At 25.4% G+C, this 72,089-nt stretch overlaps 4 protein-coding genes across 4 annotated transcripts; 2 read left to right on the top strand and 2 right to left on the bottom strand.

The window, feature by feature from the left end:
* Positions 1-12,438: 12,438 nt before the first annotated feature.
* On the bottom strand, positions 12,439-14,776 carry LOC145840916 (uncharacterized). The gene is made up of 3 exons (XM_082948274.1): positions 14,602-14,776; positions 13,486-13,648; positions 12,439-13,158 (listed from the first exon to the last, which is right to left on the bottom strand). Exons 1-3 carry the CDS (start codon positions 14,754-14,756, stop codon positions 12,814-12,816), a joined length of 663 nt encoding a protein of 220 aa, XP_082804400.1. The 5' UTR covers positions 14,757-14,776; the 3' UTR covers positions 12,439-12,813.
* Positions 14,777-16,542: 1,766 nt separating this feature from the next.
* LOC145840730 (uncharacterized) lies at positions 16,543-44,805 on the bottom strand. Its single transcript, XM_082948057.1, has 12 exons — positions 44,659-44,805; positions 44,369-44,465; positions 43,935-43,994; positions 43,490-43,648; positions 35,515-35,645; positions 35,226-35,322; positions 35,053-35,149; positions 34,790-34,863; positions 34,374-34,502; positions 19,133-19,527; positions 17,031-17,141; positions 16,543-16,602 (listed from the first exon to the last, which is right to left on the bottom strand). The coding sequence occupies exons 1-12, from the start codon at positions 44,803-44,805 to the stop codon at positions 16,543-16,545; spliced, it is 1,557 nt and encodes a 518-aa protein (XP_082804183.1).
* Positions 44,806-54,693: 9,888 nt separating this feature from the next.
* LOC145840644 (prefoldin subunit 6-like) lies at positions 54,694-56,459 on the top strand. The gene is made up of 2 exons (XM_082947963.1): positions 54,694-54,870; positions 55,779-56,459. The coding sequence occupies exons 1-2, from the start codon at positions 54,709-54,711 to the stop codon at positions 55,983-55,985; spliced, it is 369 nt and encodes a 122-aa protein (XP_082804089.1). The 5' UTR covers positions 54,694-54,708; the 3' UTR covers positions 55,986-56,459.
* Positions 56,460-56,607: 148 nt separating this feature from the next.
* LOC145840465 (mitochondrial uncoupling protein 4-like) lies at positions 56,608-70,251 on the top strand. The gene is made up of 8 exons (XM_082947734.1): positions 56,608-56,706; positions 57,192-57,343; positions 58,425-58,507; positions 62,239-62,324; positions 65,228-65,380; positions 67,586-67,736; positions 68,680-68,768; positions 69,016-70,251. Exons 1-8 carry the CDS (start codon positions 56,613-56,615, stop codon positions 69,192-69,194), a joined length of 987 nt encoding a protein of 328 aa, XP_082803860.1. The 5' UTR covers positions 56,608-56,612; the 3' UTR covers positions 69,195-70,251.
* Positions 70,252-72,089: the final 1,838 nt, after the last annotated feature.

The raw sequence follows: 72,089 nt of genomic DNA, 5'->3' as shown, positions 1-72,089 counted from the left end.
TCTAGTTTTAATAAAATACAGAAGTATTTTGTAGTATTAAAACAGAAAAGTATTATACTTTTCAAAATAACCTAATACAAACATTAAAAAATAAATATAATAAATATAATTTAAAATATATACTACTTAACCTAGAAAAATTGTTACAAAATATACATTATTTTAATATATTAAATTGTTTTTGCACAGTTAAGTTACTATGTATATATAATCTAATTTTTAGAATTAACTATAACATTTACTATGTTTTTGATACATCAGAAATAAAAGTGGTGGTTTTGGTGAACAACAAAAATAATAAGACAACAGCATAATAAAATTGTATTATAACTAATATACATAAGAAAAACAAGCAAGATATATGATTAAGTTGATCAAGGTACAAACTGAAAAACATAAATATGTAACAAGCAAAACGTTTTGTCGTTTAAAACAATTAAAAGTTATTTTTATAACATTTATTTAAAATATGCGTACTTATTTAGTTACAAAATCAAAAATATTATTAAGCGAATTTTTTGCAGCAAAAAGTGTGAAGTTTATTATAAAATTTAAAACATATAAAATAAAAATGTTTAAAAACATAAAGCTTGACAATAAAAGCAAACAATTACAACATAAAAAGGTAATTTAGTTTATTGTAAGCATTTAAAGTGACGTAAATAAATCTGAGTTTAATATGAAACTATTATTATAACAGTTTGATGCTTCTTGGACTTATCTGTTTAAGATCAGAAAAAATTTAATATAAAAAGTACGTGTTAGATAAATTAAATGTAAAAAAATAAATCAGTTGATTGATCAATATTTCTATAGTCTTTCAAAGAACATTAAAACTAGTTTTTTTGATAACCTTGAGACAAATTGTTTAGTTTTTAAATTAAACTATGGCTGATTTTTTGTTTGGCCTGTCATGTAGATAAGGTATTTTGAAGATCAAAAAACTGCAGAAATTTTAAGTTTAACAACAATTGTTTATCGCAAACTTTAAATGTTGTCTAGTAATGTAAACTATTACAAAAGCATCAGATTAATAACATTAAAAAAAATTACATAAAAACAAAAACTTAATTAAAAACATTTGGTATTAGCATAAAGAATTGTAAAAATGTTTTACAACTATAGATGCATATTGAAACAATAAAATATCTGGTTGTAGAGAACATTTACTTAATAAGTTTATAAACTCCACAATATGCTTTTAAACGTTTATTAAGTATTTAATGAGCAATCTAAATTTAAAATATGTTACAAGTTTTAGAAACTGGTTGAAGTAGCTTTCTAAACTAAACAAAAGTAAACGGAAGTTTTTACTACAAACTACTAAACAAAGGCTCATTTATTTTTAAGCTTTTAAACATGAACAGAGATATTTTTACCTACGAAAATGACTCATTACCTCCGTAATATGCATCTATGACGTAGTGAAGGTTATTTGTAAGATTTGTGACAAGGTGTAAAAAGAGATGTGTATTCATATGATGCTGATTTATCGCGTATTTGTTAAATATAAGTTTTTTTTTCTATTTGTAGCCTACTTCTGGTTGATTTATTAAATGTTTGTAAATAATCTTATCATGTTAAAATACGTAAAAAATAAGTTTATTCAATAGATCATTAAAATAAGCTTCCAAACATTAAAATGAAATCGTTTAAATTTTTCGCACAGTATAACTATTTATGTAAACGTATCTTGATCGAACATTGTATAACATTTATCGTGTTTGTCTATACTGAAACTGAGAGTTTTAGTTTTAATAAATAAAAGCAAAAAATAAAACAGTTGCAAAATCAAGTTGTATTTATATGAAAAAATAGTTTACACTCAAGCAAAAATATCTGGCGTGCTACTAAGTATGACAAAGCGGGACACTAAATACTTCTATTGAAAAACCTTGATGACGCCTAAAATGGTGATTCGCGTTTGCAATTAGGCAGTGGTTATAATAAAAAACTCTTATCGGTTTGGCACAAACTAGACTGATAATTTAGGAGAAATGAAAGTTGGCGTTTATGATTTATTTTGTTTTCGCAAAATAGACGGCTCAATGATTTGAAAACTGTAAAACTCTGTGGAGTTAATAGTGTATAAGTATAAAGTGTTTAGCATAAAAAAAACATACAACTTTTTTACATCAAGTTTAAACTAGCATAAACTTATAAAACAAAACTATTATTAACACTGGTCTTATTTAAAAAAATGACTATGATAATTTAAGCATTTAAATATTAACAACAACATCTTACTAATAATAACAATACGACTTAGCTAAAAGTAAAAAAAACAAAACTATTTTAAGTTTAAATCTAAAACAAGTAAGAAAACAATATCATCATTTAGTTCTTTTTGAATCAAGAAAAATATTTTATTTTAATAACTGTAACCAGTCTAGTTTTTAATTAATACATTTATTTGTTTTGACATATCTAGATAACAACTAACGTTACTTCTTAGAAAGTTATATATATTTTGCAAACTAAGGAGTATATTTGAGTTGAGGTGTAATACTATTTGTTCGCAGTTATTTACAATAATTGCCGTAGACATAAAAAATACTTTAACTTAAAAATTGAAATAAGTGATAATCAAGCACTAAAACAAACAACATTACGACTCAAGTAAAAGCATACTGTATAAGTTATATTTTTGTTGGTTAAATACTGAACAATCAAGTTTGAAAGCTGATTGCATCACAAGTGGCTTTTTATAATAGTGACTAAGATTTTTTTTTACAACTGAACAGCTTACAGTTTAACAATTTAAAGTTTGTAAAATCATATTTTATCATCAGTGTTTAAGTATGAGATTGACCGTAATTTTAATTTTACACAAAAAATAAAATAACTCTCTTACCAGTATTTAAATTATTGTAAACTATCATTAAAATACCAAAAATACATATGCTCCTATTGAGTTAAAAAAAACTTGTCAACTTCTGCATCTGTTTTTTTTTCTAACACACTATCTACACACTTCACTGTGGTAGATGTGCAAAAACACCACGAGTATCAATAACACATTTTTCAAAATCGATACTAAAAATGAAGTTTGTAAAGCGTGTGTAATCAAAGAAATTCTCCAAGAATTTAACATTTTAAATTAGTTTTATTTTTCGTAAATTTACTACCACAGCCACTTTGTAGTGGTTTAACAATTGAGTTAACTAAACCATACACATCAGCCAATTGGTTATCTCGACTATTTATATAGATAAAATGTAGCTCCGCGTTTGTGATTTTTAATGTTCGCAAACTAAAAAGCTTAAAATTTAAAAATATTTTCATCTATCTTAAATGCATATTGGAAGAATCAATTATACTTTACTTTGAAAAAACACTTATTGCATCAATATGTAAACTTCACAAACTTACATTAATTACTTTTTTACGCAAATATCTAAAAACTGCTAATTTAAAACTTTTTTTTTGAAACTACACTACTAAACAATTAATTTTTCAAGTCAAAAAATTGAAAAAAAAAAGTAAAAGGCTAAACTGAACACATTTACTGATAACAAAGCTTGAATCATTAATAATCACAGTATTAAGAACGAACTCAATATATACATATATATATAACTAATTAATTAAAAATATAAAGAAAATTTTAGAGTTTAATAACATTCCTGAGTCTTAAGAAAAATCAAAACCAGTCTGAAAACTTCAAATAACTTAAAAACACTTTAAAATAGCCTTTTTTTAAATCATACTAGCCAGAGTGAGTAGTAACCCTAATGTTTGTTTTAAACCATGTTATGTTTGCAAAATGCACTGTTTAATGTGTTCAAACTTTCAAAGAATAAAGTAAATGCCACTTTCTAGTGGTTTAAATATTAGATTTACCGAACGTTGAAGGTTGAATTAAAACTTAAGTAAATATATATGTGTAATGTAACTTGGTGTTTGTGATTTTTTGTTTTTGGCAAGCTAAACTGCTCATAGTGCAAAGCTTTAAAATTTAAAACATACAGTTAAATTTGACGTAAAACTAAGGATATATGTGCAATTTTTTATTTAGATAGTTAAATTCTACAAAAAATACTTAACGTCTTTACTTGTAGTTTAAATCAAAATAAAACTGTTTTATTTAACATACTACAAAAAAACATCATGTTGTTGAGCTATATATTACCATAACTAATCATTTGGAGTTGATAGAAATGTGCACCGAAGAATATTATCTTTGTGTAGACATAACCAACCGTTTTAAAACTAATTTATAAATATACTTACTTGAAAACTCCTCACTTTCTAAGATATACAAAAGTAAACATAGTCGCCATTTTGACCACAACTTAAATCAAATAAAACTTGTTTTTTAAAATGAAGTTTCCATAAATCTAACGCTACTAAAAATATAATATTTTGCTAACAATCTATCAGTACTAAAGCTTAACAAATTAGTTTTGAGAGACAATAAAATTTGAGTTTTCAGAATAAAAAAAAATATAAAATTATGGCAAATTTTCTATCAAACAACAAAAAACATTAAGGTATACATACTAACACAAACAAATCAACATTTATACTTTTTTTAGAACGCAACTCATTTTTGAAAAACAGTCTAGCGTTTTTACTACAATGAAACAGCCCTACATACATAAATGCAAGGATCCAATAATAAATATTCACCTTAAATTTTTTCAAACAACAAGTTATAACACATTAACAATTGAATTGACGCCGATTGACTTGTATCAATAGAATAAACCATTAGACCAAATGATATAAATACTAACATACTTGTACAAAAATATTAACATAAAAATTAACTTGTTCAAGTTTTCCCGACCACTGCTATCTTATTTGTTGGGTTCGGACGACAGCGAAGTGTTGCACCACCAAGTGTTCGGACTAACAAATACCTCCAACTCACCGAAGTTATCTAGTGTTTTTGGGATCCTGCGTTTTAAGCAGTTTTTTATTACTTTTCAACTAGCTTTAAATTAAATTTCTTGATGGTGAATGGAAATAGAATCTTCAGGCCTTTTGCCAATAAACACACTTGTTTTCCGTATTTGAAAAAATTAAAAATTTTGCATAGGGTTTTGTTTTTAATTTATATACTTGTTTTAATACTTAGAATATTAATTTAAACATTCTTCAAAAACTCTGTTGAATTTACAGCGTGCACAATGCAAATATACTGCTAAGTCTATGAAGTCTTGTTATTTGACAACAGTTGTTCTTAAACCATTTAAAATACTTTGCACATATAATGTTTATGTGTTTGAAACTTTATAAATTTACAAAATTATAGTGTATATCTATATCGAAATTATGATTAATGGTTTTGAACTTACAAAAAATTAAATAGATGCTTAGTGAAGTTGTATTATTATGTATAATAATTTACAAGCGAGCATTTACGAATAAGGTAAGCAGCGTACAATCTGAAAAGCAAAAATATCTGGCGAGCGTGCTACGATCAAGCGGGACACTAAATACTTCCACCACGGTTGCATAAGGTTTTTTGTATATTTCTTTCATGTTTTGTAAAAATAAGTTTTTTGGTCCATTTTAGTATAGAACTAAACTAATGTTAAAAAATACTTTCTTAGATAGACAATAGCATGGTAAAGATACTTTAAATTTACTTTGAATGTATTATACAAAATTTTAAACATTTCTAGTATTTAATCAAAATGATAGATTTCTAGTATTTAATCGAAATTGCGTTATATTACATGTAAAAAACGTTTAAAGTTCCAGGAATTTTCGTGATTTTGTTCAAAACCCGAGTGATTTTTTAGTGTTTCTCAAATTCGAGGTTTTTTGGCAACAGTTTAACTGAAAAACCTTGTTAACGACTGAACTTGTTCTGAATTGTTCTACTCAAATCTTTTAAGATCTGCGTTGGTCCCAATGCAAATGCAAAATTATTATTTTTATTTAAATTTATTTAAATCAAAGCTAATAAATTTTTAAATAAAGGCTACAGTTTGCACAAATAACAACCAAAACAATAAAGGTTAAACAATCGAAACAGGAACTTTCTACTTAAGTTCGAATTTTATAGCCGAAAACTTTCATTTTAATATGGAACTATTCTTTCATCTTACACCCAGCACTCTACTGAATAAACACTTTACTCGTTAAAGTTCGCGTTCACAAGCGAGGTACAGGGTTGCCACTCACTTTTTTTTTCCAGGTTTTCCAAACTTCTTCCAGGTTTTTAAAATACACATTTTTAGGTCTATTTTTAATTTAAATTTAAGTTTAAGGTAAGAAATTGAGTTAAGTAGTATAAAAACAATGAAAAGATACTCTAAAGCTATTTTGAATATGTTTTTAATAAAAAAGGGTTTGTTGATGACAAAAAAATTTTGTTAATAGGATAGATTACTAAAGTCAAATCGAAATTTTACAACTTAAGATATTAAAATTGTTTAAAATTCCAGGTTTTTTTTTTTTTTGCTAAAATTGTCAAATTCCAGGTTTTTAAAACCAGGTAAAATGGCAACCCTAGAGGTAATTGTGTATTAGCCACTTTTTAGTGGTACAAATATGAACTAGAGAAAACCATGCAGCTAGTGTAATTGGCCATTAATATATATATGTGAAATGTAAGTTAGCATTTGTGATTTTTTTCGCAAATTAAATAGGTTAGAGCGTATTATTTCGGAGGTTAAAATACTATATGTTTAACTAACAATATTTATAAAGAAAATCTAGCGTTAAATCCATTTTACGTAGAACAATAAGTTAACATTTTTTCTAAATCAAGTTATCTCAAAATACTACTGATAAGAAAGTGAAAGTTGCCAATTTATAAAATAAAATCTTATTTTTCAAACTTAAAAATTATATGTACTAAAACACTTATTGGTTAAGATGCAACATTTTTGCTATAGACTATCTGAGAAGGCGCTTATTACAGGGTTGCTAAAGGTTTTTAGAAAATTTCTTCCGGGTTTTGAAACATTCAAGTATTTGTATCTTTTTAAGTTTAGAATTATGTTCAAGTTACTAAAAGTTTCAAACAGTATAACAAATTTAAAAAATACTTTTAAAATACTAAATAAGTGTTGAAAAAGAAAATAATGATAACAAATTATATTTATCTATATAACACATATTCAGTCAAATTAAAATCTCATTACTTTACATGTAAAATTGTTCTTGACATGTATTGTTAAATTTTGTTCAAAATTTCAGGTTTTTACAAATTTTCAAAAATTCCACGTTTTTTAGCCTAAATTGTCAATTTACAGGTTTTTTGGCAACCCTGATAAACAAATATATATTGAAACTAAGTATTCAAGATTTTGTACAATTGCCACTATAAAGCGGTTTAAAATTTACATCCGGAAATGATTAACGTTTGATCAATCTAACTGGCTAAAAATACATATGTAAATGTAACTCAGCATTTGCGGTTTTTTCGTTGTTCGCAAATTATACAAAGCCTAAAATGCAATGTTAAAAGTTTTAAAAACAATTTTTAATCAATAATGTCTAAATATTTAATTTAGTATAAATTTAATTAAAAAATCAATTAATTTCCTTACCATTAGTTTAAATGAATATCAACTCATCACTTGAAATCTTACTAATAAGTATGGTGTTGTTGAGTAAATAGTTATGATATTTTTTTCAAATGTGATTACAGTTTCTAATACTATCTTAGTTTCAACAAAACAATTTCAGCCTGCCCACTTATTTATATAATATACTTATTTTTCTAACACACCTCACTACTTGTGATGTATCTAATGTATCACAAAAATATACACATACACAAACAACAGTGCATTCATACAGAACAAATTTATGAAATAAATAAAAAGACAAACCTCTTCATGCATTCATTGTAAAATCTTCCCATTGTGCTTGTACGGAAGACAGCGGTGATTTGTCGTGTGTAGCGCCATCAAGTGAAACGAACTTGCTTTACCGTCCGTCAATCAGTGACGTCATTAAGTCCGGTATGACGTCATCAATAGTTAACAACTTGGGTAATCCCCCAGCTTGAAGTTGATCCGAAAAAGAGTCTTGCTGTTGCGATGCGGCGCCTATTGGATGTTTTTTTTACACTTATTAAATTATTTGTTGTTGAAAATTGGTTTAAGTTGATAACAAATCAACTATCTTTTTTTTCAAATTTAACTACAACTTTTTATTACTTAAATAATTAATTGTAGTATACTACCTAATTATTAAAGTAACTTTTTTCTACAACAATGATTATCAAATCTTTGAAGATAATAATATCTTAAATATGCATATATTTGTTGAAAAACCACAACCATATTTGATGTAGTTATTTAGAACAAAACTATTAGTGGATTTTTTAACTATCAGGAAAAAAAAGTTTACATAAGTATGTTGTATTATTTATTTTTTTAATATAAAAACTAAAAACACACTAGAGAACAAATAAAAAATATTTGACCTTTTTAGTTTAAAAACATCTTTTAATGATAAAATAAAATTGAGCTTCTCAAATATAAACATTTTTAAATGTGCTCTTTAATTTTAGTACACAGCAGGCACGTAGCTTGGTACATTTCTGCAATTATGCTAAAACGTATACTTTTATGCAAAAAAAAATACTTTTTTTCAAGTATTCAGCATACAAAAGCCCTGCTTTCTTAGCTTTTAGTATTCATTTATACTTAGTTTAGCACTCCTTAGAGATAATTTTGACATGTATTTACTATTCAGCTCTTTGAGTTTCGTAAAAACTGAACGAATTAAATACATCTAAGTTGTATACATTTAGCCCATTTAGATTTCATTTGTCATAAAGCTGCGTTGCAAAATTGATTTTAATAAAAAAATAATAAAGTCATACAATTTTATATAACTAAAATTTGCATGATTAAATGCTTTTTCTATTGACTACGTTAAATGTTAAATTTTCGAAAAACCCTACAAAAACTACGAAAGTTGTACAGTTACTGTTTTTGAGTAATATTTAATTTTCTTTTACATTTCTTATACTTATTTTCAATGAAAGTTTTACGGGTTTACACAAGTGGCATAACATAGAGAATCATAGGGGATGTGGAGAAACATAAATTGCCTTGTATACAGTTATCACTCTTACTTCAACATTCTATTCATTTTTGAAGTATTAACACAACTGCTATTTTATTTTAAATTCAATAAGATTAGAGGTAGTTAAAATTCCTCTGTTCCCGCTAGAACATTATCACACGTCATTTCAGATGTATTATTTTTTGCAGATTCGTAAACTTTTTAAGCTAGCTACGTCCATGGTACACAGTAGTGGTTATCAAAATATTATTTTTCTAAAAATGTTTTTAAATTAAGCTGCTCACAAAAGACTTTACCTAACAAATTTGGTACAACGGATATAAAGGTTACCGAGTTTTTTGACAAGACATAGTTGCAAAAAAATTAACATATTGTTATAATAAACTACATTTATGCACAATTTCCATACATTAAGCTCTCTGTACATGCCACTTTTTCGTGGGTTTAAATTTAGAGGTAAACAACAAGGATGTAATTTTTCAATTGGGCATTTATATATATGTGAAATGTAACTTAGCGTTTGTGGTTTTTATTTATCGCGAACTGAACCGCTACCAGCGTTATATTTTGAAAATTAACTTTACCAAATTAATATAAAATAAATTATAAGAATTTAGTTTAATTAAACTTTACAAAAAAAACTAACAATCAACTTTTTTGTTATATATTTAATTAATATACTAAACAATATTAGATAACATCAGCTTATCTTGAAAAAATTTAACTAATATATAATATCTTATTTAAAAAACTTTGATTATGAATGTTTTTCAAAGATGATTACAATATATAATGTTATTTAGTAACAACACTACAACTGACTTAGATGTAAAAAACATATTTTTATGAATATTTTTAATGACAATTAAATAGCATTGTTATCGAAATAAGAATACTACGATTTACTTGCTGTAAGCAAAATATAATTATTATGATGGGTGTAACAAGCTTAATAACATATCAACATTTTTTTTTTACCTTAATACAAAAAAACGACTTAACTTCAAGTAAACTTAATAACTTTTAAAAGGTTAATTTAAAAATTTTTCAGCGTTCTTTAATTACAAAACTTTTTTTGGTAGTTTCATTTTAAAATATAAATAAAACACAAAAAAAAATAAAAATATTTGTTATACAGAAAATCAAATGAATATTAATGTTAATTTTGAAATGTTACTTCAATTAAAATTTACTTTGTACCAGAACTGGTTACATGACAATTCAAAATCGGACAACTCAAATTATTAAAAAAATTTCAGAAAGACTATATCTCAAAAATAAATATAAATTTGATAGAAATAAAAACTACATATGTAGATATTATCACTATCTACAAGCAACTTTTTCTTTTTGCAAAATATTAAATATTTTTTAAGATATTTTAAACATATTAAAAATATCTTTGGTTTTTTTTATTTAACTTAGCCATGTCTCAAAAAACGAAAAAATAACTTGTAGATATTAATATGACCTAAATATGTATTTTTATATTTGACAAATATACATTACTTTTTTAGTTGTGGCCCTTTCAATCTTTTTTTTTAAGAATTTTAATTGTCGGAATTTGAACCGTCGTGCACCCACCAAAACTGTATTATAAACTTAAACTTTTAGAAATTTTATACTATACTATATAGTTTAATTTTTTCAAAACCTATAGAAAAAAACACACCGGTTATTCTAAAATTTCAGTACTAGAAACTAATAAACTTACATAATTTACATTATACTTTACATTTAACTAAATGCGAACTAATAAGCAAACATATATGAATTTTTATTGAAAATGTACGAACTTAATTAGCAGAAGTATCTGTTTTGCTACATTTTAACGGTTTAAAATTTTACAAAAAAAGTAGAGTTTATAATAACAAATGTTTTAAAACATGCTTTTCTAAGTAATTCGACACCACCAGATCTGTGAGTTTTTGTACCGACAAAAATGACTCTCTTACTACAATAATTGACCATCCCTTAAAAATGACCGAATTGTAGAATATAAAAGATAGTTTGTTTTATTGAAACTATTTGGATAAAAATGTTTTTTTTTCTTTTATACAATTTAATTGAAGACTATCTAGGAAAGTACTTATTTAATGTGCTCATTTTACGTACTCGAACTAAAGACTTGTTTATATGCCACTAAGTAGCGGTTTAAATATTGACACCTCGGTACAATTAAACAACCAATAACTATATATGTTTTTAAACATTTATTTACATGTAAAATGTAACTAAGTGTTTGTGATTTTCTTATTGTTTGCAAGCTAATCGGCTCAGCGATATTTTAGAAATTTAAATACTATTTTAAAATTTTAGTACTTAAATGTAAAAATTAAACTGTACGAAAACTAAGTTTTACAAATAAAATCAACTATTTTCTTTAGTAGTTTAAATTAATACCAGACTATACTAGGAAAAAATATTACTAATAGGAACGGCTTGTTGAAGAAATACTGATTATGATAACAACTTTTCATGATGAAGTATCATAACGATTTTAACAATGACATACAAACAACAGAACGAGCTTTATTTTTATTTAATTTAAAGCATTACTCACAACACATCAAATCAACTATTTACATAAATATATAAAAATTTCAAACCTAATGAAATAGATTCACTTGAAAATTTCTTTAAGTAACATTTAACAAACCTTAACAATAAAAATCATGGTTTGATGAGTTTTAGTTGTAAGAGAAACAAAGCAAATTTTATTAATACCAATATCAACAACAAGACAAACTTTTTAATTTTTCGACTAGCAGAGTTATGAATATCTAGTAACCACTGTAACTAGATTCTAACAAAAATCAATACTTTTTATACAATAGTATCCTCAAGAATCACATAAGATAACAAAAAAGAGCTTTACTCAAGTAGTAATAGAAATACATATTAACAACAGAACTAACTTTTGTAACACCAAAAAAAAGTTGTCAAGCGATCTTGTAGAATTATTTAAAACTAACAGGTCATACAACAAAACCAACCTTCTCATGTTTTTCACCATTTTCACTACATTCTGTCATATTTGTATTGTGTAGCACCACCAAGTGATCACATTTGTAGAGTTCAGACGACAGCAAGGTGACCCTGTCCAAACAAGTGTACCTTAGAACAATAATTAGTGTACCAATTTTTATTAGAATAAAAGTTTAGAAGAATTCAAGTATACCCGGCTATGATAATAAGTATAAGTAATACAGTTATTACTATAATAATAGTACTCTGCTATTAAGTATATTATTTAAAAGATTTCAAACCTTGTTATCCTACTTGAACGCCTGTTGTCCAACTAAATATGTGATACATTGCATTTCACCATAATCGTTGCATTGCATATACACCTGCTTGATACTTCTAAACCGTTAACTAGTAAGGCGTCCAAATCATCCATTTGTTTGTTTATTTAATTTTAACTGGAAAAAATCAAAAGCATAATAATTTGCATCACTGATAGCTTGCTTAATAATTTTAAATTTACTAAAAAGTATTAGAATACTGGTAATTTAATTTAGTACCTATTTTTGTTCTATATCAATGCAAGTTGTTGAATTAGATCCTTTAAATTTACTAGTTCGCAAATGTTATAAAAATAAAACAAAATATGTGTACAATTACTATTCAACCTTATCATAAAAGGGAGTTAAGCAATTATCAAAGTCGTTTTTACAATTAAAAAAAACTGTTTTAAGTTAAAATATACAGTCATAAAAGTCAACAAAAAAAAAATAATAGCCTAAAACACATTTCATAAAAAAAGTCCTCAAATAAAGTAGCCCCTCAAAAGTCCTCAATAGCCCCTCAAATCTGCACTGTCTTGGTCTTCATCTTCTCCGGCACGTGCTTCATCACGTTGTTCCCGTACTTGTTCTCATTGACGTCATAGTCGAAATCGCTCTTGTGTGACGTCATAAAAGCCTCGGTGCCTATGACGTAGGTCCTGGGCGGGTCGCTCCTCAGCTCCTTTCTCCTCCTCTTCTCCTCGTCCTTCACCCGCCACCTGATCATTTTCTGCTCCGTGCGGCGCTTCGCCTTGACCTTGGACTCCTCCATCTTGGCGGCGAAGAAGCCCTTCTTTTCTCCTGTTTGCTGGGCGGTTGAGGTTTCTGCTTGGTCGGCTAAAATTTGCGCGGGCGGGATTCTTTTCTGTTGTGAAAAGGTTTAACGTTTTTTATTATTTTTGTAATATGCTATAAATACAGATATATTTAAGGTTTTTAAGAACTGATCATTGTGGCTTTCAGATAACTAAATTATTTGGAAAAAAATTAGAGGCTACAAATTAATGACTTAAGAATGTACATAAGAGAACTGAATGGGTATAAATTTCAACGTTAGATAAAAAAATATAAATATAATATAAAATTAAGTCTAAGTTTAGAGTCTAACATTTAAATTTTTAAACAAAAAGTATATAAACTAATAGATTTTCACAAGTTCTCACAAATGCTTAAAATAAAATACTCAACTAACGGGCATGTTTAACACTTCTTGCACTTTCGGGTTGAGCATTAGCACGCACAACCCGGATGTTATCGAGCTGTTGACTATCATGTATATTTGCACCGCTCCGCTCACGCTACCCATCACCAGCGGGAAGAACACCATCGGCGCGAGGGGCACGTATTTCGCCAGACTGTGTGATAAATAAAGTTGTTTAAACTTTTAAGAAAACTAAAATTCGCCAGGCTGTCAAGTTGATATTATGTGGTTCGTCGCTGAAATAGTAAAATAACTTGTCTTGAATCAACTAAACCATACTGGATATGTAACAAGCAGGTTGATTCAACACCTTGTTGGTTATTTGTTAATAAGTTATTTAAAAACAATACGAAATAATGCGAATATAGTTAGCGACTTATCACAAAAATTGCTGTTAACTTCAATTAATTAAAAAGTTTTTTTTTTGATTAGTTATATAACTAAAGGTTATTTAAAATCAGAATTTTTATTAGTTAAATCAATTGTGAAATTTACAAAATAGTTAAATAACAAACTATTATTTTAACTTCTATAAAGCATTTTAAAGTTAACTTTTTGTTGGCATATATATTAATATTACTTACTATTCAGAGCGGCCAGGGCAATCTATATTTCAACAAAAACTCAGCCTGATAAAAATCTAACCTAGAGTACCCAAACTAATTTCAACAATTTCCACCTTTCAGAAGTTTAAAAAACAATGACCCCTTTACTGGTAATATACCCATTTTAATTTTCGTCCCCTTACTAGTTATTCTCCCCAAGGATGCTATATCTAGCCTGAGTTGAAGAGAATAATAATAAAATACAATTAGGAGGCTGAATATAAACAATTTATAAGATCTTGAATGCTTAAAAACAATCAGATTAACTACAAAAAGACTTATTATGTATTGCACATGAAAATACATAACTTTCAAGAAAAAAAAAATTAAATGCAATTAAAACTAGTCTGAGTTTTAAGAAAAACCTAATATTTTTAAAAATTTCAAAATAGTCTGATTTAAATTTTATGAAGTTTTATTATTGTGGTGAAGTAACAGGAACTATTATAATAAGCTAGAATCTATATAAAAAATATAAACTAATATACAATTAACAACTAACTTGGCGTATTGCGGTGGTATAGCACTACCAAACTTCATTCCCATGTATACACCCAACCCCACAACGCCCCCAGTCGTCAATGGCAACACCCGGTAGGGGTCGCACGCGCACAAGGAATCCAACCATAAGAAAGCCGAGTGCTCCAAAGTGGGCATCTCAACGCGAAGAAGCACGAGGTGAAAGTTCCCGCCATCACCACCATCGGGTACACTGGAAGGTAAATAATTAATAAACTGGCAAAAAACAACTAAATTATTGAAATCTAATTTAGAAATTATACAAAATTTACTTAAGATAGAATAGCCGACGGATAAAACTATTTTATTAGATTTCAAAATCTGGAAATATAATTGCTCCGATTGGTAGAAGGCTCAAGTCTTATTTGGTGGTTAAGTTAATATATGAGTGATCATGATTCGACTCAAGCTACAAAAAGACTGATAACTACATATAAAATCTAAATAAGTTGTGTAAAAACCGTGCTAATGTCAATAATATTCTTTAAAAACTAAAATTAGATATAAACTAAAAATATTGATTAGTTAGAAATAAGTAAATAAACTAAATCTACACACTATTTAAATAAAGATAGCATGGCCGATTGGTGCAGTCACAAAATAAAGTCGTTACTATCATAGGGCTGTGGATTGTTATAATAATAAATGGTAGAAAATTACTAAATAATTGACTATCTACATTGAAAATAATAAATAAGTTAAATAAAGATAGTGTTATCAATTAATGCCATCACTACTTATAGCTACACTGGTGGATTAGTAAAAAAAATTGTGTTAATAAAAAAACTAAAACTAAATTAAAAACTAAACAAAAAATAGATAAAGATAGCATGGCCAGCTGATGCAATTATCTTTTAATAATTTCAACAACTGTAAAAATAATTCTTTCGATTAGCAGAAGTTTTTGTTTGTCTTATTCGGTAAAAGAATATTTATATGAGTTATCATGATTCGAACCAAACCACAGGAAGGTTGATGATTACATTTAAAAACTATATAAATTTCTTGAAAGGCAAACAAAAAATAAATAAATAGTACAAAAAAAGTACTTATCAGTTTTTTAGTATTTAAAAACTAATGTTGGCTGCACAGGTGTGAAGTATTATATAAATGTTTACAAATAACTAACTAAAATAGTTTAAATAATTATAATTATGCAGAATTTATTATAAACAATTAAATTTATACAAGTAGTTGTAAGCTTATTTAGACAAAGCTTACTTGATGTGGATAAAAGTGTAAAGAAAAGCAGTGTTTTAAAATGAATTAAAAACTTCTAAAATTTTTTATCATCTCAACTAAAAAAAATTAGAGATAATAACACATAACCTAATTCTAATGATCGAATATATTGCGTTTATTAGGTTATTACAAAACTAAGTCATTAGCATACAATAATTGTCCAATATTTTATTTTCAAACTTCGAGCTACATACCCTTATTTTTTATACACTTGTTTTATTAAAAATTTGCTAAAAAACTAGTAGCCATGATATCTAGCAGAATAACTTGTCATTTATAGTTTGAGTAATTCTTAATTTTATCATAGTTTTAAAAATACCAATCTGTCATAGTCATTTATCTTTTTGATTTATTTATTGCAGATGTGGCTAAAACAAAACATACTGTCCGGTAAAAATGACAGAGTCAAATTTTAAACTATCTTTTTAAATTTATAGATACCAGTATGATGTGTATTAATGCATGATTTTTAAAAGTTTAAAACAAAATTATTAAGAACTTTCTGTAAACTGCAGGGTTTACCATTTTGAAGCAAAAGCCAGCTTGAGTGAAAAAACTAGCTTAAAGTAATTAGAAATTTGATCAAGTTATAATAAAAGCTATACACCAAAAAAAAATTCTGTTAATCAAGATTAAACACTAAAGTTACCGAACTAATAACATAAGAACTTTGAAAAACTTTTTAGAGAAAAAAATAGGTCAACACAATTATCGAAGGTTTAGGACAAGCATCCAAGCCAGCCTGAATAAAATAAATAAGTCGAACAAGTTTGAGTAACCCTGAAACATTCAAAAATTTCAAACTAGCTTGAGTAGCCTTGTAGTGTGGCAACCCATAGAACTTTTTTAGAGTTAAGTTCATTGGTTAGAATTTAAACTAATAAATTTGTTTAATCAAAGTGTTTAAGTAAAACTTTGTTTTTTCATCTAAAAATTTATTACAAACAAAAGTATAACTTAAAATTACCTTTTTTAAATCCTATATATTTGATAAGGCTTTTACTGTTAGTATACTCTTTTGGTCTTTTATTTCACATAGGAACTTAATAATTTACAATATGTACACATTGTCTTAAGTTTTCAGCCAGAGAGTTTTTTAAATTTCACTTAAAGCTTTCATACAAAATTTGATGTTACAGGTGTTTTATTAAAGCAATAATTCCAACTAACTGTGCCAGGGTGCAGTTTTAGTTTCTTTGATGTGGTTGAAGTACACTCTTGCAGTGTGAGCTTTCTCAGCGAAGTTGACATGTTCGCCTCTGACATCGCTTGCTGTAACTCCTGTTGTGTGATAATAATATAATTAATGTATTTAACATTAAGTACATACACACACACATAAACATTTTAAATGTGGCTTGTTTGGTGACTACTTGTTAAGCTAAAATAGTATTAAAACAGTGTATAATTCCTGAACTGTGAATAAATTGTAAACTTAAATACATTATTATTAAAATATTTAGTTTGTATTTACCTTTTATGTTAAAATCTACAACTAAATTAATAGTTATGTCTGATTTTGATTAAAAAGTCACTAGTGTTAATAATACTACTGAAATACCATTAGATTTTAAATTTGCAGACTAGAAAAAGTTTTGAGCTTAAAACTAAAACTTAAATAAGATATATACTTTAAAAATTTACTCATTCTTAAAGTATATCCTAGGTGTAATTTTTTTTTTCTTATTATTACATCACAAAATTATATTTTTATTTTACTTCTTAAAATAACTGTTTAAGTATAATAAGCGATTCAAACTTTTATTCCCCATGCTGTGAATTGAAAAAAAAACAACAGATTTTTTTTTAACATGTGATAACTTTTAAACATGGTTTATTTATAAAATACAGACAAGTTGCGCTTATGCATTATAATGTTAAAAAAAAAAATTTTATACCACAATTAAAACTCACTTTAAAAGCAAAAATAATAAAATTAATAATTAGTTGTAGTACTTTATTTAAAAAATATATATAAATATAAACCAGAATTAAACAATCCAACTTCAAAAAACTTCAAATTAAAAAATCCAACTTTTTCAATTTACGGTTATCAGCCCTAAGTAGGGCTGAAAATATTTTATTATCATTTGAAAAGTTGATTATTTTTATCATCGTGTGCTAACTAACACAGTAAACTGTTTTGGTTAAAATTATTATTTAAACAAAAGATTGCCGAGAAATACAACTTATATAACTATCAAATATAAGTTAGTCTACATTATTTATTCACAGTTGCCAGAGGATTTTTTTTTAATTTTCCAGGTTTTCTGAATTTCTTCCAGGAATTTTAAGAAAAAGTCTTTATGTTTGTTTTTATCAATAAATTAAATTTAAGGTAAAATACTAATTTAAATAGTATAACAACAGTGAAAAGATACTGTAGAACTATTTTAAAAGTGATTTTTTGTTAAAATAATTTAAAAAAAAACATATCTATATGATAGATTTCTGTATATAATTCAGATATCATTACTTTATATGTACAGGTAGTTTAAAATTCAAGTCTTTTCCAGATTTTTGTTGTAAATTCCAGGTTTTTTCAGGTCTTTTCAAAATTTCTCAAATTACAGGCTTTTTTTGCCTAAATTGTAAAATTCCAGGTTTTTTTTTAAGATTTTTCGCTACCCTATTTATCAGAAAAAACATACTAACAAACAACAATTGTTTTACTCAAAAATAATATGCAAAAATTAAAAAAAAAAAAACTGGAAACAAAGTTAATCATAAGTAACAATTGATAACATCATACATAGGCACAAGTATGTTTGTATTCATAACTTAAGTATTGAAAGATGCATATTCAAGACGATTTAAAAAAATAATTAAATTGACCTTTAAAACTAGCACTAATTTTAATACAAATAAATTAGTAATAAACTTCAACAATAACAATTTTATTTAAAAAAATTTAAAAAAAAGATTAAGAAACTACATTTACATTAAATTAAGAACTGAACTCAATTTTATTTAAATACTATATAACATGCATTAAATACAACTTTAAACTAAAAACCAGTTTTACTGAAGTTGTTAGTTATAACTTAGAGCCATAAAACAAGTAAAACTTTTTATTTTTAACAATTTATATAAGATACAGGGGTATTTAAAATCACAACAGATCTTTTTTAATTTTTAAAGCATTACTATCCTGATATTGAATCAAAATATCAAAAACAGCCTAAAATTCTTTAAGAAACTCCAAATAGGCTTACTGTGTGGCAACACTGTACTTTACATTTTGAATTTAAAAGAAATATGTTTAAACTCACACTGGTCTTAGAACCGTGGTTGCTCATCCTTGTTGTGTACTTCCTGCTGTTGACAAATATGGGGAAGGTAACCGCTCTCATGGCAACCGTTGCCAAAGTGATGGTCGCCCACCAGGGCAGTCCAGTTGTGGTGTGAAGTGTCTCAAACAGCCCCTCCACAAAGTTGTAGGGCATCCAGCCATCAGCCAGTCCAAGTTCCACAAAAGGGGGATCTACCACGCTTGATACTTTGTCAGTGATTTCAGCCACTGGTAGTTTGTCTTCAGTTGAACTAAACCTGATCAAGTGAAGTAAGCAAGATGCTGGTTTCTGATTGGATAATAAAGCTTGGTTGCTATTTAGTGTGGCTCTCACCAGCCTGCTGGCTCCGATAAACCTGCTCATAATTTTACGCCCTGTGAAAGTTATAATTTTACTTTATTTTTAAAAATTTATGAATATTTTCAGACAGGATGATTTAGTTTGACATTAAACACCAACGCTTTATAAACAAAGCATAGCATATAAAATAAAAAAAACCACAAATTTTACATACATTTTGGATTTAGTTCTTAGTATTCTGACAAGATTTTGATGCATAGCCATCAAATCTAAAACATAAAAGTTTGTGCTTGTTAACAAGTGTAAGTATGAACACTTTTTTATTTTTTCTATCTTTTCTATTATAAGTTAATGATTTTTAGTTATGCTAATTGTAGTTTTCAACAAGAAATCAGTCTGAACATTAGTACTTAGTCTTCTACTGTCGTTCAACTTTTCTAGTTGTGAAAAAAACTAAACTTACTGCCACAACTATCGTTATTACTTATCCAGTTTTTAAAACAATCCTATTTAAACCAAATTTTTATTAAATAGTCCTCATTAGGATTTTCCAAACTTGACCAAGCTACTTTCAGTAATTTAGGGGCCATTAGTTGCAAATGGGCCAGAGAGGGGAGTGACTAGAAAAGAGGCCACATAGGGGCTATAATGTAAAACTTAAGTAATGAACTGCTGCAACTACTTGCTTTGTTCATTGTTGAATACTGAATATTAAGAGAATATATAGAGCTAGCTGCAGTTACTTGCAGCTAAACAGCAATGACCATATATTGAAGTTAAGCACCCAAATAATCCAATGAGAAACAATGGTTAATTACTAATGAAAGAATTCATGAAAAACATAACAAAATACATTTTTATGTATGTAGTTAGTGTGTTTGTGTGCAGCTGAAAGAATTAACTACTGAAAAAATGTTTAATTAAACAATTAAACTCATAATGGTGAATATTGTATAGATATAAATTTATTATTTTAACTGGTGTTTAATTGTTTAAATATTTGAGCAAGACCTGTTTAATAGGTTATTAAGCCTTTTATATTTTATTGCTCACTAAAAGTTTTTATTCAATTTTTAGTGATTGGTTTAAGTCTTTCAAAACAGTTTCAAAAAGCTACCAGTTCTTTAAGTGTTTTATAACTTACTAAACTAAAACTTGGTTTATTTTCAAGTTGCAACTTTTTAAAGTAAATTATGAAAATTTTAAAAGTAAATTGTATTTTTAAAATATAGAGCTTGTATTGTTTTTTGGTTCTTTATATAATAGATACATTGCTGAAACTGTCTTGTCTAATTATATCAAGTAGTCTAGAATATCTTTTAGTATTAATAGATAAAATTCACTGACAAGTTATAAGTAGCCTAAAAAGATTTTACATTTATTATTTTCAACTTAAGTAATATAAATAAAAAGCAGCCTGCAGAGGGTCCTAAGCATAAATGTGCTAGAAAGTCACCCATATGCAAGAAAAGTATGAACAAAAAGGTTAGGTTGACAATCTTCCCACAGACAGTCAACAAGACCCAACTGAGACTTTGGATGTTGGCCCACCTACATCCATAGCTCACACTAACACAAAATATTCTGGAATTTATGTTAACTTGTATAAGTCTTATTAACTGGGTATAAGCAGAGCTGAATTATTCTTGATTAATGTTATTTTTTGAATATCAAGTATAATAGTGTAGTTTTATCTTTAGTAATATTAAACTGGTATGCACTATTTTTTTTAATAAATTTTAAGTGCTATATCTACTTAAGGAGATAAAATCTCTTCAAAAAAATGGGAAAACATCATATAGTTTTTTTTTTTTGTTTGGCTATCATATGTGAGCTTTAATAAGTTCTTGTATATTTTTTTAAGTGTTTATTATGATTATTTTTTAGCTGGCCATAGGGGGGTTAGCCATGTTTTTTTACAAGTTGATCTTATTTTATAGAATTTTTTCTAAGCTTTAAGATACTTTTTATGGTTTTAAAAAATTCGAATTATTATTTGAGATGTGACCAGTCAAAGTTGGGCCGCATAATAGGTTCCCTATGGGAAGGGAAAACTAAAACAGCAAAAAAAGACTATGTTGTTTAAAATCTATCTCCTCCTACATTTTTCAAGCAATCTTCTTAAAATTTTTACAGTCTAATCTTTATACAATAACAAAAAAACTTAACTTGTGAATTCAAATAATGTTAAGTAAAAATAAAAAAAAAAGTCTTTATCATATTTGTCATATTTATTTTATTTTACTAAATTATCAAAATTCATAAGTAACATTTTTTTTCTTATAATGTAAAGAACATTTCCTGAAATTTGACAAAGATTGCTTGAAAAATGAAGGAGATAGATTTTTAAATGATTTTTGAAATTTCCAAGAAAATTGACTCCAAAAAATTTGCGGTCCATACATTTGTATCGGAAACTTTTTACAAAAAATGAAATATCTCTGAAATAAAATGATATTTTTGAATTCTATAAAAACTGGCTTATAGTTTGTAACTAAGGGTTTTATATAAAAGCCAAAGTTAATTTTTGTAAAATTTTTTTAACCCCCCCCCTGGCCTTAAGGCAATAGGTGTGTATATCACTTTTTAAAACTTTAGCCTTATTTTTAGCAAAATAAACTAAGCTACCAGTTGTTTTTTACCATTTACAAAAATCGAAAGTACTTTTGAGATATAAGCCGTCAAAGTTAGAGAGTCCAAAAGGTTTTGCATGGGAGGTTTCAATCAAATAAGCAGAAACAGACAGTTCAATAAAAAATCAATTTCCTTCTTCAGTTTTTGAGAAATTGTTTTAAAACTTTTTTACAGTATTTTTAAATAAATCTAAACAGTTTTTAGAAAACACATTTCTTTTTTTTTTTAATTTTTAAAAAACATAAATCAAAAATAGATTTTTTGTCATTTTTTTTTAACTGCTTGCTGCAACTTGTTTATAGTATCTAAAACAGCATTTTCTAAAAATTAAAAGTTAATTACTTTAAAAATGAAGGAGGAGATAAGTTTCAATGATCATTCAAAAGTTTTAAAAATATTAGCCATATTTCCAAACAGTTGTATCTGATACTTTTTATCTAAGTGTGAAACAATTACTATTTGAGATTTTAAGACTGTATTAAGTTATAATTGACAGAAAAGCTAAGTAAATATTGGTAAAGTTTAAATATTAACCTACAACTTACAAGAACACATACTAAACTTTTATAGTCATTATTTAAAAATACATTGTTCCACACAAATATTTTCCAATTAAATCAAATGATCATACTTTATAAAAGCATTTAAACTTTTTTTTAATTTGTCAACTACTAAATGTTCAACTCAGATAGTTTTCAATGTTGTCATTAGGACCAGACATGTTAAAAAGCTCTGCTTTGTTTACTCGAGCGTGAAATTACTAACTTAAAGCAAACCAAAGTTTATACGCTTCATTGCTGAATTACCATAGTAACTATTAGCATTTTACCAACTCTGATTAGGACCCCTACACTACCAAAACAGATATTTAGTTTAATTAAATGCAAAATATGTTTTTAAGTAAAATAAATGGTAGCCTATAAAAATAACTAGTTTAAATTAGCTAGCATAATTAATAATTCTACAAATAATGTCTTGTTCATTTGTTGCTTTACGTCAGGATTTCCCAAACTTTTTTTTTTCAAATGGCCCTCTTAAAAGAAATTAAAATACCATTGCTACCTCCAACAACACTACTCAAAAAACTATCATTTAAAACACCTTATCCTTTTTTTTTTCTTTTCATTTGTAACTCAAGAATATCTGGTGTAAGTTTCAAAATTACTACTAAACCCACATAAGACTTTATTTTTGCTCTTCATCTGCAACTCAAGAATGTCTAATATAAGTTTAAAATACCCCCCCCCCCCAACTTATTAAAATCGCCTCCACTTTGGGAAACTCTGCTTTACAAAGTTAAGTTTCTAAAAGAGTAATTCTAAGCAAAGCACAGTGTGGATAAGTAAATCAAAGCAGTGTGTACAAAAATTGTTTCAACAAGGCAATGCATAATACTTTTAGGGGATTTTTATATTGTTTTAAATTTATATGTTTACAGTAATATAGTCGTTGCAGAAAACAGAACAACAATAATATATGACTAATTCTTTTGTAGATAGTATTTAAATTTCATGCAAAATTTTATCGTTTACTTCTATATATTTAAAAAAAAAATTAAAATAAAAAATACTATTATTATTATATTGTTTATTGTGCATTGTTGGACACAGGCATCAAAACCTGAACCACTTAAACAGGACACACAAAAAGAGAAAAAGAAAATAAACTTATTTTCGAAACTTTAAGATAAATTATATATATAAACATAATTCAAATGAAAACACAAGGTAAACACAATATGATATACAAATGAACTAAATTAAAAATTCAATTCAAAAAATTCAAACTATTATATATTACTAAGTACACACAATAAAGAAGTTTATCTAAATCATCGCTTATAAAACAAAATTCATAATTACAAAATAAATAAGTAAACTTATAGTTTTTAGGGGGGAGGCGTAGGGAAACGAATAATTTTTTTTTTGTTTATAGTGGAAAATTATAGAATTTTACTAGTATTTATTGTATTTAAATCAAATTTTTTTAGCTTTAAACGAAATTGTTCTACCCTCTCACAAGATACTATATCCTGTTCCACATAGCTTTTGCTCTGTGAAAAAATGCGCCTTGCCACTGACTATTTTTAAAATCATGTTTACATTTTATTTTCAAATTATTTCCTCTTAGTTGATATTTATTTTGGGAAAAATTAAAAAACTGGTTAAAAAAGCTTTTATATTTGCCATTGATAATTTTGTAAACAGTTAGTAAATCAAATTCCCATCTTCTATATTCCGGTGATTTCAAGCCAAACTTAATCATTCTATCATTAATTGATGTGTAAGATATGTTGCAACGACTACAAATATGACGGGTAAAACTCCTTTGCACAGATTCAATTTTGTTAATATCCTTTTTTAAATGGGGTGACCAAATTTGGGTACTAAACTCAAGTTTAGGGCGAACGTATGTTTTGAATAGTTTTGTCAGAATTGAGGCAGAATTAGTTTTAAAACTTTTTAATATTTGATAACATTTAGTTTTTGCAATCTTATATAAATAGTTGATATGTTCATTCCATTTCAAATCTTTGGAAATATAAATTCCCAAATCTTTAAAAACTTTAATTTCTAGTAACTTGATTTTATTGATTAAGAGGTCAGTTGGAGGAGATTTTTTTTTGTTAATGGTTAGAATTTTACATTTGCTAGGATTTAAGTTTAGTTTTTTTGTTTTTAACCATATGTAAATAATATCTAAAGATAGTTGTAATGAAGTATTTGACTGACAAAAGATTTTGGCATCATCTGCAAATAAGCTTAACTCACTTTTAATATCAAAGTTTACATTAACATGAATTAAAAAAAGAAGGGGACCAACTACACCACCTTGTGGTACTCCACTGTAGATTGTTAAAGAGTCTGAAAGCGTATTATTGGTGAGTACTCTTTGTGATCTATTATTTAAAAAGTTATCAAACCAATCAATCAAGCTTTCATGTAGCCCATACTGATTTAAATTTTTAATAATCTTTTGTGTGATACTGAATCAAAGGCTTTTTGAATATCCGTATAAACTACTTTAGTAAATTCATTTTTGAGATAAGGAACTAACCAAGAATGTAAGCATGTTAAAAGTTGAATGGTTGATGAGCGGTTTGGGACAAAACCAAACTGTTTGTTAGTTAATAATTTGTTATCAAAGAGGTGATTGAGAATTTTTACAGATACAATATGTTCATAAATTCTTGAAAAGTCACTTGTTAGAGATATTGGTCTGTAATTTAACGCATCGTGTATATTACCTTTCTTGTGCACAGGAATAATAAAAGATGTTTTCCATTGTTAAGAAACATCAGATAGTTCTACAGAACAATTAAATATTAATGATAGTGGAAAAATTATTGATTAGATAACATGCTTGATATAATAGGGTGGAATGTTTTCGGGCGTTCTTATGATTTTATCTTTTAAGTGGTTAATTGAACTTATAATGTCTTCATAGGTTATGAAAAATTTTTGCATTTTAGTACAGTTCTTTTGGGGTAGCTTAAAAGACTGGTAACTCTCTTGTTTTTTTAAAACTTTTTGAAAATTTATGTTAAAAAGTGTGGCTATTTCGAAATCTGAGGATACTGTTTTGTTTTTATCATTATCATATAAGAGATGTATGGAATTATTTAACTTAAGTTTAGATTTCACGTAGCTATAAAACTTTTTTAAATTTGGGTTTTTGCAGAATTTGTTTTCATATTCAAAGTTGTATTTTTTAACAGCTAATTGATATTCTTTAGACTTGTTTTTGTATTTTATCAAAAGTGATTTATTTGTCTTTCTTTTTTTGTATAGATTCGCTTTTTCTTTTAATAACTTTTTAATATGTGATGGATATTTTTTACTTTTGTTATTTTTAGAATAAACTGGAACAAAACGTTTGATTGAGATTTGGATTAAGCTAATGAATTGATCGTAGAAATGTTGGAGATTTTCTAAAATTCTTAAATAAAGAGGTCCAATTACTTTTTGACAGGAAATCATTGATGCTTTTAAAATCTGCTTTTTTATAGTCATATGAGACTTTTTAGTGAAAGCAAGTTATGGTCACAAGTGTTTGTTAATGGAAAATTAGTTGAGTGTTATATGATTCTATCTAGACCAAAATGATTGCAAATTATGAGATCGAGAATGTTACCATTCTTATGGGTTGGATTTTCAATTACTTGGGTTAGAAAATTTTCTGAACAAAAATTAAGAAAACACTCATGGGGTTTATTGAAATCTGTGCTAGGAATCCTCCAATCTATATTTGGCATATTAAAATCACCAAGAACATAAAAAAAACACTCTTTTGGAAAAACCATTTTAATAATTTTAATTACATTTTGAACAGTCAGTGCGCATCTCGCAGACTGTGGAGGAAGGTAGACACAACAAAATCTTAATTTTATCTTTTTTAAAATTACATCTACACATAGGTATTCAAAATTGATGTTGCTAGTAGAGATAGAATCGTTTTTAACTTTAATAACTTTAAGCGAATTTTTGAAAAGGATAGCAACACCTCCACCCCTACTAGACCTATCACTTCGGTAAATGTTATAGTTAAAAGGACACACTGTGGCATCGTTGACCTTATTAGTCAACCATGTTTCAGTCAAAAAAATAAATCAATGTTATTCAAATTTATATAATTCTCTAAAATATAAAATTTAATTAGAACAGATCTTATATTAGTGTAACAACCTTTTAAATAGTTGTTGTTACAATTTATATAGGAAAACTTGCTAGTGTTAAAATTAATCCTATCACTTAATAAATTTATACCCGTCGACTCACGATTTCCTCCACTAATCCCAGATGTCCTGGGAGCGGTAACGAAAGGGCTGTCTTGTCAGTTCAACTATCTTGTTGTTTCTTATAACATATTTTATGTTCAATTTTTTCTCATCAGCGATGGCTTGCTTTATTTTAACTTCTTTTCTCAATGTTCTGAAAGCTTCAATTTCCAAGAAAGTTCTGTCAGGGTTGATGTAGATTTTTGATTCAATTTCACCATCAAACATTTTCAAATCTCTCAGTCTTATCAGTCTGTGTTTGGATGCTAAATTGTTTAATTTGACTATAATTGGTCTGATTTTGTTATCTGCAATTTTACCAACTCGATAAAGTGACTTAAACTTTTCTTTTTTCATTTTATTTTCTCCTAATACTTGTTGAATAATTTTGAGATCATTTTTGCAACTTTCTAGTGCATTATGAGTTGGATTTTTACTTTCTGGAATGTTAAATATTATTACATTTAAAGCCTTTTTTTCTTTCAGTTTTTGTTCATTTTCAGTCTCTATTTTTTCTGCTACTAAATTTAATTTGGTACTATTGTTTGTGATAATTTCTGTTGGGTCACTTTTCTGCATAGCATCAGCATATTTGGAGAATTTAGTTTCAAACTTGTTAAATTTAGAAGAAAAATCAGAGTTAAATTCTGAGAAACTTTTTTGTAATTCTGTAATTCTATTTTCTATATTGTCTATTCTCTTACTGTTGAATTCATCTTTTTGAATCTGATCAATGTTATTTTCAATGATTTTACTTTTTTCATTATAATCTTTCTTCAATTTAAGCATCTCAGCTTGAAAACAACTAAATTCATTGTCCTTCTTATTTCCAATGGCAATCAGTTTTTCTTCGAGCTGTTTTCTAATTTTGGAGGACTCAACCAATGCTTTGATTTCAGCTTTAACAGACATTTACTTTTATATATTACAAAACCTTATTCAATATATTTGAGTTAATTAATACAATACAAATCATATTAAAACATAATGATTTTCTTGCTGCTAAGGGCAGAGTTTGACTAATGCCTTATACCATAAAAAGTAAAAATTATTAAAATATTCAATACTTTTTCCCCTAACTTCTACTTTTAATTTGTTCATTATTTTAACACTTTTAATTAAAATTACTTATCAAATATTGATAACCAAAAGCACCTGACCAGATATCCCAATTAAACAGTAATTTATAATCACTTTTTATTAAGTGAAGTCGAGTCGAGACCGAGAGTCAACGGTTAATTTTATTTTGTCGAAACAATGTTATTAACCAAGCAAATATTATATTATTCAAATAAAAACCGGTAATTAATACAAGAATGATGTAGCAATTTAACATTTTGACAATGAAAGCGAAAAAATAAAAATTTTACCTCGATTTTCAACAACTAAAAAATTCTTTTGACTATTTCTAGTGTAAATATCAAACAATCAGTTAAGACAAACTTTTTATATTGCTCAAGTAGAGTTAAATATCTAATTATACAAGTGTGTTTTGTTTTTTAAAACCGTAAAAGTTCTTGATTGTTGATAGTTTAGTATTTTTATCTAAACTTGTATACTATAAACTATTTAATTCTAATGTAGGCTGATAAGTATAATTATTTGATTTAAACCCTAAGTTAAAAATCTGCATTCTTAATTATGTAGGTTTGATCTTTTAATTTTTAAATTCACAATTTTTTATTAGAATAGCAAACAAAAGCTTTAAAATTTAAACTGAAAAAAAAAATTGTTTGTAAAAGTTTAGGTATTTTCTGACATTTACAAAACTATTTTTCTTAATAAAATATATGCTGTTTTTTAAAAACATCGACAACTTTATTTATTAATTCAAAAAGTAAAATAATATAATTTTAAATACTAAAATAATCTTTACTAACAGTTTTAATCAGTTTAAATGTTCAAAAATTCTTGGAGTTTTTGATTTAGTTTTTGAGTTGTGATTCTCTTCTAAAGAGCATTTGGATTTTAAAGAAAAAGTGTCAGTAAAAATGCCTAAAAATTTATATAATAAATTTTATTTTGTCTTGAGTAAATTATACTATGACGTGAATCTGTTTTTTACCTTTACTTTTTGAAGGCTAAATGATTAATTACAAAGAGTTGAGTATATTTATCAGTAAATTGAAATATCATAAAGTAAGTGCATCAGTGTCGATAATTTTTTTTTAATCTATGAACAAGTGAGCTAGCAATGTAAAATGATATAGTTAAACATCATATATGTATGTATCAGTTATGCAAAAGTTCAATTTCTGAAAATTTGTTATGTTTTTCGGAGGTCATATTTATTTAAGTAGTTTGAATCTAGTACTAGAAAGTTCTATCATTAAACTTCTATCTTAGTACAACTTATCCAACATGTTATGTCGTTTCATCTTTTTAAAAACCAACTGAGTGCCGAGCCACCAAAGTCAAGTGTTTTTTGAACCTGTTTTGATAAACGAACTTTGAGAGAAATTCAAAAAAGATTCTACGAATTTTTAAGATGTTGCTCCATTACTAATTATAAGCAATTTAATTAATTATTTATTTTACTAGTTAAGAAACACCACCTGATAGCCAAAATTACCCCAAAAAGACAAATTTGCCCACTTTGGGAAAATAAAACTCCGAAGTTAAGCTAAATTGAAAATCTTTTCGGCAATTAATTTGTTTTTATAAAATTTCATTAAAAAAATTAGTTGAATTTAAACTTAATTACTATGAAGACTGTAAATATTATAACAGTTAATAAACTTTCTTTAAAAATAAAAGGTACTATTAGCAATTCTTTTTATTAATTTAAAGCTTATCTTTTTTACTGAACTTATATCTTTTAAGCTTAACTTAATTACTGTGTTGATGTCTTATACTAACTTTTAGTTCTTGTTTAGAAAATATAAAACCTATGTATGTATTATAATAGGAATGAAAACATTAATTTAGAAAAAAAAATTAAATAGTTTACGTATTCTAAAGGTAAGTTATAAATCTTTAAGGTTTTATCAGCGAATATAACTCATCGAACTGAAAATAACTTTATAATATAACAAAGACCGAACAATATGTTGTTAACTTATTTTCTACAGTTTTGTGTAAATAAAGATAAAAATACGGATAAATAGTCAATATATTAAGTAAAACAGTAATAACTTATATTTCATTTAAACATGAGAGCTCATAGGTAACTCTATAGACCAGTGGTCGGCACGGTGTACACTGGTGCACACTAGTGTACATGAAATTTCTTTTTGGTGCACGAGAATTTTTTGGTTGCATGAAACTTATTTTGGTGTACATGATTTTTTTTCGCGAAAAAACTAAATAAAAGTTTTTTTAGTTTTTCTTCATTTAAGACATATTCAACCTTGATATCTAATTGACCATTTTGTTTTTAATAAAACGACCATTTTTGTACTCTTCTAGTTCTATTCTGTAACCTTATATAAATTCTTCCACGCTTAGCCGCACAAAGAAAAACCGAAGTGAGCAAATCTCATAGGTTCTTAAAACAAAATAAAACAGTTAGTATTCTATAAATGTTTAATTTTATTAACTCTTATTGTTTAAAACCGTTTTGCTATATTAAAAATCACTTTATCAATCAGCTTAATTGACTGATATTTGATAATAAATTAGTTATGCCAAAAAAAATCAAATATGTTATACTTATAATAAAATTAAAGTATAAGAAGGGTCAATAATATCTGGGCTGTCACATACTTAGCTCTCTAAGTATAATTAAGTCTAGTTTTAGATCATGAAAAATCTAAACCAACTGAGGCTAGTTTTAATGTATTTACAAAAACTTAGCTTGACTGAGACTAGTTATTAATTTATGAAAAATATCGGGTTTATTTTTATACCTTTTAAAAGTCTTCAACTGTTGCTTTACTTGAAATTTTTTAATTTGTAATACATTATTAATATTAAAATAATTCAAGATCTATAAATGTCTAATTTTCATTGTAATTTAAATTAGTTTTTTTGTTTATATATACGACTCTTTAAGATTAGCTTGTGTACTAAGTCTAGTCTTTAGTCACTCAGGCTTATTTTCTGACTCAAAAATTTGTTAACATGTAATAGTGTCAAACTTACTTGTTAAATTTTAAATACTAAAACTCTAGTTGTTGTAAAAGCTAGATCATCGATATTAAAATTTTATTGAAATGGATAGGGTAAACTGGTAAATTAAAAGTTAGTGTGTAAATATTAACTTGGTTTTACCGAATAATTAGTAAAAGACGATTAAAAGTGTTTACATATTCTTAAACACTAGCGGCGCTAAATAATGCAAATTGGGATGCATAGAATTTGAATTTTGTTATTAAGGGTTCACGGATTCGAAATAGCGTGCCGACCACTGATGTAGACTAATACATTTTTCAATGTTTAGCTTGATAAAACAAATATATCTATGTTACAAAGCATCATAATATACTTACTAATATAAGATGATTAAAACAAAAATTAAAAAAATGATAATAATACAAAACAGTTATACTTTTAAAGGGATCGGGTCTAACTTGCGCGAAGACAAAATTGCACGAGGTTACGAAATTGCACGAGGGAACAAAACTGCACGAATTCGATTTTGCACCGAGGGTCAATTTTGTATAAATTGCAATTTTTCACGAGGGTGAAATAATACAGAAAAAAAAAAACAAAAAAAAACAAAAAAAAAAAGAAACTCAAAAATAATTAAAAAAGATAAAAAAGTAGAAAAAAGTTACAGACCGAGGGTAAGGGTTAGAGGTAACAGTGATAGAAAAATAAAAGTAAAAAATACTAATAAAAACTTTTATTAAAAAAAAGTTAACTAAAAAAGGTACCAACCGAAGGTAAGGGTAATCAATAACAGTGATTGTAAAAAAAAAGCTAAAAACTAAATTTAAAAAAAGAAAAACCTTATTAAAAAAAAACAAAAAATAATCATCTGTGCAAAATTGTCTGCTCGTGCTGTAATCTACGGATGAAGGTACCTTTAATAATAAAATTAACCTATACTAGATAACGATACTCAATATTAATTAGGGCTACTGTATATAAAATTAGGCATGACAATGAATGAAGATGTTGTATTAAAGAACTATTGCGAACACTAATAAGTATATTAGTAAAAATATACTTTAGAAAATACTTTAAATGTGGTCGAAACTTTACACATGAGTCCATCTAACAGGATTATATAGCAGCGTTTTTGACTTTTTGCAACATTACATCAGTAATTACTTGTATGTTTTTAATTTTCCATTATATTAACATGCATCAGTATAACACTTGACTTTGCGAGCTTTCTCTCAAGGTCATCTGAATGAACAATGATTTTAGCTCAAAACTTTCCATCAAATCTAAACAGTAATCAAGTTAATATCCTCTTACAGTGCAAAAATATCTTCGTGCAAAAACATCTTCGTGCAATTTTGTACGCTCGTGCAAAATTGACAGTTAACCGTTTGTTTGTGAATATATGTAATACTTAGAAGCTAAAGAATAGTAAAAACAAGTCACCTTGATTTGACCTTTATTTACTTAAATTATAAAGTGTGCTGTTGGCAAATTTTATGGCTTAAACAATGAAATCTGTGCACTGCTAGTTACTATAATAAAATTAATATACTTGCCAAAAACCTTGAATAAATAGTCAATTTTTAAACAAATAAACTAAGCTGAAGTTTACGTATAAACAATACGTTTAATAATACTTTTTGTCATAGAATTTAATAAAACTTTGCTAGCAAATTGAAAGTTTATAACAAGTTTCTTTTAGTTAAAATTTTCGTGGTGTATAAAACAAACAGTTAAGTTTTTTAAACTTTACAAAAAATATAAAGTTCCAATAAGTCTTTAAAACAAACTTTCAGCGTTAACAAGCAATTTATATGCGGTAGAATAATAATATTTCAAATAAATTTAACGTTTAAAATACTTATATGTAATGAATTTTGTGAGTCATGTGTTAATTAGTCTTTTTTTACCACTTACTACATAAAAACTTTTTAAAAGTTCTATAAATTTTCAAACTTATTAGAAATTTAAGTTTTATAATCTCTTTTAATATAACAATATCGTTAACAAAGATTTTTTAATTTGAATTAAAGCTTATATTCACAAAACTGGAAGGTTGTTGATTATAAATTGTATTTGCTTATTAGTTACTAGTATATGAAAAGCAGGTTTGTATACAAAATTAGATATTTTAATTTCTTTATTAATTTTAATAAAATTTAGTTTAGTTTGTAATTTTGTATTTAGAAACCGTTAAAATAGTTAGTTGAATTAAACCAGTTAGTTCAAATTTTTTAATGATAAGGTATAAGGTATTACTTACAATTATTGTAATGTTTAATCCTTTTTTTATAAAATTTCATATTTTATTACTAGAAAACAAAACGTTATTCTTATGAGCTTTTGGTACTTAATACTTCGGTAAAACTGCAATTGTTTGTGCTTAAAGTTTTTAAAGACTTAGAAGCTAAAGGTTGTTAAAAAAAAACTTACTTTTAATTTTGGTTTTTACTTAAGTTGTATTTTCTTTTAGTAAACTTAACGGTTTTACCATCAAAATTTTTTCACTGCTAGTAACTGTGAACAAAATTAATACACTCGCAAAAAAACTTAAGTAAGCGGTTTGCGTATAAAGGACATCATTTAATAATATTTTTTGTTAATAAATTGAAAATTCATATAAAGTTCTTGAAAAGTAGATTTGCTTGCTATATAAAATAATCAGTTAATTTTTTTTTAAAACCTTAATTGAAAAATAACAAAACAAATCTTTAGAACTTATCTTTTTGCGTTCATAAGCAACTTATAATCAGAAGAATGTATTTTGTTTAATTTTTTTATATACTTGAAGTTTGTAATACATACGGTTAATATATGTTGTAAATATTATGTTAGTTCATGTTTGTTTACCTTTTGTTATATAAATACTATTTTAAAAGATTATGCAATTTTACAAACTGGTTCGCAATTTGAGTTTTGAAATCTTTTAATCAAAAAAACTATAGTAGATAAAGTATTTTTCGTCATTTAAACTGTAGATTCTACCTACAAAATTACAATTTTGTAAGAATAAAAAAAAGTTCTAATAGAATATGTCTCATTTTCTAAGAAAATTTTCTAATGATATCCTTATATGTAATTTTATGTTTACAATTTGGAGAAAAAATCTAAGCTTTTTTAATAAAGAAAATAATTGATAGCTAACGAGTTGCAAAACACTTGTAAAATTTTTAATCTTTTTAGAAAAGCAAGGAGAAAATAAACAGACTATTTTGAAATCACCATAAGTATGAAAATATTTTTTTAAGGTGTTACGTTAGTAAAATTAAAAAAAAATTATACAAATATTTTAACTGAAACGTTCCATAGATGATTGTATTTATCTTGTTTAGTTTTCACCAGCCGGCCTTATCATTAGTTGTGTTTTTTTCAAATTTCTATAGTTTTCCCACCTTATTAATTGCCACCATTTGTATTTGCTTCCATTGTAATGTCCGTTGATGTTATTATTGCCACATCGATCCCACCAAAAACCACCTCCTAGCTCGGCAGCACAGTTACGACTTTTATGCTTGTCGTTGTCAGAATCAAATGTACCAAACTCCATATTGTTCATACTTGTATAGACTCCGTTCAGTCCGTCACCTTATGTTCATTATTTTTAGAAGAACATTCAATTACAAACTTTATGAATGTATTTTGTTTTATACAAACTATTTAGTTAATTATTTTTAAAGTTTTTTTTTTTGGTAATTTGAAAATAGCTAAGCTGAAAACTTTTGCTGGTTTAATTATTTATATTGTGTTTTACTTAGACCATTGTAAAACTGCTTAATTTTTGGTTGACATATTTAGTTTATATACAAAAAACTCAAAGCTTAAGTTTCATAAACAAACGTCATGTTATTATTTATCAATAATTTATTACAAACCTCCATTTCCAGAGTAAGACCCTTGTTTGTATGAAAGTCTGTATTTTTCCTCTGAACCAGCTACACGAAAATTCCTAAATTTTATTAGTTATAAAAAAAATAAAGTTTGGCTTAATAAGTTTTCTGTACATCTTTGAAAAAAATTTAGCGTTACTGTTTTATAATTTCACTAGCTATGCAGATAGCTGAAAGTATTTTTGTTTAACTTTTTATAAAGCTAACTAAACTATATATAAAAAAAAACAATACATAGATAAACTCACTTGTATTCTACATATTTATCTTCACCATTATAAGTAGTAAATTCCACCCTTAAGTCACAATCTGAGGTTTCAGTCAACTCATTCAGGTATTTGAGGCCTGCAATTTTTGAAATAGTTGATAAAAATACTTTTGTAGCATGTCTGGGTGTTCTTTGTGTTAAAAATTTACTTACCCAACCAAAATTCGCCGTTAACGGATCCAAAACCCTGCTCGTAATCACTCCAACTTCTGTTAAAGTCCACTGTTCCATCAAATCTCCTTTGAAATACCTGTAAAAAATTACTTTTGATAATCTTCATCTACTTGAAACAACAACAGCCTTTAAAAAACTTATTAGTTTTTAAAATTAGTTGGCTTACCAAACTGCTTATAATTTCTATTAAATTGTTTATTAATATTTATGTGTATATAAACTTTTAAATGACTGAATATAAGTCACCAAACAATTTTAAAAAACTTACAGTCCATCCACCAGAGGCACTGTTCATTTCACACCAAGCCGAAAAAATTTTCCTGTTAGTTTGAATATGGTAAAAGCCAGTTGGTAAGCTTGGGTCAACATATTTGATGTCTTTGCAGTTCGTTGACTTACCTGAATCAAGGCATATATATTTTTAAAAATCTAAACTTACATTAAAAACAAATTACCTTGAAGTGTGATTTTTAAACCATCTAAATTCTTTATTTGTTTCGCTAACTCATCCATTTGCCCTGATATAGTTTTGTTCTGTTCACTATTTAGCTTATTAAGGGCATAGTATTTTCTTGTACAATGTACCGCTAAGAAAGAAAAGCAGATGATCATAAAAACATTAAATATTGTAGATGCAATTAGTATTTTTTTCGATTCGAGTACCATTATTATTTTACCAAGATACTTCTAAAAAAATCATTTTCATAAAATTATTCTATTCAACAGCATTTTTTCATCTTTAAACTTAATATTTTGTTTAATAGAGCCTTAGTTGTCTAGTTTAGTTACCTAGATTTTAAAAATGCTCCGTTAAATAAATCACTATACAAAATTAATTAATAGAAACTGTTTTTTAAGTATTTACTCTAAAAACAGCTATATGAAAGTATAAAATAAGTTTTACATAACTTTTAAACTTGTATAAATCTATGATTAAATAAAATGCACACTTTGTTGAATATCAAAAAAAAAAGGTTATCAAATAAAAAGTGTTCTTGATTGTTGTAAATTGTATTAAAAGCTATTAATTAAAACGAAACTAAGTATCATTTATACTTTTTATGTTTTTTACTTATACTAAAATAACTTAATATACCATGCACAACTTTAAAACTTTCAAAAGTTAATCAACTTTGTACCTAAGCACAATAAAAAAGATTATAAAATTTTGTTAAGACCAAGTTTATAAAGTTCTAGAGTCTTTTGTTTGCTTATTTTTCTATTTAAAACAAAATTACCTGTTTACAGATATTGAAGCTTAATTTTTCGTATTATAGAAAGATACATCTTTTATTCAAATTTAGTTTTCGTTAAAATAAAATTGTTTTTAGTTTGTAGTAACTCATTTAAAGAAAACAAGCAATGTTACTTGGAGTAAAAATTTAAACAATAAACTTAATCTGTTTAAAAATGTTGTCCAAACTAAACTAAGACTAGATAAATTTTACGAGTTTTAAACTTGACACATACTGTAGTTTTAACTACATTTGCGCATTGAAAAAATGTGTGCAATAAATCTGCTATAAATCAGTATAAAACAGATTATATTATACTGAGAAACAGGTGCTACTTTTTCATTCAAATAATTTAAAAAGAAAATAGAACTGAAAAATAAGGTTTAAATCGTTACTAAATAATTTGTTTTTCACTAAACGACGATGCTTCAAAACGAAACTAGGATACTTGTTAAAAACCAAATCACTTAAAGTTTATTACTAGTTCTACTGTTAAATTTTTCACTTTAAATAAAATAGATAAAAGCTTATATATATAAAATTTATATCATTAGAAACTACTTTTATAATTAAAAACAAAAGTAACAAAACTAAACGACACTAAATTTAGCAAAACTAGTCTTTTCTCTCTACTTTATCGCTAACAAAACTATTTCTAATAAAACAAACTTTATAAAGTACACTATAAAAACCAATTAAAATATAAATAATAAAATATAGTTCAAAAAGAAAAAATGTATTTTTTCTTTTACGAGAGAGTGGAAATTTACTAAACATAATAAATTTTTTTGTAAAATTACAGTAAAGTTTTAAAACCATAAAAAGGAGGTGAGAAATTCAAATCATATTACGACTGATAATATTGATAAACTTATAGAGAGATAAAATATATTGCATATTCACACAAAATGCTCAATGATCAACTTAACTAAAATATAATTTTTCGATAGTATTTACGAAATTATGAAACTAAAATAAAATTACAAAGATATACTTAACAAAAACTTGACGGTTTTTATTGACCTTTAGACGCTCTTTATTAAGATTTATTTGAAAAGATTTAGCCTAAAACAGTACTTTTTTTGTTTGCATATTACTTTCATATATTCGTTTTTTCTGATATAACTGTTACTTGACTTCTAACACCAGTTTTAATGTCTGTTTAAATTCGCTAAAATTTCCTTAAACATAAATTTTTCTATGAATATTAAAACTTAACTTGACTCTACTATACATCTTATGTTAAAACATACGGCAAAAAAGTTTTTTTAATGAGAAATTCCGCTCATAAAGTTTTGTATACTATTTTTAGTTGCACGCTTAATATTTTTTGATACTTTTAAACTTGAAATTCTTCTAAGCTTAAACTCGAAGTTTGAACTTTTATAAGTACACTAGCTTGTAATAAGAATAGTAAATTACATTGACTTGTTTTATTTCTTACTTAAAAGTTTTTATTTTTCTGCACTTTTAGAACTAGAGTTGCAACAAAAATTAATTTGTTTTGAACTAGGTTCTTTAAACGCTTGATACTCATTGATGTTACACATTTAAAAAATTGTACTTTTAAAAGTTTTCATAAAGCTACTTAAACTAGCTTTTTAAGCGATCACTATTTTATTATGTTACTATTTATTTAGAAAAAAAAAGTTTAGTGAATCCATTAACAAACAAAAACTGCTTTTTTAGTGATATACATCAGTTTTATTTTATTAACATTTTTGATAACGTTATTTTGTTTTATACTGACTTATTTTTTTTATAGAAACTTTTTTTTTGAAAACGAGCACTACTCAAAAAAAAATAAAAATCTATTACAATATGTTTAAAAATTAATGGTAGGACTTTTAAAAATACTGTTTTTTTTTATATTCAACTTTATATTATATAAAACTCCGAAGTTAAGCTAAATTTAATCTTTTGCACAAATAATTTGTTTTTATAAAATTCCATTAAAATTTTAGTTGACTTTAAACCTAATTAAATTTATAAAGACTGTAAATATTATACCAGTTAAGAAACTTCATTTTTAATAAAAGGTAATAGTAGCAATTATTTTTATTAATTTAAAGCTTATCTTTTTTACTGAGTTGTTTAAATTAATTACTTTGTTAATATATAATACTTACTTTTAGTTCTTGTTCAGAAAATAAGCAATCTATTAATGTATTATAATAAGAACCAAAACATTTATTTAGGAAAAATTAAATAGTTTACGTATTCTGAAGGTAAGTTATAAATCTTTGAGGTTTAATCAGCGAATATAACTCATCGAACTGAAAATAACTTTATAATATAACAAAGACCGAACAATATGTTGTTAACTAATTTTTTTACAGTTTTGTGTAAATAAAGATAAAGATACAGATAAATAGTCATTAAATTGAGTAAAACAGTAATAACTTATACTACATTGAAACATGAGAGCATATAGGTAACTCTATAGACCAGTGGTCGGCACGGTGTACAACGGTACACACTAGTGTACATGAAATTTCTTTTGGGTGTACAAGAATTTCGGGGTGCATGAAACTCATTTTGGGGTACATGGATTTTTTTTTCGCGCAGAAACGTTTTATATTAATCTTTCTACATTTGATGTCTACCTTGATATCTAATTGACCATTTTGTTTTAATAAAACGACCATATTTTTTACTCTTCTAGTTCTATTCTGTTACCTTATGTAAAAATTCTTCTACCTTTAACCGCACAAAGAAAAACCGAAGTGAACAAATCTCATAGATTCTTAAAAAAAAATAAAACGGTTAGTATTCTATTAACGTTTTATTTTATTAACTCTTATTGATTAAAAGCGTTTTGCTACAATAAAATCACTGTTAATCAGCTTAATCAATAGATATCTGACAAAAATTAGTTAGGCCAAAAATAATCAAACATGTTTTACTTATAATAAAATATATTATAGGAAGGGTTTATCAGGGCTGTGACATACTTAGCTCTCTAAGAATAGTTAAGTCTAGTTTTAAATAATGAAAAGCCTAGACCAACTGAGGCTAGTTTTAATATATATATATATATAAAATCAGGTTGACTGAGACTAGTTATAAATTTATTAAATATCCTGGGTTTATTTTGATATCTTTTAAAAATCTTCAACTATTGCTTTACTTGAATTTTTTTAATTTTTAATTAATTTTTAACATTTAAATAATTGAAGATCTATAAATGTCTAATTTTTATTGTAATTTAAATTAGTTTTTTGCTTATATATACCACTCTTTAAGATTAGCTTGTGTACTAAGTCTAGTCCTAGTCACTCAGGCTTTTTTTCTGACTTAAAAAGTTGTAAACATGTAATAGTCAAACTTACTTGTTAAAACTTAAATAATAAAATTTTAGTTGTTGTAAATTTAGATCATTGATATTAAAAGTTTACTGAAATGGATAGGGTAAACTGGTAAATTAAACGTTAACGTGTAAAAATTAACTTGGTGTTACCGAATTATTAGTAAAAAAAACGATTAAAAGTGTTTACATATTCTTAAACACTAGTGGCGCTAAACAATGCAAATTGGGGTGCACAGAATTTTGATTTTGTTATTTAGGTTTTTACGGATTCGAAATAGCGTGCTGACGACTGCTATAGACTAATACATTTTTAAATTTTTGGCTTGATAAAACAAATATATCTATGTTAAAAAAGAATCATAATATACTTAATAATATAAGATAACTAAAACAAAAAAGAAAAAAAAAATTTAGTACAAAATAATTATACTTTTAACGGGATCGGGTCTAAGGTGCGCGAAGACAAAATTGCACGAGGTTACGAAATTGCACGAGGGAACAAAACTGCACGAAGACGATTTTGCCCCAAGAGTCAATTTTGTACAATTTGCAATTTTGCACGATAGTGGAATAATACAGAAAAAATAAAACATAAAAACAGAAAAAAAAAAGAAAATAATTAAAAAGGATAAAAAAGTAGAAAAAAGTTACAGACCGAGGGTAAGGGTTAAAGTTGACAGTGATAGAAAAATAAAAGTAAAAAATACTAAAAAAATTTTTATTAAAAAAAACAAAAAAGTTAATAAAAAGAAGGTACCGACCAAAGGTAAGGGTAAGCGATAACAATGATTGTAAAAAAAAAAGCTAAACACTAAATTAAAAAAACTTACTAAAAAGATGAACAAAAAACAGTCATCCGTGCAAAATTGTCTGCTCGTGCTGTAACCTACGGATGAAGGTACCTTTAATAATAAACTTAACCTATAATAAATATGATATTTAATATTAATTAGGGCTACTGTATATAAAATTAGGCATGACAATGAAGGAAGATGTTATATTAAAGAACAATTGCGAACACTAATAAATATATTAATAACAATTTACTTTAGAAACTACTTAAAATGTTATCGAAACTTTACACATTAATTTATTTAAGAGTATTATACTTTAAGAATGTATATAAAAAAAAAATTTAAATACTTAGGATTTAAATAAAAATTTATATAAAAAATAACATTGTTGAAAAAAATACTTTAACTAACACAAGAAAACAACATAAGTGTCTATTCAACATGAATAATATGTTTATTGCAGTAGGCTGTGGCTAGAATCTCCCACTACTTTCTGTGGCTGGTTTATATAGCAGCGTTTTTGACTTTTTGCAACATTACATCAGTAGTTTCTTGTCTGCACTTAATTTTCCCTTATGTTAACTTGCATCAGTATAAAACTTGCGAGCTTTCTCTCAAGGTCAGCTGAATGAACAATGATTTTAGCTCAAAACTCTCCATCAAATCTAAACAGTAATCAACTTAATATTTTGTTACAGTGCAAAAATGTCTTCGTGCAAAAATGACCCTTCGTGCAAAAATATCTTCGTGCAAATTTATCCCCGTGTGCAAAAGTATTTTCGAGCAAAAGAATCAGTTAACCGTTTGTTTGTGAATATATATAATATTTAGAAGCTAAAGAATAGTAAAAAAATTACCTTGCTTTGACCTTTATTTACTTAAACTATATATTGTGCTTTTGGCAAGTTTTATGGCTAGCAAATTTACTAAAATTTAGATTTTTACGATAGTTTTGTGCACCCACACACTATAATAAAATAAATATACTTGCTAACAACTCTGAATAAATGGTCAAGTTTAAACAAATAAACTAAGCAGAAGTTTACGTATAAACAATACGTTTAATAATACTTTTTGTCATAAAACTTGATAAAACTTTACTAGCAAGTCGAAAATCCATAACAAATTTATTTTAGTTTAAATTTTCGTGGTGTATAAAACAAATAGTAAAGTTTTTTGAACTTTACAAAAATATAAAAATCCAATAAGTCCTTAAAGCAAACTTTTAGCGTTAACAAGAAACTTTTAAGCAGTAGAATAATAATATTTTAATTAAATTTAACGTTTAAAATACATATATGTAATGAATTTTGTGAGTCCTGTATTAATTAGTCTTCTTTTACCGTTTACTACATAAACACTTTTTAAAAGTTCTTTAAGTTCACGAACTTTTGGAGATTTAAGTTTTATAATCTTTTTTTAATACAATAATATCGTTAACAAAGGTTTTTTAATTTGAATTAAAGCTTATGTTTACAAAACTGGAAGATGTTGATTATAAATTGTATTTGCTTATTAGTTACTAGCATATGAAAAGCAGATTTTTATACAAAATTAGATATTTTAATTTCTTTAATAAATTTAATAAAATTTAGTTTAGTTTATAATCTTGTATTTAGAAACTGTTGAAATATAGTTCCAAATTTCAATGATAAGGTATAAATATTACATGGAATTATTGTAATGTTTAATCCTTTTTTTGTAAAAAGTCATATTTTATTACTATAAAACAAAAAGTTTACCTTATAAAATTTTGGTATGCAATACTGTAATAAAACTGCAATTATTTGTGCTTATTTGTGTATATAGTTTTTAAAGACTTTAAAAGCTATAAGTTAGTAAAAAAATACTTGCTTTGAATTTTGGTTTTTACTCAAGTTATATTTTCAATTAGTAAACTTTATGGTTTAATCATCAAACTTTATTCACTAAGAAACTTAGTAACTGTTAATGAAATTAATACACTTGCAAAAAACTTAAGTAAGCGGTTTGCGTATAAACGACATCATTCAATAATAATTTTTATTAATAAATTGAAAGATCATATAAAGTTTTTGAAAAGTAAGTTTGCTTGCTATATAAAATAATCAGTTAAAAGTTTATAAAAACCTTAATTGAAAAACAATAAAACAAACCTTTAGAACTTATTTTTTGCGTTCATAAGCAACTTATAATCAGTAGAATGTATTTTATTTTAATTTTTTTATATACTCGAAGTTTGTAACACATACGGTTAATATATGTTGTAAATATTGTGTTAATTCATCTTTTTTTACCTTTTTTTTTACATAAATACTATTTTAAAAGATTATACAATTTTACGAGCTGGTATGTAATTTGAGTTTTTAAATCTTTTAAACACAAAAACTATTGTATATAAAATATTTTTCTCCATTTAAACTATAGATTATATAACTACAACAATAGATTATACAAAAACGATTATACAAAATTGTAATTTTGTAGGAATAAAATATAGTTCCAATGGAATATGTTTTATTGTTTTATGAAAACTTTCTAACCATATCCTAATATGTAATTTTATATTTACAATTTGGAGAAAGAATCTAAGCTTTTTTAACAAAGAAAATAATTTATAGCTAACGTGTTGGAAAACACTTGAAAATTTTTAATTTATTTAGAAAAGCAAGGAGAAAATAAACAGACTATTTCAAAATAACCATAAGTATGAAAATATTTTTTCAAAGTGTTATGTTATTAGAATTAAAAAATAAAAAAATTATACAAAATGTTTTATTAACGGATTTTAACTGAAACATTCCATAGATGATTGTAATTATCTTGTTTAGCTTCCACTAGCCGGCCTTACCATTAGTTGTGTTTTTTTCAAATTTAGATTCCATTTCCACCATATTAATTGCCGCCATCGGTGATTGCTCCCACTGTAATATCCGTTGACGTTGTTATCGCCACATTGATTCCACCAAAAACCACCCCCACGCTCGGTAGCACAGTTAATACTTTTAAGCTTGTCGTTGTCAGAATCAAATGTAGTAAATTCAATATTGTTTTTATACGTATTGGAACTTCCTATTCCGTCACCTTATGTTCATTATTTTTAGAAGAACATTCAATTACAAACTTAATGAATGTATTTTGTTTTATGAAAATTTTTTAATTAATTATTTTTTATAGTTTTTTTTGGTAATTTGAAAATAGCTAAGCTGAAAACTGTTGCTGGTTTAATTATTTATATTGTGTTTTACTTAGACCTTTGTAAAGTCGCTTAACTTTTGGTTGACATATTAAGTTTAAATACGAAAAATTAAAAGTTTAAGTTTTATAAACAAACGTCATATTATTATTTTGTCAACAATTTATTACAAACCTCCATTTCCAGAGTAAGACCCTATTTCGTATGAAAGTCTGTATTTTTCCTCTGAACCAGCTACACGAAAATTCTTAAATTTTTTTAGTTAAAAAAAATATAGTTTGGCTTAATAAGTTTTCTGTACATTTATAAAAAAATTTTAGCGTTACTGTTTTATAATTTCACTAGCTACGCAGAAAGCTGAAAGTATTTTTGTTTAACTTTTTATAAAGCTAACTAAACTATATATAAAAAAAAACAATACATAGATAAACTCACTTGTATTCTACATATTTATCTTCACCATTATAAGTAGTAAATTCCACCCTTAAGTCACAATCTGAGGTTTCAGTCAACTCATTCAGGTATTTGAGGCCTGCAATTTTTGAAATAGTTGATAAAAATACTTTTGTAGCATGTCTGGGTGTTCTTTGTGTTAAAAATTTACTTACCCAACCAAAATTCGCCGTTAACGGATCCAAAACCCTGCTCGTAATCACTCCAACTTCTGTTAAAGTCCACTGTTCCATCAAATCTTCTTTGAAATACCTGTGAAAAATAACTTTTGAAAATTTTCATCTTTTTGAAACAGCCTTAAAAAAACTTATTAGTTTATAAAACTAGTTGTCTTACCAAACTGCTTATAATTTCTATTGTTTATCAGGTAATTGTTTATTAGTTTGTATGTGTATATATACTTTTATTTGAATGAATATCACCAAATAACTTTAAAAGAACTTACAGTCCATCCACCAGAGACACTGTTTATTTCACACCAAACCGACAACATTTTCCAGCCAATTTGAATATTGTAGGTGCCAGTTGGTAAGCTTGAGTCAAAATCTTTGATGTCTTTGCAGTTCGTTGACTTACCTGAATCAAGGCACATATATATTTGCATAAAATCTAAACTTACATAAAATAAAATTACCTAGAAGTATATTTTTTAAACCATCTAGCTTCTTTGATTGTTTCGCTATCTCATCCATTTGCCCTGATATAGTCTTGTTCTGTTTACTATTTATCTTACTATAGGCATAATATTTTCGTGTACAATGTACCGCTAGGAAAGAAAAGCAGATGATCATAAAAACATTAAATATTGCAGATGCAATTAGTATTTTTCTCGATTCGAGTACCATTATTATTTTACCGAGATACTTCTGAAAAAATCGTTTTTTTTTAATTATTCTACTCAACAGCATTCTTTATTTTATCTTTTTCATCTTAAAACTTAATATTTTGTCTAAAAGAGTCTTAGTTGTCTAATTCAATTACTCCTAAACTTTAAATATGCTCCGTTAAGTAAATCACTATATAAAATTAATATATACAAACTGGTTTTTTAAGTATTTACCCTAAAAACAGCTATATTAAAGTAAAAAATATGTTTTGCACAACTTTAAAACTTATATAAACCTATGATTAAATAAAATGCACACTACTGCGCACAGGTGCACACTTTGTTGAATATCAAAAATAAAATAAATAAGCTATCAAATAAAAAGTGTTCTACACTGTTGTAAATAGTAGTTAAAGCTATTAATTAAAATAAAAAAGTGTAACGATAATAAAGTGTCATTTATACTGTTTGTGTTTTTTACTTATACTAAAATGATTTTATAAACGTTGCAAACTAAAATAATGAACTTCAATTTTTTTAAAATTAACCAACTTTGTACAAAAATAATAAATATTTGAGATTCAAATTTAATCGTTTGCTAGTAAAGATCTTAGCGAAAAATGTTCATTGAAGTATACAATAATGACAAACTTAAACAGTACTCTTTCTTTTTAAACATTACTAACACAGTAACACATGTGTCTATGTGTTCTTTTATTAGTGGTTAATAATTTGTGCTATTTATAATGTCAAATATGCCTCGTATAAAACTACATAATATTTGTAGTTATTAGATACAAATTATAAAAATCAGAGTAAAGTAAAAAATAAAATAAGCAAATAAGTTGTAATATAAATTTTGATGTAAATTTTTTATAACTTATTTAATATTTTAGTTTTGTAAATTAGTATCTCTTCAAGTTTTATATAAATAGTTAATGATACAATCTTTGAAATATTGAATTGAAATATAAGCTTTATGTTAGGGAGAAGATTTGCTTCTACTTATTACACTTTTAAACATTAAATTAAGTTTATCAATTATTTAAATATTAATTTTTTTTGTTCATTTAAAAAATTATTCGATTTTTGCTTAACTGCCTAGTAATTTAAAAAGTTATCTATTCGCAAGCTAATTGTGACGCGGTAAATAAAAATTTTGTACCTCTATAAATAAAAAAATTAAAACTTTTATATTTTATTGACCATACAAACAATATATAACAGGTAAAGAAATTATGTTTATCAAAAAAAGATTAACTGTTCAAAAAAAAATTATTGATTAACACAAAAATTTTATGGTTAGATATAGTATTCAGATATAAAAAATTTTAATCATTTACTACCTTTACAATCAAAATCCATACTCGTTTTTAGGCTATATAGATTTTTTAAAAAAATGAAAAAAAAAGTTAAATAAAATGCGTAACTAGTTTATAGATTCTATATAAATTACCAAAATTTACTCGAGTATTTTTAATACTACATCAACTAAAATATAGTTAACTCTTATTAACCTCAGAGTTTTTGTACATGAATAAAAGGTGAATGGGACAAAATTGCACGAAGATACTTATTCACAAAGAAAAATTTGCACTGGGGGACAAAACTGCTTGGAGAAAATTTTGCACCAAGAGTCAATTTTGCACGAGAGCAAAAAAATAGCAGAAAATATATAGATTAAAAACAATTAAAAAAGATAATAATAAAAAATTTAAAAGAAAAAAAAAGTAAATTATCGAGGGTAAGGATTATAAGTAACAGTAATAGTAAAATAATAAAAAAAAGCTACCGACCGAGGGTAAGGATTAGGGGTAACAGAGTGATAGTACAAACAAAAATACAAATATTCATAAGAAAGGAAAAATCAATAAAAATTAAGTTAATGAGCGAAGATATGGGTTTAGGCAACAGTGATAAAAAAAAAAATAATAACTAAAAAAAAAGTTAAAATTAATAAAAAAAAGAAAAAAATCACTCTGTGTAAAAATGTCTCTGTGCAAAATTGTCTGCTCATGAACAATTGTCTTCGTGCAATTTAGTATTCGCAAAATTTAATCACCTCTTGAAAAATTGTCTTCGTGCAAAAATATCTTTGTGCAATTTTGCGTTTTTGTGCAATTTTTTACGCTCGTGCAAGTTTGAAAGCTACCCATTTAAAAGATAAGTAACATGCATGTAACTTATAAAATAAAAAATAGAAAGTATTTCTATACACTTTTTGTATAAGTTGTAAATTTTAAGTTATTGTTAATAGAACATTGATTGAAATTTTATTTTGTACAATCGAATGTAGTTTAAGATATACTTTTTCAAAGTAAAGTCATCAATAACTAATCAAAAAAATCTAAACATTTTATTTGTATTTGTACTAATTTACAATCATAATACCAAGAAGTTAGCATTATAGTTAATTTTAAACTTGTTTAGTACTTTTTAAATTCGATTGAAAGTCGTTTTATCTTTATTTTAAAATTTTGATTTATAGAATAATCGAAGTAGGGAGAACTCTGCAGACTAGATATTGTCATTTTACTGTTTTATGATAAGAACGATTAAAATTAAAATCGGAAAAGGAAAAATTGTTCACCTAAATTCTATAGTTTTAAGTAATGTGCATAGGTTTGCAAAAAATAATTCGTTTGACCTTTTTAATACTAAAAACACTTTTCAGTTTGAATTTTTCTCTTTCTTTACATTTAGCGCAAGTAAGTTTTTGTGATTTAATAAAGTTGACAGGTAAAAGTTTTAATACTAAATACTCACTTTAAAGTGAAAAATTGCTAACCTTCATCTAAAGTTATAAAAAATTTATTCAGAAAGTAATCTGTATAATTTTGTTTAATCGACTTGTTTTTCAAAAAGAAAATTTTACAAGCTGGCTGTCATCGCAGTCATTAAGGTTATAGGTTTTGCAACTCTATTAGGTATAACTTTAAAAAATTAAACAATTTACAGGGGGTGCATGACACGACTATTCAAATTCCGACAATTCAAATTCTTAAAAAAAAAAGTTGAAACGGCCTTAAATAAAAAAGGAATGTATGTTTGTCAAAAATTAGAAATATATTTGTTAATAGTATGAATATCTACAGGCCATTTTTTTCTTTATGCAAAAAATTAAATAGTTTATGAGATATGGCTTAAATAAAATAAAAAACATAGATATTTTTAGGAGTTTTAAACTAACTTGAAAAAATTTTGGATTATGCAAAAAAGAAAAAAAGTAGCTTGTTGATATCAATAAGATCTACATATATTTTTTTATAATTTTTTAAAATTTATATTACTTTTTGAGATATAATCTTTTAAACACTTTTTATATTTTCGGAATTTGAGTTGTCTGAATTTGAATTGTCATGTAATGATTCACACGTTTATTTGAAACTACAAACTATCTCTATCCTTAAATAGAAAATTCTAAAAATATTTTAAGAGTTCACACTATTAAAGTCAAATAACAATCTTAAGCGATTTTAAACTGTCCTGACTCATGAGTAATCTGAAAATCTTTAGTTTAAATAATAGTTAACCTCAGAAAAAAAAATTAAGAATTAATAAAAATAAAGATTTTTAACAAAATTTAATATAAAGTCTCAAAACATCAAAAAAACAAAATCTCATTAATGATCAAAAAATTAAAAAAACTAGCTTAGATATTTAAAAATTCATAAAGATATCATGAAGTTTTTAATACAATAATCAAACTTGCCTGAGTCATTCTGACTGTACGTGTAGAAATCCTTATTTATGATATATTTTATGTTTTTGGCTATTGGATTTTATGAAGTTAATCCTGAGTGGAAAATTTTTGAGTTAAGTTATATACTGTAATATCTTAGCTATTCCTGCTCATATTCCTTACTTATATTAAAACACTAAAATCTGTTAATTTTTACTAACCCCGAAAGATTTTTCTTCATTTAAAATAAGTGATAATTAAGTAATAACTTAAAGTCTTTTTTTTTAACGGTTATCGAGTTCTGTTTAAAACAAAATAGTTTCGAAATTTAAACTAGAAAAATATTTGTAAATCTTTTTATTTTTTTTAAACTTCCATATTAATCTGTTATAACTCATTAGTTTGAAAAAATAAGTCGTTTATTGTTTGTGAAATATTCTACGTGGAAAAAAATCAGTAGACAAAATAAAAGTATTTAGAAACTCATATAGTACAATACCACAAAACATTAATACAACCAACTTTTAAAAAAATATTTATCATTTATAACAATTAGAAAAAAAACGAAACTCTGTAGTGTTTTTAGTATTTTCTAGAAAAAAACAATTTAAAACTTAAAAGATACTAATTTATTTAGAGTATATATCTTTCTAACTATAATTACAGTAAACATGCTTTTAATTATAACAATTATGAAAGCAGTGAACCATTTTACAACTTCAAAATAAGTGAAACCAATGGTACTTAATTTAGTACTTAAAAGTCTTACAAGAACTATATAGAGCTTAACAAACACATAAAGAAATAAAACAAACTACTTTGAAAAATTATACCTAAAAGTTAAGTAAACTTGACTTTTAATACATTATAAACGTTTATAGTGTTAAAATAATTTAATTTAATCATATCCTAACTCTTTAAACTATAATTATGTTATATTAAGCAGTTTAAAATGTCTGATAGCTTAGATAAAACTCTACAAAATAAAATCAACCTGTAAAAATCAAGGTGGACTCCCCCCTATGCCCTTAATGTAATTTTACAGTATGTTTTAAATGTTTTTATAGTATTTTACACATTTTCTTATATAGAAATTAACTTACAACTAAAAATAGACCCAAAAATGTATACTTCAGGGTTGCCACTTTACCTGGAAACCTTGAAAAACCTGGAATTCGACAATTTAGGTAAAAATAACCTGGAAAGACCTGGAGTTTGAGAAATTTTGAAAAGACATGGAAAAACCTGAAATTTTTAATAATTTTAACATTATCAGTAGTAAAATTTCCATTTGACACAAAAAATCTATCATATAAATAAGATTTTTTTGTCATCATCAAACAATTTTTTATTAAAAAACATAATTAAAGTAACTTCACAGTATCTATTCAATGTTTTTATACTATTTATTACAGTTTCTTATATAGAAATTAACCTAAAACTAAAAATAAACCCAAAAATGTGTACTTTTTAAAACCTGGAAGAAATTTGGAAACCTGGAAGAAATTTGGAAAACTTTGAGAAATTTTGGAAAAAACTAGTGGCAACCCTGTATGTATATATATATATATGAATAAAAAAAAATAACTCAAAAAAATCTATGAACATTTTATGATTAAAATGAAGTATTTTGTTTTTTATTGTATTTTTAATAGCAAAAGATAAACATTTTAAACATCAAAATGTAACTTAGTGGTTAAGGCTACAGGAGATTCAAAGTTATTTTAGAAAAATTAAAATTAGTCCTTTTAAGTTATGGAAGCTAAAATTACACACTATAGGACACTTTTCACGAAATAAAAAATGTAATTAACCATTGAGATATAGTCAGTCGTGTAAAAAGTTACAATACTAATGTATAGAGGATTTTTGTCTGGAATTTTGAAAAATCTGCCAAAAATTTATCTCCTGGTTAAGGGCAAAGGGGGGTTAACCTTTTTTTCACAATTTAGTCTTATTTTATAGAGTTTTAACTAAGTTACAAGTTGCTTTTTACTGATTTTTCAAAGTCAAAGTAATTTTTGAGATATAGCTGGTCAAAGTTGGAAACCATAATAGGTTTATGGGAGGCACAAACTAAAATGGCAAAAAAAGACTATCTCACTAAAAATATATCTCCTCTTACCTTTTTTGAGATAAATACCTCAAACTTTCAAGAATACCTTGGAATATTTAAAAAATTCTATTCCAACAGAATTTTCAAAATATTGCAAGGGACATTTCCTGAAAGTTTAAGAAATTTATCTCTAAAAACGTAGGAGATAAATTTTTAGTGATTTCTAGTTATTTCTGTTTTAGTTTGCGCTTTCCATAAGAAACCTTTTTAGTCTCCTACTTCAACCAGAAATATCTCAAAAATTATTTTTTTTTTAAATCTGTAATAATCAACTTGTACTAAATTGTTAAAAGTGGTAATTCCCCTATACCCATTATTTTTATCTACTCTCCCCTCTTCAAAAAAAACATAAAAAAAAAGCTTTATCAATTGTAATATCACCTGCCTGTTTAATAATTTGAAATTATTTATCCAAAAACAAATAAAGTTTGGTTGCCCTGCACTTAACATTTTATTAGAGTAAAGTCTGTACAAAGTTCTGTAAAAAATAGTAGTCATTTTACTTGGGATAACCTGGAATTGAAAAATTATTAGGAAAAAGAAAACATTGAAAATATTTATTTTGATTCTTATCAAAAACCCTAAAAAAAATTTACTTTTATTCAAAAATAATGAGAACCCTAAAAATTTGAACAAGTTTTGGTAATTACCTAGATATGATGTGCACCAATATCAAGCTGATATTATATAATGTTTGATGTATTTTTTAACCAAAATTTTAGGCTAAAAATACAATGTTTTTCTTTTTAATTAATATAATATTTTGAAATTTATTATCTGAAAGTTCATCTTCAATTTTAGCTTTAAAATTAGAACTTTTTGTAGTTTGGCATAAAAAGTATATGTTATACAATTACAATCTCTTACTTGAAAGTTATTATCTTGTTTACTTTTTAAATAAGTAAGTGAGTACTTGTGCATTTATATAGCTTGTTTAAAACATTTCTTTAATCTTTTTAGACTTGACATATTATGCCAAAAACATTGTATTTATAGCCTAAAAATATGGTTTTAAAAGACATCAAAAATAATATAATTTCAGTTTCTATATTTGTGAGACATCATGCTAGGTATTACCTAATTTTTTATGTTAAACATCTATATTAAATAAGAAATAACTATAATGTAATATGAAAAATTACACTTTATTTAGAGTTTTTATTAAAATAAATAATATTTATTATAGTAGAACTACAATATCTTTTACTGGTATTCATAAACTAATCAAGACATTTTCTTAGCTTTGTTTTTTTACTTAAATGGAATCAAAAAATTGTATATTAAAAAACTTTAAAAACACTAGAAAACCTATGGAGAGGTTGGCCTGGAATCCTGGAAAACCTGTAATTAGACAATTTAGGCTAAAAAAACTGGAATTGGAAATTTTGATAAAACTTAGAAGACCAGGATTTTTAGACAAAATTTACTGAAAATCCTTGAGTTTTGAAAAATTTTTACATGTAAAGTAATAAAGTTTTATCTGACACAAAAAAATCAACCAAATAGATAGAAAAATTTGTCATCATCAAAGTTTTTATATTAAAAAAACAGATTTAAAGTAGCTTTACAGTATTTTTCAGTCTAGTTATATTGTTTAACACAGTTAAAACTTAATTTCAAACTAAAAATATACCCAAAAACAAGTTCTTTAAAAAACTGAAAAAAAAACAATAGGTTCCTTATGGGAGGAGCAAACTAAAACAACAGATAACTAAAAATCACTACAAATCTATCTTCTCCTACATTTTTTGAGATAACTAGTTCAAATTTTTAGAAAATGTTTCTTGCAATATATAGAAAGTTCTGTCAGAACAAAGTTTAAAAATATTTTAAACAAAAAATTTATATCAAAAAACAAAAAAAAAACTTTTTTTTGTTTATTTTTCATATAATTTTTTTTTTTTTTATTAAAAAAAAATATTTTCTGACAGAATTTTCCAAATATATCAAGGAACACTTCCTAAAATTTTGAGGTAGTTAACTTAAAACTCGTAAGAGAAGATAGGTTTTTAGTAACATAGTCTATTTTGTTGTTTTAGTTTGCGTCTCCCATAAGAAACCTAATATTGCCTCCAAACTTGAACGGCTTTATCTCAAAAACTACTTTGAATTTTTCAAATTAGTAAAAAGCATCTTGTAGCTTAGTAAAAACTCTATAAAATAAGATCAAATAGTGAAAAAAGTGTTAATCCCCTATGCTATTAATGTTATACAGTAATAAAGTAAGATATCTTTGTTCTTATTTTATGTCCTTATTTTTACTCACTCATTTTTTACTTTTGTTAAGTAAGGTATATATTTAATTTTGAGTCAGATCTGAAAATTAAGTTTATCCAAAAAAGTTTTTATGCCTTGTAATGTTTTCAGGAATCAGTTTTAATTTTTTCCAAATTATAAAAAAAAAACTGATATAATGGTAAAATTAACTTAAAATTTCTTATAAATTTTGATTTTAAAATTTATGAAACATAAGCAGTTTTGATGAAAAACTTCAGAATAAGCACTACTAAGGACATAGAGGCTAAGGGTTTTTTATACAAAAATTATTGTTGGCTCCTATGTTAAAACTTAAGCTATAATATAAACTTCAAGTCAACGCTATACAATCTAAAAGTTTTAATTAACGATGCACTATATATATATATATGTACCTTTTATAATTTTCCATATAAATGTAAGAACCACAATTGTTTATCTTTATTTTCTTGAAATATTAAAAATTCTTTAAAAATTATTTACGTTTGATTTTGATCAAGGTAGAGACATCAAATTTTATAAAACATTATTTAAACAATTTAAATTAATAGCATGTCGGAATTTTTAAAACATTAAAAATATAAGTTTAAAAAAAGGTTTTTTGATATGAAAAACTTTTGTTTTTAAAACAATTTAAGTAGTTATAATTCTTCCTGTTAAGTTATTTAAATATAAGTAAGCATTAACTAAAAAGAAAAAAAAAAGATGATATAATAAAATACTTAGTTTAATAAAATACTACAGTTTTTAGAATTAAAATGAAATCATTCTAATTTTTATGGAGTTGATGTTTTTTTTTTAATATTTTTAAACTTAATATTTCTGAAAAATTTTTTATTTAATGCATGGAATATTTCCTGAAAATTTTTAGTTTTCAGCTCAAAAAAATGATTTTATACTTTTAGTGAACTTTTAAACACCTGTGAAAATAAACTATGAGAAAATTGCAGTTTAAAAACTTTTTTTTTTGCATGAATGACTGTATCTAAAAACATTACTAAAGTTTTGATATCTTATAAAAACTGACTTATAGTTCATACTCAATTCTTTCATGTAGGAGCCAAAGTTGATTTTTGTATATAAAGCGCTTATTCTTTTGACTATAACAAGTCAAAATACAAAATAAGGGTGTTTTTGTATTAAAATGACTACATGCTACTTAAAATGAACTGAAACACAACAGTATCTCAGGACTGCCATTTTCCTGTAATATACTCTTTGAGTAAATAACCTGGAATCTTGAACTAAAATTGTATAAAAACCTGAAGTGCTTAACTATTTTTATATCTAAAATATAAAACTTATATTAGATAAAAGATAACTAATTTAAACAACAATTTTTTTATTATTAAGTTTTTATTCTTTGTCATATACATTTAAGTAGTACTACAGTTGTTTTTAAACAGTTAAATGTTATTAGCAAATTTTTTAACTGAAGTTTTATTTTTTTTATTAAAAAGAAAGGTTTTGTTTTTTAACCAGGAAGAAAAACCTGGTAACCATGTAAAAAAATTATATAAAATCACCATGAATATTTTGTTATAAATTCATGGTTTATAAGCTGCTTTATGCATTAAAAAATTACAAAATTTACAGCTCTTAATTTACACACAAAATGGCAGCAGTTGATAAGAAACTCAAAGAGGCTTTCCAGAATGAGATCGAAGGTTTGGAGACCAAGTCAAAAGAGTTGAGCAAGTTGGTTGAAAACAATGAAAAGTTGAACGCTCAGCTGAATGAGAACACAATTGTGAAAGAGGAACTGGATCTCCTTGATGTCAGTTTTAATTGTTTGAATTTTATATTAAAACTTTAGGTTAAATTGTCTTGGTCGTTTTTGTTTTTTCTAAAAAAATATGTGTTTTTATTAGGTCCTTTTTACTATTTTAATTTTTTTAACTACTTCATCTTTTTATTAACATTATTTTGTTCTAATTTTGGCTCATATTATTTTTTGTTCAATTGATGTAGCACAAGTTAGTTTTTTGTCAGTTAGACTCTAGTTTTTGCAATGAATAGTGGCAACCCTGCTAAAATAAAAAAAACAGTATTTTATTTTTTTAAGTTTGTCTGCAAACAGTTGTTTGAATTTACACAATTTGTATAAATGCCATAAGAGCTAAATATTCATTTTTGTTGACTTTGTAGTAACGTTTAAAAAAAGGTTATTAATGTTAAGAATTGGCAGGGTTGCCACTAAACCTGTAATCCTGGAAAAATCTAGAATGTGATAATTTAGGCTAAAAAACGGAATTATGAACAAAAATTACTAAAAAACTTGGGAGTTTTAAACAATTTTTACATGTTAAGTAGTAAAATTTTGTTTTGACACAACAAGTTTAACATATAGATAGAAAAAATTTGTCATTATCAAACTTTTTTTAATTAAATAAAAAACTACTGATAATACTACTTAACACAGTTTTTACCTCAAACTAAACTTTAAACTAAAAATAGACCAAAAAAAACACATGTACTTTTAAAAACCTAAAAAAAGTTCTCGAACACCAGTGGCCACTCTGGTTAGTCAATCAATAATTTAGCAATAACTTTTTATGAGTTTATGAATTTTCTTGTTTTAACATTAACAATTTCATACAGGCAAGTAACTGAGTTATTTAATGAATAATTTAATAACCAGTATTTTTGACTTACTAATTTTAATTGAATTTACTTATCATACAGGCAAGTAACAAGATCTACAAGCAGGTCGGCCCAGTATTAGTCAAGCAAGACTTGGAAGAAGCTAAGCTGGCAGTTTCCAACAGGATCACGTACATCTCCAGTGAAGTGAAGAGAGTGGAGAAGATGATCGGTGAGCTTCAGAAGGGTCAGGACGTTCACAAGGAGAACTTGCAGAAGATCCAGTCGAAACTCGCCCCTCCATCCTAATATGTGATGTTGCCCTAAATAGTAGAAAAACTATTGGCAACTTTGGAGTGACATTTGATTTTTTTTTTGTATAGGATAGAAACAATTGTTGTTTGTTTAATTAGGGTTTTCTGCTTGAGTAGTTTATTAAGTATGATTTTTTTGGCAAAATTAACAGAGACACTTAAAAACTTTATTTCTTTGCTACCAACTAAAGGTTTATTATTTATTTAATTTATTAAAGATTCTGATAGTTTAGAATAAAAGCTTACTTTTTTAATGCTTACACTTTAAAAAAAAATGTTTAAAAGTTTAGTATTGGTTGAAATTGTTTTCAAAATGGTGTAAATTATTATTATGAGCATAGTAGTTTTTGTAATTCAGCTTATGTTCTTAGTTTTAAAATCCAATTGCTTACTTTTAACACTTAACCTTTAGAAAGTACAATTTAGTTTTACTACTGTTGCAGAGATTATTGATTTTATTTACTCTTAAAAATGCTACAAATTTTATACTTTTCAAATAAAACCTTTTTTAAATTGCTAAAACTGTTACAGATTGAATTTTAAAACAACTTTCTTATACACACATGTAGTATCTAGTGCTATTATTTATTAAACTAATTGTTAAGCGTTTCAGCATATTGTTATGAGTAAACAGGTACAACAAAGTCAAATTGTTCAAAGTAAAAGTTCTCAAAATGTGGAATCCAGCAGGATTGCTGTGAAATTGTGTTTGTCTGGTTAGTTTGTTGTTTTATAAAGTTAAGTTGAATTATGACCACTAGGGTGTTTAATTTTGTTTTTTACACAAATTTAGATTGGCATTTATTAAACTAGAAACCATAAAAGAGTGCTACACTACAAAAAAAATTATATTAAATTATGATTTAGTTAAGAATTGCTGTTACTATAAGAATTTATTTTTGTCTGGACAGTTTGTTGTTTATCATTTTATAAAATATTAGTGTGTAACCCTAATCTTTGCAAAAATATTCAATTGAACTGTATTGATCACAATCTAAATTTTCTTTTTATTGAAAGTAATTCCTTTAATGACTGATTTAATTCATCTCACGACCTTTAAAATTATTATTATTATATTAAACAGTACCACAAACCTTCCTTAACATTTTATGTATAGACTGACGACTTATTTGTGGCTAATATTGCTTTATAAATATACAATTTAATATTTTAAATTTATCATATTAACTTTTGTAAACAGGATTGTCATCAGCAGTGGCCGAAGCTGCAACTTTCCCGTTCGATTTGACGAAAACCCGACTTCAGATACAAGGGGAAGTGGCCACCAGAGGCGCTCAAGTCACCTCCAGTTGCGTGTTGAAACAGAGGGGAATGATGCAAACAGCTTGGAAGGTTTGTAAAATTTAAAATAAAATATTGTATTAAGTTTTTGTTTTGAAACAACGGGGTATGATTCAATTAGTAATAAGTTTTGTGTCTATTTCAGGGAAACTTAGGTTGTCAAGCTCAGGGTATTTTGACTTATTTTGAAACTGAGAACGACTCAGAGAGGTTTTGATTAGTTTCTATAAATATACGCAAAGTATTTAAGATTTACAGATACATAAAAACCTTAAGTTTTGTATGTATTTGTTAGTCTGTACACGAAAACGTTTACACAGCCAGGAAAGTTAGGCCTTTTAGCTCAAACAAGCTGTTAGTTAAAACAGGGTTGCCATTTTACCTGGAAAAACCTGGAATTTGACAATTTAAGCAAAAAAAACCTTGAACTTGAGAAATTTTGAATAATATTGAAAAAACCTCTAATATTGAACAAAAATTACTGAAAAAACCTGGAAAAACCTTGAAATTTTTATCAGTCTAAACATGTTAAGTAGTAAAATTTTGATTTGATTCGAAAAATTTTCATATAAAAAAATTTTGTCATCATCAATTTTTTTTATTAAAGACTCATTTAAAGTAGCTTTTCATTATCTTTTTAATGTTTTTATACTATTTAACATAGTTTCTTATCTTAAACTTAATTTTAAACTAAAAATAGACCCAACAATGTGTACTTTTAAAAACCTGGAAAAATTTTTGAAAAAACTTGTGGCAACCTTGTTAAAATATATACAATTTTTTGATTTTAAAAAACCTGGATAGTTTGAGTTTTTTTTTTTTGTAACAGACCACTTGGAGGGCTTCTGGTTTTGTTTAATTTAAAAAAGTTTAACAGCTTTTTTACCACAGAAAAACTATCAATTTATATCAGTATATTCATATTAAGTTATGATAAATTGTAAGATTATTGGGACTGTTTTATAACCATAATTTTATAGGATGAATAAAAGAAATATTTACTTTTCATTTCAAAATGGTTTTGATTTTTTTTAAACTCTTTGTATATAAAACCAACAATATAAACATTCAAATTTTTATTTGTAGGTATTCATATTTATGTAACGAAAATGTTACAAGTTAATACCAACAGGTAGTCAGCGAAGAAGGAATAACAAAATTGTGGAGTGGACTACCTCCTGCAGTTATAAGGCAAATTATTTACACTGGAATAAGGTAAATTTATTTAACATACTATGGTATAAGGCTATTATAAGTAATTTACATATAATATATACTGGAATGATATAAATATGTAATTTTTTTTTACTTATATAAGGATTGTAAACCTTATAACCAAATAACAAAACTATGGATAATTATTTATACTGGTATAAGCCAGTATTTATTTCGACCATCATCAACAAAGTTGAGATGTTATATGCCATCCATAATAAACAATGTACTTTACCGCAAGATCAACAACAACAGCATCCGAGACAATCCTACGACCGGTTTCGTCCTTATTAGGATTCATCAGGCAGGAATAGTCGCGAGAAACCGCTTTTGTGATCTTAAACAAGCCGGCTTAAGACTTTTTTCAACTTTACCCACAAACGGTCGCTTCAGTACTTTGTACTTAAGCCCGCTTGTTTAAGATGGTGGCCGTAAATACAATTTGAAAGGGGGCAATTGCCGGTCTGAGAACATTATTTACAAGGCAACAGTTAACTCTGACCTTGAAAAGAAGTTCTACATCGGCTTATGCTCCACTCAATTCAGATTTCGGTATGCCAACCATAAAAAATCCTTTAAAAGTGGTGTATACGAAAATGAAACTGAGCTTTCGAAGTATATTTGCGGCCTTAAGCGCAAAAACATTGATTTTAAATTAACTTGGGAGGTGATAAAAAGAGCACAGCCAATAGCAGATGGTAACAACCCTGTTTGTAGGCTGTGCTTAAAAGAATCAACAGCCGTTATGTATGCGTTAAAAAATGAAGGTTGTTTAAATAAGAGAAGCGAATTTATATCGTCTTGTCGACATATAAAAAAGCTTCTCTTAAAACACAACAAATTTTGAAGCATTTTATAGTCAATTAACTGTTGTTTTCGTTAATTTTAGTTGTTTGATTAGTTAGAAGGTAGATCGATTTTTGTACTGAATATTTGTAATGTACAATATTACGTCATACTGTTTTTTGTTTTTTTGCATAACTTTTGTATCTTTGTTTAGTACAGTGCTTTTATTTTGAAAATAACTGGCTGATGATTAGAGCTTTATGAAAAATTAAAGCTTTATGAAACATATGTTCCAGAATTTTTAAAATCGCCATTTTAATAAATTATATATATATATATATATATATATATATATATATACTAAGTGGGAATGGGTCAAAATTGCACGAGGTTACTAAATTGCGCGAAGACAAAATTGCACCAGTGCACAAAACTGCACGAAGACAAATTTGCACGAGGGCACAAAGTTGCACAAAAACCATTTTGCACGAGATTAAAAAACGAAAAAAAAAATAGAAGGTACAAAAATAAAAAAACTATAAGATAAATTTATACAAAAAAAAGCTAGCGACCAAGGGTAAGGGTTATGGGTAAAAGTAAAAAATGTATATGATAAAAAAAAAAAAAAAATTCAATCAGTGCAAAATTTTTTGGTCGTGCAAAATTGAACCTTTGTGCTAAAGGATCTTCGTGCAGCTTTGTACGCTCGTGCAAATTAGACACCTACCCATACTAAATATACGGTAAATGATATATAAAAAACCTGTTCATTTATTAGTTTTATTTTATTTGACATGTAGCAAAAACATGTTGTCAATTAAAGTTATAGGGGTCTTTTTGAAAATAGATATTTTTAGTGTAATCTAGGACTATCTTATAATTTACGTTTGAGAGGATAATAAGATGTTTTTATATTTTTAGTTTTTAGTCCACTGATAATGAATAATTTTATTAACTTAATTTTTTTGTGCATGAAAATTATACTTGAAAAATAAATTTTCAATAACATGTTACATTCACCAAAAATTAGAATATTGATTGAAAGCATTTACTCATGCTTAGCGTTAAGTTATTTGATTGTGTTATGCCATCTGGTATTATACAACTATAAATAGCTGCATAATATGTGCGTGAATTAATTCACTGCATATTTTAATTTCGTACAAATAATCAATAAACTGATTGAAAATTTTGAATTTAGTATGAAGTTACTATAACAACATTTTTTGCCTTTTTTTGTTCTAGAACTATAAAAATAGAAGCATTTATGAATTTTACAAACAGAATTGAAAAGTTTAATCTATTTTAATAATAATAGAAATATAGTGCTTGTTTTGTTTATTATTATTATTATAAGATAGATTAAACTTTCCATTTCTATTTGTTAAATTCATAAATGCTTATATTTTTAAAGTTCTAGAACAAAAAAAAGGCTTAAAATTTTGTTATAGTAACTTCATACTAAATTCAAAATTTTCAATCAGTTTATTGTATACTATTTGAAATTAAAAATAATCATGTTTGGTTAAAGTTGTAAATAAAGTAGAGTATTTTTTAAAAATTGTTAATTAAAAAATTTAAACTGTGAATTAGTGATTATATAATCTTACATAAGCCGAAACATTCTTTCTGATTTTTTGTTACTTGTTATAAATAAGTTTTTTATATAGTTTTATGAAAATAAATTAAATATATTTTTTTATAATGTACAAAAATGCCGTTTTATATTTGTTGTAAAGCACATAGGTGTTATAAACAATTCTTATTTGTAACTAACAGTTTAGAAAATTAGTCTAGATACATAAAGCTGTTTGAGTAATAAATTACCACATATGCAATACATACAAGAAATATCTTATGTATATTTATATAAAGTTTGAGTTTATTAGTTTAAATTCAAAGTAATTTCTCCAAAACATTTATTATTTAAAATTTGTATGCGTCAGTAGAATAGTAATACATTTATGTTCTGCATATTTTCTCAAAACCTAAGGTATTTTAATCTTTTGAATTTATATTTCAACTTATGCTTATTTATTTCTTAAAAGCTCACTACATTTTTTTTTATTGTATAAAAATTGGTTTTTGATTTAATTTGGTTTATATTTAACTGAAATTTGGTTTGGCTTGTTTTATTCTTTATTCAAGTTACTTTAATTAACTATAATATTAAAATGTTTTGATATTTGACTCGAAAAGTATAATATATATAATTATTCTTATTAGCAACTACTTAAATAATTGTTGTTTTATCGAAGAATTTAAATACACTTAAAAGTTTAAAGTTTTCAAATGTGTTATAGCTCAAAAAATTCTAAAAAAGCCTACATAAAACTAATTTAAAGCTTTTGGTTAAGAAATAAATTTATTTAAGGTTAAATATCTGAATGCTAAGTTTACACAATAAATAAAATATATTTTTAGAGTACAATTTTATCTACTTTATTCTAAAAACTGTTTTTAAATAAAATTTAAGTTGAAATATTTGTAACATGAATGTTTATTTGTAAAGAATTTCATACTATTATTTTTTCAATTGTACCAATAATAAGTAAAATACCTCTATATTTCAGAATTTACTGATAACTTTAAACATGTAACATTTTGATTAGTTTATGTAAAACTTTTTATAATAACCACAAATAAATTAGTATTACACCTTCTTCTTAAATTTTAAACTCATTTAATGAAGTTACTGTGTGTAGTATAATCTTTTGACTGTATTTAATGAACGTATGAAATATAGTGAAATAAAATGTTAAAATATTCAATATAATATTATTTATTTGCAGTTTCCAGCATATGAACAGTTAACAGAAAAACTATTTCTCAAATATAAAATTTGTAATTTTACTCTACTGTACATAAATAATATATCATCACAGTTATTGTTTACATATTATAATTTAAATAATATCTAATGATAATAATGTTTTTGAACACAGAATGCCCGCATACGAACAATTGAGAGAAAAAGTATTCCTCAGAAATCAAGACGGTAGTTTTCCTGTGTGGAAAGCTATATTAGCAGGTTTGTATATATTAGCAGATAAATAATTTTATATACAATATTGTCTGGTATATTTAATAGTTTTTTGATATATTAGTAGAATTACATTGTCTTATTAAGCTGATATACTGATATTTCTTGTTTGGAAATTAGCGAGTTAGTGATTATATTATTTAGTTGCATAATTATGTCTATACTATTTTTTTGTTATTATCACTTACAGGATATTTTTAATGATAGCAGTTTGATACTTATAACAGTAATAGCGGTTGTTTAATAATATTGGCTTAAATACAAGGTATAACAATACGTTTACATCAAATAATAAACTCTTTTCATGTAAAATTTCAACAAGACTAAGTTCAAACTGAACTAAAAAAGCATTTACAAATATGAACTATATAACTTTTGCATGTATAACTACAATAAAAAATTGAAATTAAAAAAACGTTTTAACTGAAAAATACATGATAAATACAACTTAAGTAAACCACTAAACAATTTATCACATTGCAAAAATTAAGTCGTGTTGAAACTTGAAATTCCAGATTTAACTTTAAGTGCTTAAAATAAATAGTATTAATATACAATTGTTAACTTTTTTTAAGGTTCATAAATGAAAATCACATATAATAATTATTTCTAAAATACTATCAGTGATTAATATATCATATTGTTAAGTAATGAATACTAATGCAAAAAAGAGTTTATTTAATTTTTTTTGTAAAAATCACCAAAAAAAAGCATTATTGAAAAATCATAAATCTAATGTTTTATCATAACATTTTTTGAACTTAAGTATAATTCTCATCGTAGTGTTTAATTATTAATTTAAAAAGGTTTTCAAATCCCTTTTCCACGCTTTTACATTCAATTAACAGTGCTTCAAAAACATTGCCATGTGTTTTAAAATATTTTCCTAGAGATACACTTTAAATTATTAGTAAAACTGGTTTTTTTGAACAACTTTTGTTTTACTTAAGTATACAGCATTAACAGTTTTCAGCCAAAAACTAGTAAGTTTGAAACTTGTAAGATTTGTAAGTTATTTTTGAATTAAAATAGATCATTTTGTTTTTATTTTTTTTTTGCAACAAGTTAAAGTACGTACGAAGTTTAAACCAATAAAAACAAAAAAACCCAATAAATTCCAGACGGTTAAAATTGACCTGGAAAATTTGACCTATGTTTATACAAAACCGTAAAATCAAATAACATAAAAATTCCATCATGTAAATCAAGTGACGTTTATGTATGAGCATAACAATATAGAATAATGTTTTATTAGCTAGTTTTATAAATAAAAGTTAAAAAACAATATTAATATCAATTTTATTTTTAAGTTATAAAAAATTACTAACAATTAGCCAATAAAACATAAATTTATAGTTCTGAATTTTTTATGGTTTAATTATAAGTTTTGTTATTTTAAGGGCATAGGGGGGGGTAAACACCCTTTTTTGGTTTTTGATCTTATTTTATATAGTTTTTACTAAGCTACAAGATGCTTTTTACAGATTTTAAAAATTCAAAATAATTTTTGAGATATAGCCGGTTATAGTCGGAGGCGACAATAGGTTCCTTATGGGAGGCGCAAACTAAAACGGCAAAAATAGACTATTTTACTAAAAATCTATCTTCTCCTACGTTTTTTGAGATAACTACTTCAAACTTTCAGGAAATGTTCCTTGATATATTTAGAAAATTCTGTCGGAAGGAATTTTGAAAAAAATAAAAAATAAAAATTTTATATAAAAAATAAACAAAAAAAACAGTTTTTTTTTTGTTTTTTTGTTATAAAATTTTTAATTTTTTATTTTTTTAAAATCTGTTCCGACAGAATTTTCTAAATACTGCAAGGAACATTTCCTGAAAATTTGAGGTAGTTATCTCAAAAAACGTAGGAGGAGATAGATTTTTAGTAATTTCTAGTTATTTGCCGTTTTAGTTTGCGCCTCCAATAAGGATCCTATTGTTGCTTCCGACTTTAACCGGCTATATCTCAAAAATTATTTTGAATTTTTTAATCTGTAAAAAGCATCTTGTAGCTTAGTAAAAACTATATAAAATAAGATTAAAAACCAAAAATGGGTGTTTACCCCCCCCTATGCCCTTAAATGAAATTTAAAAAGTTTACATAAATGATAAATTAAATGAATTTGTTTTAAAAGACTAATGACCAATAGAACAAATAACATATGAATAAATAAAGCAGTTATTAGTTTAAATTATTATCAATTTACGTCTGTGATGTTATATTTTTTTAAGTAATTATTAATACTTTTTGGAGACAAGCTGTTATAGGTTGATCTACAAATCAAAAAGTTTTAATAGGATAACAAATTGGTGTTCTAAGCAATAAAACTTTTTTTTACTATGAACTTTTTATGACTTGACTAATAAAATTAAAATGTTTTTGTCAAGTTTTATTTTATTTTCAAAAGCAACTAAATTCAATGAGCCCTTGTTTTTGTTTGTTCAGTGTACGAATACACTTTGCAAATATTTGATTAAATGTTGAAACAGTTATAAAAACCTAATCAAACAATTATACTATAAAAATAGTACTTTATTTGATTAAATGACGTTACAAATGTGTATTGAGTTTAAAAAAGGCTTTTATTAGAAACAATATTTTTTAGGTTAATATTTAAAGTTTTTTAAATTATATAAAACAAGAACATGTTTAATTAACTAAAAATTTGAATGAATGTTTAATGATGTTTATAATTTTCACAAGAAGTTAAATAAGTGAGTAAACTTTTATTAATTAGATGTAAGATTCTCACAGGAACTTTTTATTATACTACATATTTTCACAGGAAGTTGCGCTGGAGCATTCGGTCAACTCATAGCCAGCCTGATGTTTATTTAAGTATAATGTTTTGACAGGAACTTTTTATTAAATGTACATATTTTCACAGGAAGTTGCGCCGGAGCGTTCGGTCAACTGATAGCCAGCCCGATGGATCTTGCCAAGGTTAAAATGCAGACAAGGAACAATTCAACCACTAGTAATTACAATGTGAAGGGGTGCAATATGTTCTGTATATTGAAACAAATATATAGAAAGAGAGGTTTGTTTTCAGTAAAAGTTATAATTTAATGTATTATTTTTTTTTAACTTAATGTATTGTAACATTTTCTGCATACTGAAGCAGATATACAAAAAAAGAGGTTTCTAAAATTTTATAAATCAAAAGAATATTACTGTATTTTTCAAATCTTAAATTAAATTCTAAGATTATGTTGTTGTTTATACTCAAGTACTTTATTTTCAAAACAAAGAGAGGCTTTTTACAACGTATAGATTTAATTTTTTTTTATAAAAGTTGCCATCAAACAAATACATTGTAAATTAATTTCAAACTTTATAAATATCATACTTGGCTAACTAATAAACAAAAATATTTATTACGATTATTTGAAATTATTAAAAAAAATCAAAAATGTACTTAAGAATATATAAGAGTTGTGTTGTTTTATAAGTAGTAATATTTAAATAATTCGACTAACAATAAATTAATATAAATTGTTCTTAATTTTTTTTTATTGTTTGTAAGACATTATAAAAATAAAACTTATAAAATATTAGTATTTATTTAAGTTAAACTTAATTATTTTTAGCTAACTGTTTATACAGGTTTAGAATATTTTCAAAATTAGTGAAGAATACAGTTTTGTATCTGGTAAAAGGTTAAATTAAATTATGTATTTGCAATCACATGTTGTAAATAGTATTTAATTTTTTTAACATGTTTTAACAGTTTTCTCAAAACATAAATTACAAAATTGTGTTTTTATTAGCAAATTCTATAGTTTTACAATGGTTAGTCATTTAAACTTATAAATAACAATGGTTAGAAATTCGATTTATATAATGACGCATATTCAAACATACGTAAGTAAAAAATCCGTGTAAAATACCCACTTTATAATTTTTTAAATGCGTGTACAAAACTTATTTTAAACTGCAGGTTTTATTTGATTTCATTTTGTGTCAAACACCAACTTAAAATAAAATGTTTAAAATGAGAAAAAAAAATCATTCAATAGTTTGTGAGAAACCCAGAAGAAATTAGAAAAAGAAATCTTAATTAATTATGAATAATTGACTTTTAAAGTTTAAAAAATATTTTTACTAAACATTATTAGTACTTAATTATCTTAATTATATTATTTTGATGTGCTTAAATCTTCTGAAGCTTTTAAATAGCATTAATTATCTCTGACCTTCAAATGTATAATTAGTGTTTGCAAGTAAATAATTTAAACTTTTTAGAGCCTTTTAATCAATTATAAATGAGCTTATGAGTAACTTTTCGAGAGGTTTTACACGACACATTAATGGTACACAGTAACCTCTCGGATCTTAATGGTACACAGTAACACTCGTGACGTTACGCACTCTCGTTTAGTTACGCATTTCAGAATTCTATAAAATTCAGAAAATAATTTTTTTATTTTTTTTTATATTGCACAAATTAGGTTTAATGTTTCTTTTTAAATTAAAATATGTTTTTGAATGCTAACACACCTCTCTATATTTTTAGACTTTGTAAATCTATTTTCCTTGACTAATTGATAAACATTTAGTTATACCTCAGTATATCAGAAATTTGTTAACAATAAGAGATTAAATCAAAATTCTGAAGTAAACATGACTGTGTTTAATAACGAAAGTATAATGAAATAATGAGAGTTTAAAACACAAAGAAATAGTACAGCAGTCTTGCCCTATATATTAATAAACACAATTTTATAATTGTAAAGAAATGCTTAATTATAAATTGAATATATTAAGTAAAAGTAGAATAGAATATAAATGTCACATATAAATAAAGATAAAGATAATTTCTACTTATTATTAAAATAGTAAAATTATTTCTACTCGTATTATTATTATTTTATAGAAATTCAAATCCTTTTTTTTAGTATATGTATAGTTTTATCTGTTGTTTTCATACTTATAAATGAAGTAGACAAATAGTTAAAAGTGGGAAAGTGCCCAGTCTGCTTTTAACTAGAAGCAATATTAAAAAAAAAGCCATTATAGTGAGTATATTTGGTACCTCTCGTTTCTTTACGATCTCTCATATCTTTACGCTTTTTTTTTGTGGACACAATGTGCGTAAATAAGCGAGAGGTTACTATAATGATATTTTTAGTATTTTTAGTTATTTTTACCAATATATTATTTACACTGGATTAAAAGGATTATGACTGGATGTGTGCCCTCAAAACTAATCAATTTGATTTATTTAATTGTTTATATTGTACAGGTTTCAGGGGATTATGGGCTGGGTGCGTACCATCAATTCACAGGGCGTCACTGGTTAATATTGGTAACCTGGCAACATACGACGTTACCAAGCAACACCTCATGAAACAACTCAACATGCAAGATTGCTGGAAACTGCATATATTATCCAGGTAATGATTTATTACACTATCAATGTAAATACTAAAAGTTCTACAAAGTGTATGAATTTATTTTTCTTAGAAATTGTATAAAGAAAAATAAAAAATGTTGTTGGTAGTTATTTTAAATCATTATTGTTATATACATGTTTAATAAACCTGCAAAAATTCAAGATCTACTGCTTAAGATACTACTAAAATAAGCTAATGTTTTTACATTCAAATACATTTAAACAATCAGCATATTTGTTATTGCTAAAGTTTTGGCCAAAACATATTGCTAGTAAGTAAAAACTTCAATAAAAAGTTTAATTTGTTTAAACGTTCGTTATTAATTCATATCAAAGTTTTATAATGGCAATATTTTTGTATTTAGTTTTCCCTTCCCATAGGGAACCTATTATGCGGCCCGACTTTGACTGGTCATTTCTCAAAAAATAATTTTAATTTTTAAAACGGTAAGCAACTTGAAGCTTAGTATTAGATGGCTAACCCCCCTATGGTCTAAATGTAATATAAAAATACACAGTGACTAGCTTTTGCTGCTTTAGACTTTTTTTTTCTATTAAATACATTTAAAAAATAAACATATTAATTCTTGTTAAAGATTATGTGCAGCAATATGCTAAATTGTAAAAAAAGTAAAAAGTTAAAAAAGTTTTAAATTGTTTAAACAGTCGTTATTTATATGATGGCAATATTGTTGTATGATTGTTTCATATTAATCCAATATTTGATTATATAATTATATAATCAAAATATTATGTAGCTAATACCAGCTGTTTTGCGGTTGCAATTATATTAACTTAATAAGATATAATTCGTACAATGTGTGTGATTCTTATTTTCAGAATTGCTTGTTAAACAGATAGTAATTATATCCATGTATTTTGTTTTGCTACGTATCCACACTTATATTTTTAAGTTTTTACTTAATAAATTGTTTTCTTTCTAGTTGCTGCAGCGGTTTCGTAGCAGCTATGCTTTCAACTCCAGCTGATGTTGTTAAAACTAGAATCATGAATCAAAAGAGAGATAGTAAAGGTATTTTGAGTTTTAATAATGTAATAAACATACTATATAAAAGTATAGTAAAGTAAGTTGAAGTATTTAGTTTGTTTGTAAAGTTTATACTAAAAACTTAATACGAAAAGTTAAATCTTCTTTTCATCCAATAAAGATGTTTTCTTAATTATTACTGTCCACAAAGATTTGAATGTTTAATTAAAGTTATTCATACTGTTAAAAGATACTAAACCAATGTTGTAAATCAATATTAAAAAAATTAAAGGTAGAGGAATATACTACAAATCAACTACTGACTGTTTATACAAAACAATCACGAAAGAGGGGGTCATGTCGTTATACAAGGGTTTCGTACCAATATGGAGCCGAATAGCACCATGGTCCGTTATATTCTGGGTTGTCAATGAGGAACTCAGGAAATATATTGGGTTACAAGGATTTTAGCTGACTAGAAGTTTCATAAAAAAGCCTTCTTCTAATAAAACACAGATTACAAAATCGTCAGGCAAAATAAGTGCTTAAAATGGTTGAGGTTTTATATTGGTTATTTTTTTATTAGACGATTGGTTCAAAAGTTGTTAGGTGAATTCTTATTGGCTTGTTTCGGTATATCTTGGTTTCTTAAATGGTTTAATAGCTAAGTGGTTTGTAATTGGTTATTTAGATTTAGTAAAGTTAATTTCTTTCCATCTATATTTATTTTTTTTCCAAATCTGCCTTCTTTGAGTGCACTGTTTTTGTACAGATTTTCAAAATCTTGCAATGTAATTGGTTCTTTTTAAAAACGGTTATAGTTGGTTAATATCTCATTAATAGTAGTTAGGGATTTTATGTAAAGTGCATAAGTAATTTCAATCCATTTAATAAAATATATTGATTTTCTGTTAATCTAGTAATATAAAGTGATAAAAATAACATAAGTGGTTTGTTTAAGGATTACATTGGTTTTTTGGTATTTTTAGAATTGTCCAGATCAATTGGTCAATTAATATTAGGTGATTTTGTATCGTAGGTAAATTCAATTTGTACTACTTTGTGTTTGTGTATTTTTAAAATGAGCTAGCTAGTTGTCGAGAAAAAAAAAGAGTATTATATGTTATTATCAACAAAAATCCTTTACTTAAAAATTTCTAGTGATTATATTGTATAAATGTTTCAAACATTTGTTTTATTTTATCAACAAGTATAAGGTTCCTGACTTGTTGAGTTTGTTTGGCACGGAACACATTTAATATTTTATTTAAATACAGTTGTTTTAAGTACTTTCGTGAGTTAGTTATTCCGAAGTTGAAAACAAGTTTATGTGATTGTTTGTAATTTATTTTGTCTTAAAGTTTTGTTTATCCTTATAAAGTTTGTGTCCATTAATATTTGATTTTAGCCATAAAAAATTAAAACTGCTAAAAATATTCCGACCATATTTTTTTTAAAAACATAAATTTTAAAGTTAGTTGAAAGAAAAATTTAGGATGTATGTTCATAAAAACATTTAGCAGAATTTTTGACACAAGTTTATTCAAGTATAATAATTATACTCTTTTGTGATATTTTTGAACCTTTTTAAACATATGTTTATACATTTCAAAATCTTGCAATTAATTAAATGCAGTACTCTTTTAAAAATACTTAAGTTTTTAGTTAATCAATAATAATTAAGATTCCAATTCCTAAGTTTTATTTTAATTCATCTTTTAGTTCACACAGTATTAGAAACAAAAAAAAAACTAAAAAAAAGTTTGATTGAATGTTTTATTAAATAATAACTATTTATTACAAACATGACACAATTTGAAGCCTCTACGTATATTTAATTATTTATTTTAGGCAGTATTTTTTAGTTAATTATGGAATTTACTGCCTTCTATTTTTTATATTAAAATCTTATTTTTAGGATTCAAATAAAAGAAATAGAGTTCATAGTGTTTTGTTTTTTTAAAAACTCTTAATAAAAGTTTTAAACACTTTCAAAAGTTCAATACCTTACTTAATAATAGCTTCAAAATTATATTGTTTGTAAATTTTTTTCATTATTTATTTAAACAAATGTTTTAGAATTTCGTTGGTGTTTATGTATGTTAAAAATTTATTTTGCAAATTTTAAACAAAAGCATTTTCTAATAAAAAATTACTGTTTTATTTCATACCCTACTTTTATTTAAAACCATTGTATAAAAATTTTACATAATTTATATTTATCCAAAAATGTAAGAGACACAATATAATTATTTTATGTGCTTTTGATTATTAAATCGTGAATTATTTAAACAATCATTGCTTTTTGTCGTTTTATTTGAAAAAAAAAGTAAAACTTGAATATTGTTTTGTGCACTTTATATTAAGTTTAAGTAATTAGTCTGTTTCTTCATAGTTTATATTTTATATAAAATATAAATATAGTTCATATAAAATAGTAAAACTAAAGAAATATATCAAATTTTCAATTTATAATACAGTATAATTATTATTATTCTAAGTAAGTTGAATAAAGCAAGTTTAAATTTGTTGTCGATTTGATCTAGGTAGAAATTTAAAACCAAACATATAAAAATGCACACTATGTAAATATTTTCATATCAAAAAACTAAAGGTATGACAATATATACTCTGAGCCATAGTTGCCAGATTTTAAACGGCTAAAAGCAACACTTATCGAAGACGCAATTATCTACAAATTTGAAAAATATGACAACTTGGCTCAAAACTAACTTTAGAGTAATATTTTCAGTCTTTAATTCATCTAAGGTTTACTAAACTATAATTTGGCGGATAAAACGAAAAGTCAAAATTTTTTTGTACAACCAGATTTTAGACTAAAAATCCTGTAGTTAATTAAGCTATTATAACATTTTGCATTAAACTAGTTGTTTTTCTTCAACCAAAATAAAGGTGAACTATTTACGATAAAAACGGCTCGTTAAAAGTTGCAGAGTAATCTTAAGTTGTTAATGATTATAATATTTTTGATGCTTAAAACAAAGTTTTTGTTGTGCATTATGAAAAGTTATATTTGTTAAAACTAAAATTAAGTTGTAGTTAAACTAGTTTTTAAAATATATAAAAGTAATAAACTTAATATTTTAAGTAAAACTAGTTCATTTTAAGAAATCACAAAGCATTTGTATGCAAGTTAGGGATTTACTTCTATTTAAAATATGATTATTCAATTAACGTTTGTGGCATCTGTTTCTGATTTTAATACATTTAAAAAATTTTCCTTACCAGAAACTTAACGTTCCTTGTAATCAAATGCCGAACGTTAGAAGTAAAAAAGTTTAGCACCATTATTGAAACTCTAAACTTTTTTTTTTGAACAAAAAGTAACAACATAGTTACTGACAT

Source organism: Thalia democratica, chromosome 7 (assembly GCF_965202585.1).
Source record: "Thalia democratica chromosome 7, ktThaDemo2.hap1.1, whole genome shotgun sequence".
NCBI lineage: Eukaryota > Metazoa > Chordata > Thaliacea > Salpida > Salpidae > Thalia > Thalia democratica.
Note: the sequence above shows the minus strand (reverse complement) of the source record. Positions and strands in the feature narration are given on the sequence as shown.

Excerpts from the sequence above, each read along its gene's own strand:
- LOC145840916 (XM_082948274.1), bottom strand. The coding sequence starts at position 14,756 with ATGCCCACTTTGGAGCACTCGGCTTTCTTATGGTTGGATTCCTTGTGC. Across the intron at positions 13,649-14,601 it reads ATACCACCGCAATACGCCAA|TCTGGCGAAATACGTGCCCC; the intron begins GTTAGTTGTTAA and ends TTTATCACACAG. Across the intron at positions 13,159-13,485 it reads AAGAAGTGTTAAACATGCCC|AAAAGAATCCCGCCCGCGCA; the intron begins GTTAGTTGAGTA and ends TTTTCACAACAG.
- LOC145840730 (XM_082948057.1), bottom strand. The coding sequence starts at position 44,805 with ATGTGCCTTGATTCAGGTAAGTCAACGAACTGCAAAGACATCAAAGAT. Across the intron at positions 17,142-19,132 it reads ACCACGGTTCTAAGACCAGT|GAGTTACAGCAAGCGATGTC; the intron begins GTGAGTTTAAAC and ends ATCACACAACAG. Across the intron at positions 16,603-17,030 it reads TAAAACTGCACCCTGGCACA|GCTGGCTTGGATGCTTGTCC; the intron begins GTTAGTTGGAAT and ends TATTTTATTCAG.
- LOC145840644 (XM_082947963.1), top strand. The coding sequence starts at position 54,709 with ATGGCAGCAGTTGATAAGAAACTCAAAGAGGCTTTCCAGAATGAGATC. Across the intron at positions 54,871-55,778 it reads AGGAACTGGATCTCCTTGAT|GCAAGTAACAAGATCTACAA; the intron begins GTCAGTTTTAAT and ends CTTATCATACAG.
- LOC145840465 (XM_082947734.1), top strand. The coding sequence starts at position 56,613 with ATGAGTAAACAGGTACAACAAAGTCAAATTGTTCAAAGTAAAAGTTCT. Across the intron at positions 57,344-58,424 it reads TGATGCAAACAGCTTGGAAG|GTAGTCAGCGAAGAAGGAAT; the intron begins GTTTGTAAAATT and ends TAATACCAACAG. Across the intron at positions 62,325-65,227 it reads GTGGAAAGCTATATTAGCAG|GAAGTTGCGCCGGAGCGTTC; the intron begins GTTTGTATATAT and ends ATATTTTCACAG.